General features: G+C 38.6%; 1 protein-coding gene and 1 pseudogene across 1 annotated transcript; one reads left to right on the forward strand and one right to left on the reverse strand.

Moving 5' to 3' along the window:
• Positions 1-11,583: 11,583 nt before the first annotated feature.
• NLRP14 (NLR family pyrin domain containing 14) lies at positions 11,584-46,112 on the reverse strand. Its single transcript, XM_068989398.1, has 11 exons — positions 45,821-46,112; positions 44,730-44,801; positions 38,999-40,595; positions 36,518-36,682; positions 33,758-33,925; positions 25,598-25,768; positions 25,023-25,193; positions 22,527-22,697; positions 20,318-20,488; positions 12,429-12,599; positions 11,584-11,719 (listed from the first exon to the last, which is right to left on the reverse strand). Exons 1-11 carry the CDS (start codon positions 46,110-46,112, stop codon positions 11,584-11,586), a joined length of 3,285 nt encoding a protein of 1,094 aa, XP_068845499.1.
• A 4,601-nt stretch (positions 46,113-50,713) lies between these two features.
• On the forward strand, positions 50,714-51,267 carry LOC138092120 (large ribosomal subunit protein eL6 pseudogene; annotated as a pseudogene).
• Positions 51,268-72,089: the final 20,822 nt, after the last annotated feature.

Genomic DNA, 72,089 nt, shown 5'->3' on the forward strand with positions numbered 1-72,089 from the left:
ACTAAAGGCTTTACCTCTTAATCTTGAGAGAAGAAGCACACCTCAGGAAAACAAAACATTCTGGGTTCATTCAAACGAATTACACAATTCAAATTTGTTCTTTATGATATCCTCTGAATGGAAGTAAGCGTGAAGAGTAAATTAGTGAACTCTCTTTACCTGAGAGTAAATGGTCTAAAACCACTTTTTTATTTTATACTATATTGATTGTGTGTGAATAATGCTACATTTGTTTATTGCAATAGCATTTAATCTTGAAAAGGGTAGTAAAAGGCATTTTTATGATGCTTCTGATTTTAATAAGGGCTCTTTTAAGGTCTTGTGATTTTTTTTTAGCATGCATGAATGGAAGTGAAAGTTTAAATGCATCACATCAGTTTACAGTAACAATTTTTATTATTTAATATATAATTTTAGTATATTCACTATTAATATATTTCTGAAGTAAACTTACTTGTTTGGGAGGTATTCGTTTTAAAATATATTAACGAATTTTGTTCATACTTAGAAATTTTACATTTCCAAGCATAAAGGGTCTTAGCCAATAATTTTCTCTCCCATACCTAGCTGATATTTTTGCTCAAATTTCTCTTAGATTTTCAGTCTAGTTAGATTTTTAAAAATTTCTTGACTTAGTTTTTGTAAGATATACTTTTTTCTAAAGTTACCATTTTTGTTCAACTTGAAAATTTATTTTTTCAGTAGCCATGTCCTGTTTTGCTTTCTCTTTTATGTGATCACTCTTGCCAGAAGTTTATCTTTTGAAAGAACTAGCATTTTTCTTTGCTCATCCTCTTTTGATTTTATTTGCTGCTATTGTCTTTTTCACCTTCCTTTCATATTCTTTGGATTTGCAATCTGTATTATTTTCATTCTGGATTTTTAGATAAGGTACTTAGTCCATTAAGAGTTTTAAAGAAACGTTTCTTCTAATTGTTGTATCTAAATTTAAATTTTATTCTCTACTATTAGTTAACAGCATGCCCTGAACTGTGATACATGGTATTTTCGTTGTTGTTCAGTTCCTAACATTTTCTCATTTTGACTCATGAATTATAAAGAATATGTTTTTAAAATTTACAAACATACAGATATTTTTAGTGTTATTTTTAACATGTTCTATATGATTGCCTGTGTGTGTCTAATATGCTTGAGAGGAAAGTATATTCTGTAAATATTAAGGTCTAGTTCTTTCCTTGTATAGTGATGTTTAAGTCTTTCCTATTCTATCTTACTTTTTGATAGCGTTGTCAATCGCTGAGAATTGTTTTAAAATCCCATAATTGTGGATTTGTTAATTTTTCTTTATGTTTGTATCTACTTTGCCTCATGTAATTTAAAGTTATATTCTTGAATACATAAAGATTGAGAATTGCTATGTGTTTCTGGTGAATGACTTCATTATGTAATGATCCTCATTATTCATCTTTTATCTTAATTTGATTTTGTCTGATACTTGATGTAGCTCAATATTTTTCAATTTTTTTTCTGCCAGCTTATTGTGTGTTGTCTCTTAACCACTTCTTTCTTGCCTCTTTGTTCCATCCTTCTTGCCCTCTCTTGTTATCATGATTTCATTTTATTCCTTTCTTTTTTCTCTAATAATATGAAAGAAGTTATGTCTTCTATTTCTATTCTTAGAATGATTAATGTTTTTATTGAGGGCTAACATAAATACAAAATTTACAAGTTTACTTATAAAATATTAAATTTAATACTTGATTAATTTTATGTATGTGTACATCCATGTAAACATGGACGACGTATATCAAGATTTATAATATATTGGTCTCCATAATGGTTGTTCACCCCTAATGGTTCCCTCCTGCCTTTCAAAACAATACGTTCCTCTCAGAGATAACCAGTTTCCTGATATATCAATGATAATTTAGTTTTTATTATTTTTAGACTTTACATAAATGGAATAAAAATAGAATGAACTCATCTGTGTCTGGCTTATGGCACTCAGTATATTTTTGAGATTCACCCATGTATCGCACACACCAGTAGTTGTCTGCACTTTATTGTTAGATTTTTTTAGTCACTGTATGACTATACTGATTTGATTTTTTCCGTTTTTCTGTTGATTGACATAGGGACTTGCTGGGGAGTGATTCCTATTTTTCTCCCATTCTCACAATGCCCTTTCTGCATATAATCAGTCCCTGATCCCACAGTACATCCAGAACCCATTCACTTATTTATGCATTGCTATCACCTTCATACAAACTACCTAGGTCCTTTGGACATTTTAAAATGTCAGTGGTCCCAAAGGTATGTCTGGGACTCCTTCACAAGAGAGTCTCAAGCTCCTTGTCAAGTATCAAAACCCACTGGTGATCCATAACTGGAGCTGCAATTAGATTGAGAGAATATAGAAATGTAGGGTTGATAGAATTTAAGAGGAGGTTTGGATGAGAAATGGAATTTTTAAACAGGCTTTACATCAAGTGATTAGGTTTCTTTGTCTCTTTTATCTGAATGGATTATGTGGGTGGAAATTATATCTGACTGAGGAATGTTTCCCCTACCTAGTACTGTAAATTGCCCTTCGAGAAGTATCAGTCAGACATGCTAAATGGGAGCAAACAAGATTGCCTGAGCCCAAGTGATGTGACAATAAGAGATTACTTTCCAAAATATACAAATAATTCATACAGCTTAATAGCTACACACACACACACACACACACACACACACACACACACACACACACACACACACACACACACACACACACACACGTGCGGCCTAAAAAGACATTTCTCCAAGGAAGAAATACAGATATCCAACAGGCACATGAAAAGATGTGCAACATCACTAATTATTAGAGAAATGCAAATAAAAACTATCATGAGGTCCCACCTCACCTCAGAAAAATAGCCATCTTCAAAAATTCTACAAATAATAAATGCTGAAGAGGGTATGAAGAAAAGGGAACCCTCCTTCCCTGTTGGTGGGAATATAAGTTGGTGCAGCCACTACAAAGAACAGTATAGAGGTTCCCTACTAAACTAAAAACAGAGTTACCGTATGATCCAGCCATCCCACTCCTGGGCATATATCCAGAGAAAATCTAAATTCAAAAAGATTCATGGACCTCGATATTCACAGCAGCACTATTTACAATAGCCAAGACATGGAGGCAGTCTAAATGTCCATCAACAGATGAATATATATATATAATGGAATATTACTCCGCCATAAAAAAGAATGAAATGCCATTTGCACCAACATGAATGAACCTAGGGATTATAATATTAAGTGAAGTCAATCAGAGAAATACAAATATCATGTTATCTATGTGAAATCTAAAAAATTATACAGGTGAACTTATTTACATAGAAAATAAATATATGGTTATCAAAGGGGAAGGAGTAGAGATACATTTGGAATTTGGGATTAATATATACATACTACTATATATAAAATACTGTAGATAGATAACAAGAACCTACTGTACAGTCAGGGAACCATATTCAGTATCTTGTACTAACTTATAATGGGAAAAAATCTGAAAAAGAATATATTATGTGTTTATCACCTTGCTGTACACCTGACACTAACACAGCACTGTAAATTAACTATACTTCAGTTAAAAAATGCTTTTAAGATTGCCCACACAGTATAGAATAAAACCTTGTGTGCTGGTATAAGTGAGTTCTCTGTACCATAGACTGATGAGTGTAAACTGTGGCTTATAGCAAAAGCCTGTGAACACCCCACAGTAAGGACTCCTGGGACTTTGGACTAGAGAATTTCCATTTGAGGGGCAGTTACTAGCTTGCTCTTGGACATTAATTGAAATTGTCCTTATGACTGAAGGACATAAAATAATCTCACCACCTTGCATGCATTAGTATGGTTACTATCAAAAAACAAACAAAAAACAAAATAAATATTGGGGAGGATGTGGAAAAATTGCAACACTTGTGCACTAATGGTGGGAATGTAAAATGGTGTAGCCCACTATGGGAAACAGTGTGGTGGCTTTTCAAAAAATTAAAAATAAAATTATCATATGATCCAGCAATCTAATTTGAGGTATGCATAAAAAAGAATTGAAAGCAGACTCTCAGATATTTTATACCCATGTTCATAGCAACATTATTCACAGTGCCAAATGGTGGAAACAACTCAAGTGTCCATTGATAGATGGATAAACAAAATATAGTATATATCTGCAGTGTAATATTATTCAGACTTGGAAGAACATGAAGACACCTGCTACAATATGCATGAGCCTGGAGGACATTATGCTAAGAAAAATAAACCAGTCACAAAAAAGAAAAATACTGTATGATGATTCCACTTATAAAAGGTATCCTAGAATGGTCAAGTTCGTAGAAACAAAGTAGAGAAGTGGTTGCCAGAGGCTGGAGGGAATGAGAAATGAGGAGCTATTGTTTAATTGGTATAGAATTTCATTTCTGCCTGATGAAACATATCTAGGGGTTTGTTGCAGAACAATGTGAATATACTTAACACTACTGACTGTACATTTAAAAATGATTAGATGGTAAGCGCCATGTTATGTGTATTTAAGCACAACTAAAAAATCTGTAAATAAAAACTATAATAGTCTTAAAGCCTGAAGTATCAGTGATGTCTTAGGTAAGGTCAGAGAAGCATGCTAGGGGGAAGATAGTGCCTAGGAGTTCCATAATAAAATGGAAATGTTTGTATAGGTATACCCTTTTGGGGAAATGCAGAGAGCTACTCAGTGGATTCACAGGCAGGTGGACTCTTTCTCCCAGGACTGACTTTGGAAATGCATGAGGAGCTGTCAGAATCTATTCTATGAACAGTGCGCTGTAAAGTTTTTCAGCTGATCAACAAAGAGTTGCTTGGTTTACGGATGGCAGTTCCAAGGTGAATGGATAGCATCCTGTTTGGAAGGTTATCACTGTGTTTATAGAAGGTAAAAACCAATCATTTCAACAGGACTTCTTGCTCCTCCTTTTGAGTAGGAGTCCAATGTAGTAATGAAAAAAAAAATGCTATTTTCCTAGCAACGACTGAAGAAATGAACAGTGATAGAAAGTCCCTATGTTTGATCTGACTCCTGTGTAATGGCCTGGTCTTAAGTGAATGGAAAGTTGGCCTATTAAAGAGATGCCTGTATGAGGCATGGCTGTATTGAAATTACTGAGACTTCAAGGGATGCATTATAGTAGATATGGTGATGCTCATAGGAAGAACCAACTTGCAGGTTCACAAGGTGGTTGGACCTGACCGGTGGATACCCTGGTGTGCTTGCTTGAGGACGACACCTGGGTGCATGAAATGAATGGACATTGAGGGACTACAGCAAATAGAGATGGACCCAGTCTAGACATACTCCTCTTGCACCTCTGAAGCACAAAATGCCACTACTGCTTTGTTTGCCAACAAAATAGACAGAGCCTGCAGATGGATATGTTGCAGATACCTCAAAGGGGAAAAGACCATGAACATAGTGGCAAGTGAGTCAGATGCTGGGATCTAATGGGTCTTGATGAGAATAGATCCTGATTCTGACACAGACTTTGTTTACTCAGTGGTAGATGAGAATGCTCAGAGTACTATAAAAGAACAGTAACAGCAAATATTATAGCAGCTTGGATCACAGAGTGACATTGCTTCAGACCAAGGTACATACTTTACAGCCCATAATGAAAAGAGATGGATACAGATACCCTGCTCAGAGTAACAGTTTGATAGAGAATTGCAATGGGGAATTAAAGCATTATTGTCTGAGGGGTAGATACAGGCATGAAGAGCAGGTTTATACACCCTCATGAGTGTGTGCTCACACTCAACATGAGCAGGGCTAAGGGAGTATCCTGACTAGAGTCTCCCCTTCCTCACCTGCCTGATGGATCTGGGGTGGAGGAGAATGCTAGCATGACTATATGGTTTAGTCAGTCCTGCCTATGTAGTGAAACCCCATCTAGAAACCCTAAAAAGGATTCAGGGAACTTCTGGGTTGGTGAACACATGGATGTGCTGGGAGGATCATGCACTTGGACGGGGCATGGAATTTCTGTGCATTCACTACCACCCCCTCCCTCGAATTTGCTCTTTATACCTCTTCATCTGGCTGTTCACTTGTATCATTTATAATACACTGGAATTCTAAGTATAGCACTTTCCTTAGTTCTGTCAGTCATACTAATGAATTATAGAACCAGGGGGATTGTGAATATTTGGAGGGGGGTTGTCTTTTAATGTTCCCTTTAATCTACATTTATATTATTTCAATGAATGATAATAAGTGTCCACTTTGGAGGATTTCATTTCTTTAGGAAAATGGCTTCACAGCCTCAGGATTTATTATGAGCGGTGAAACTGACCAAGCAGACAAAAGATCTGGGAACTAAAAGGAGTAATGGCAAGAGGTCTCTGCCTCAAAGCGCTGTCCAGGGTTCTGCTTTCTCTGGTATGAAGACCAGAGTTGGCGTCGCTTCCAGGAATGCCCCTACCAGGCGCCCCGCCCCGTGCATAGTTCTGACAGCGCCAGAGTTAGGGACGAAGGCTGGCAGCCGCTGAGTTCCTGAACCTGACAAACCCTGTGCTCCCTGCAAGCCTGGCCAGGACCCTGTGAAAGCTAGGTCCGCAAGCAGCGCAGCACGCTTTCCTCTGAGCTGTTTCTTCCCCTCCCTCTGCACAGGATCCATAAGTGCCCCGGAACCACTGTCCTGACCCTGCCTTCCTTCCTGGTTTTCTCAGAGGACTTGGAGGGCAGATTCGCCTCACTTAGAGTAACCACTCTCAAAAGACTTTTGGACTCTGTGGGAGAGGGAGAGGGTGGGATGATTTGGGAGAATGGCATTGAAACATGTATACTATCATGTAAGAAACGTATCTCCAGTCTAGGTTGGATACAGGATGCTTGGGGCTGGTGCACTGGGATGACCCAGAGAGATGATATGGGGAGAGAGGTTGGGGGGCGGTGGGTTCAGCATTGGGAACTCATGTACACCCGTGGCGGATTCATGTCAATATATGGCAAAACCAATACAGTATTTTAAAGTGAAATAAAAAATAAATTAAAAAAAAAAAAAGCCAACTGGAAACGCAGGGCGCTGGCCTCAGGAATAGAAATCTAGGCACTCCTGCCCGGATGTGAAGGCCACGATTCCAGAAACCCCCGGGGAAGTGCACTCCCAATGGGTGTTAGCAGATATTCCCCTGTCAACAAGATCACCTACTTCACTGTAAATAAAAATATTTGGATATGAATGCTAATGAAAATAGTTCATATTCTGGATAGAGTTGAAGGGTATTATGCTTAGTGAAAGAAGTCAGACAGAGAAAAATAAATATTATATGATATCACTTATATATGAAATCTAGAAAATAAAACTAGTGAATATAACAAAAAAGAAAAAGACTCATAGACACAGAGAACAAACTAGTGGTTACCAGGAGGGAGAGAAAAAAGGGAGGGGCAATATAGGGGCAGGGGATTAAGAGATACAAACTGCTATATATAAAATAAGCTACAAGGATATACTATACAACACAGGGAATATAGACAATACTTTATAATAACTATGAATATATAAACTTTAAAAATGGTGAATTACGATATTGTACACTTGAAACTTATATAATGTTGTAAATCAACTCTACTCCAGTAAAGATTCCATGGTTAATGATGGGAATTCAATTAAAATGCAAATAGAAGGAAATTTATAGTCTTAATGCTTATAATAAAAGATAAGGTTGGAAATCAGTAAGAATCTAACTTAAGTTAGCATACTAACAAAGCAAATTCAAAGATAATAGAAATAAAATAAGAATTTACAATATAAATCTATAAAAAGAAAACAGACAAAATGTAAAGAATCAAATATAACATTTGTTTTGACCACCCTATTTGATTCTTTCACTATCGTATTTGGCTCGTTAACTATACTATTTAAAACTGCAAACCATTCCTAACATAGAGCTCTATTTAAAATGAGGGAAGTGGTTTTCCTGATGCACAAAATTTAAGGAGATGCCAAAAAGCCCCTCAGGAATGAAGATAAATAATATTTTAGTGGAATATTTTTAAAAATAAAAATTAGTGCAAAAAATCCATAACCAAATATTAAAAATTTAAATAAAGATGGTGTTTGACCTGGAACTTGCACAACCAGAAGAATAAGTGCCTTACTTGCCTCATCCTGATCCTGGCTCATGGGTTACCTGATAGCAGTGATACCAGGCATATGTGCAAAATGTAAATGGCATTGCTTCTAGTATACTGTTCAGTTCAGTTCAGTTGCTCAGTCATGTCCGACTCTTTGCGACCCCGTGAATTGCAGCACGCCAGCCCTCCCTGTCCATCACCAACTCTCGGAGTTCAGACTCACGTCCATCGAGTCGGTGATGCCACCCAGCCATCTCATCCTCTGTCGTCCCCTTTTCTTCCTGCCCCCAATCCCTCCCAGCATCAGAGTCTTTTCCAATGAGTCAACTCTTTGCATGAGGTGGCCAAAGTATTGGAGTTGCAGCTTCAGCATCAGTCCTTCCAATAAATACCCTGGACTGATCTTCTTTAGGATGGACTGGTTGGATCTCCTTGCAGTCCAAGGGACTCTCCAGTCTTCTCCAACACCACAGTTCAAAAGCATCAATTCTTCGGCACTCAGTTTTCTTCACAGTCCAATCACATCCATACATGACTACTGGAAAAACCATAGCCTTGACTAGACAGACCTTTGTTGGTAACGTAATGTCTCCGCTTTTGAATATGCTATCTAGGTTGGTCATACTTTCCTTCCAAGGAGTAACCATCTTTTAATTTCATGGCTGCAATCACCATCTGCAGTGTAAACAGTCTTTATGTTATGGAAGTACCTGACCAAAAAGACTGCTGCTGCTAAGTAGCTTCTCGTGTCCGACTCTGTGCGACCCCATAGACGGCAGCCCACCAGGCTTCCCTGTCCCTGGGATTCTCTAGGCAAGAACACTGGAGTGGGTTGCCATTTCCTTCTCCAGTGCATGAAAGTGAAAAGTGAAAGTGAAATCGCTCAGTCGTGTCTGACTCTTAGCAACCCCATGGACTGCAGCCTACCAGGCTCCTCCGTTCATGGATTTTCCAGGCAAGAGTACTGAAATGGGGTGCCATTGCCTTCTCCGACCAAAAAGACTAAATTTTATTAAATTCCCTTTCAATATATATTAAGATGATTATTTGGTCTTTTTCCATCAGTCAACTAATGTCATAAATTATAAAATTACTTCTAGTACTTGTCCTCTTGTACTTCTGTTACAAATCACAATAGTCATGGTATATTTTAATTGTTGGAAATAATTTTCAAATATATTTTGTCTTTGAGTATATATTCATAAGTGACAATTATAAATTTCTCGGTAGTGTTATCTTTGTAAGTTCTATTATCAAAGTTTTTCTAACTTTATAAAATGAAATGGGAAAGTTTTCTTCCTCTGTAATACTCTGAAATTTAGTTAAAAGACAAAAGAATTTTCCTTTATCTGAAAGTTTGGCAGACATCACCTTGATTATAAGCAGTTTTCGGGAATTCCATTGTCCAGTGGTTAGAACTGGGCACTTTCACTACCATCGGCCAGGGTTCAATCCCTGGCCAGGGAACTAAGATCTCACAGGTTGCACAGTGCAACCAAAAAAGAAAAAAGCAGCAGCATTTATTAGTCCTTAGTTGGAGCTTTATTTGGCCCTGGAGAATGGGCCAGGATTATGTTAAAGCCCCTTATTTCCCTTTCTCTCCATTCCTGCTGCTATGGCTCTCTTCACAGCCTTACCATCTGTGGCACATTTTATTGAATGGAATGAAATGGCGCATTTATTGAATGGCACATTTATATCCTTCATAAACAACAATCCTGTTGTTAAGATGCTGCTCTATGAAAGGAATGCCACTTCTTTGATGTATGCTTTATTTTCTATGGACTTCCCTGGTGGCTCAGAGATTAAAGCATCTGCCTGCAATGCGGGAGACTTGGGTTTGATCCCTGGGTCGGGAAGATCCCCTGGAGAAGGAAATGGCAACCCACTCCAGTATTCTTGCCTGGAGAATCCCATGGAAGGAGGAGCCTGGTGGGCTATAGTCCACGGGTCCACAAAGAGTCAGACACGAGAGGCTAGCTTTCTCTAGCCAGGACAACTGTCACTGGGAGTTAACCTCATACTGACCCTTCTCTAGGTATCATCTCTGCCAAATGTCACCTGTTATCACTGTTCTGTGTGCATATATCAGCTCCAGGAACATTACTTGTAAATTCTCACCCAATTGCCTTCTGCCCCCTTCTACCTGCCATGGTTCACTCTTGTCTCCAGCCTTGCTATGCTGACTTGGGAGCTATTATACCAGCAAAGAGACAGACAGAAAGAAAAAGGATAAGAGTTTGTGGTAGACTACAGAAGGCCACAAATTCTCTAACACTATTCCCATCAACCAGTGACTTCCCTTGAATCTAGACTGGCTTGGACTGTTTAGATCAATGGAGTAAGACAGAATTGGCTTTATGCCAGTTCTGGGCCTACCTTTTAAGAGAACTGGCAACTTCCCCTTAACTTCGTCAAAGCCCAAACCTCCATTCATTACTGCATCCCTGCTAGAGAGGCCCTAAGACTGGAGGGAAGAGGGGCCCAGCCTAACCCAGCCTGCCATCCTCTGCAAGTCACCAGGCATGTGACAGAAGTCCTCTTTAGTCTTATAGAGCAGAGCAATATGACTGTCAATTAAATATCACCACAAGACTCCAGGTGATGTCATGTGGAGCATAAGAAGTGCTTAACTGAGCCCTTTCTGGATTCTAATTCATCCAGTCATGAGATATAACAAAGTGGTTATTGTTTTAACCCACTATGTTTTTGGATGGTTTGTTATTTGGCAATAAATTGCATGACAAGACATTCTCCCACTGAAAATTTTAGTATACCATGTTTCTGCCAAAGAAAGGAATCTGTTTTTAGCTCTAGAAACTCCTATAATCTTTATATCTTCATTTATCTTCACAGTGAAAAGGCAACTCCCATTTCTATTGAGACTTGTGATTCTTAAAGAGTAATGTACCAAAGAATTGCCTGGGAAGTTATTAAACATGCCAGTGTCTGGGAACCTCACCCAGTAATCTAATTCAATAAATCTGGTATGGAGCTTAGAAATCTGCATTTTAAGAAAACACCAAGTGGTTTTGCCCCGACTGGTCCCAAGAACACACAGCGGAGCATTCAGTAAAATGTGCCACAGATGGTGAGGCTGTGAAGAGAGGCACGGCAGCAGGAATGGAGGGAAAGGGAAATAGGGGGCTTTAACATAATCCTCCCTGGCCCATTCTCCAGTCTCATTTCCAGGCTTCTTACATCTGAATCCTTAAACTTTGTATTCAACTCAAACCATGTTATATTTTCCACAGAGCTTTATGTTTTCCATTTTATTATAGCCTCTTAACTCCCATGTGAAGTAGAACAGACATTTTACAGAGAAGTGACTAACCCATATCTGACAGACATCACATGCTATATGTCTGGGCACGGAGTACCTAAAGCTAAGAGCCTGCCACCCCACCTTGTCACTCTGAGGCCTTAATTTTACTTCGTTGAAGGACATCAGGTTCTTCAAATCAGAAACACCGCCACCAGGAACCATCTTCTTCCTCATGATCATTACAGTCCTGCTTAACAGCTAGGCGTAGATTGCTACTCCCCACAGCTTCCAGCAGCTTCTGGGTTTCCTCATCAAGTGCCTCTTTGCACAACCTGAGAAGACAAGGGAACACCTCTTCTTGCCACAAAAACACCTCTCAATTCTCCCATAGCCCTTCACTTTCTCTGGGGAATTTATTTCAAGGAAAGAAAAAAACCTGTTAATAGACAGAGAATATTAACATGGCTGGGCAGCAGGTAGGGAGAAAGAGATACACTGAGAGACATAGCAGTTGAAGGAAAATAGAGTACAGAAGATAAAGGGAAAAGAGATTAAGATTTTTTAAGGATCCGTCAAGAGACTTTTCCTATTCAAGCAAATAGCTCTATTCATGATTATGAAAACAGCCAACGATACACTGTTTATTATGTGCTAGTCACTGTTCTAAACATTGCCTGTATGGACTCAGGTGATCCATGCTCACAGTAAACCTATAAGTAAATATTGTCATTTCATCAATTTTAAAGACAAAGGAAACCAAAACACAGAGAATGTGGGGACTAGTACAAGTTCAAATATCTAGTAAGTGGCAGGGCCAGAGTTCAAACTCAGAGAGTCGGGCTCTAGAGTTCTCGGCTCTTAACTACTATGCTACATTGCACCTCTTGAAACTCACTCTTCTATGTGAGAAAAACAAATAAGGGCCTGGAAAATACCCAAGGATTCACAATCAGGTTGATGCTGAGGCTTGCCATTAATGAATGGCTCCCCAAATGCCTCATTCCAGGAAACTTCTCCCCTGAGAAGCCAATGAAGACTTACCCTAGAACCTGTAGTTTACATTCAGTAGACCTCAAGACTTCACTTAACTTCATAATTTCTTCATGCTCTAAGGTATTCAGGGTCAGGCTTATTTTTATCAGGCCTTGGTTGCTGCTAAGAGTAGAAGAGAGATCCTGACAACAGAGAGAAGTCAAACCACAGTGTTCCAACCTGCAGGGAAGAGAGACTAAAGATAAATGAACTTTATCTCATGATAGAGAGCATGCACACAAGCGATCTGTGATCTGCGAGTGTAGGGTAACTCCAGAAGCTCAAAAAATGAGCACAAATAGGGTAAAATCAAGGTATATAATATCATTATTTCTAGATGTTTGGGGGTTGAATATATCCCTTCCTTAATCATGAATTACAGGTTCATAATTATGGTCCAGGAATAAATAAAATGTGGAAGCACACCAAGGAAAACTGAAGCAACTGAATCCTTAGAATTAAAAACACAGCAACATAAGTAGATTTTAGAAATATGATATTGAGTATTAAAAGTCCAAGTATACAACACAGGGAAACAAACTAAATGTCCGTGGACAGAGGAATGAATAAAGAAGATGTGGTACATGTATACAATGGAATATTGTTCAGCCATAACAGGAATGAAATAATGCCATTTGCAACAATACGGATGGACCTAGAGATTATCATACTGTGAAGTCAGATAAACACCATAAGATATCACTTATAAATGGAATCTAAAATATGATACAAATGAACTTATCTATAAAACAGACTCCGGACATAGAGAACAATCTTGTGGTTGCCAAGGAGGAGTGGAGGTGAGGAAGGGTTGGATTTGGAATTTGGGACTAGCAGATGCAAACTATTATATATAGAATGGACAAACAAGGACCTACTGTATAGCACAGAAAACTATATATTCAATATCCTGTGATAAACCACAATGAAAAAGAATTTTCTTAATATTTTTTAAAATGCCACATGTTAAAGAAATTATGGAGAGTGGGTAAGGTAAATAAATGGCACCATGCCAGTTATGCAAAAAAAATGTATACACCTAAAAACACCAGAGAAGCCCCCAAAGCAACATTACATCTTCTATAAGGTAATACAATTCTATGGCATATTTCAAAAAAACTAGGCAAACTGCCTATAAATGGAAAGGAGACATAGTTAATGGAGATAAATTAACCAACTAATCAACCAACCAGGGCCCTTGCATAAAACAAGGATAACAAAATACCACGAACTGGATCAATGGAACAAAATAGAGAACCCAGAAATAAATCCACACACCTAGAGTCAATTAATCTTCAACAAAGGAGGCAAAAATATAAAATAGGGGGAAAAAAAGGGTCTCGTCAGCAAGTGATGCTGGGAGGTTGGACAGCTGCATGTAAATCAATGAGATTAGAACACGCCCTCACACTGTACTCAAAGATAAACTTCAAATGGCTTAAAGACTTAAATCTAAGACAAGACACCATAAAATTCCTAGAAGAGATCACAGGCAAGATATTCTTTGACATAAATTGTACCAATGTTTTTTTGGTCAACCTCTTCAGTCAATAGAAATAAAAATAAACAAATGGAACTTAATCAAACTTACAAGGTCTTAACAGCAAAGGAAACTATAGATAGATAGATAGAGATGTATGTATGTATATGTGTATATATATATGTATGTACATATATAAAGACAAGCTACAGAATGGGAGAATATATTTGCAAATGATGTGACCAACAAGGACTTAATTTCCAAAATATACGGACCGCTCATACAACTCAATAACAACAAGACAACCCAGTCAAAAAATGGCAGAAGACCTAAATGGATGTTTCTCCAAAGACATACAGATGGCCAATAGGCACCTGAAAAGATACTCAACATGGCTAATTGTTAGGGAAATGCAAATCAAAACTACAATGAGGTACCACCTGACAACAGAAGAATGGCCATCATTTAAAACTCTACAAATAATAGATGCTGGAGAGTGTGAAGAAAAGAGAGCCCTCTTACATTGTTGGTGGGAATGTAAATTGGTACAGCCACTATGGAAAAGAGTAGAGAAGTTCCTCAGAAAACTAAAAATAGAATTACCATATGATCCAGTAATCCTGTTCCCATGCATATATACAGAGAAAATTATAATTTGAAAAGATACATGCACCCCTATATTCATAATAGCGCTTTTTACAATAGTCAAGACATGGACGTAACCTAGATGTCCATCAACAGATGAATGGATAAAGAAGAGGTGGTGGGGTAACAGTCCCAATAATTATGACACAAGGTACATAAATATCACACAAAACAAACCTTATGGTAAAAGCATATAAGACATAAGACATAAAAGCATTATAAGAATAAAAGCATTAAGAGACATAAAACACTATCAAGAATTCATCAGGAAATAATCATTCTAAATTTGTGGTCACTAATAGAAGTCTCAAATATAGAAAATAAAAAGTAACAGAACTACAAAGTGAAATACACAGATCTGTAACTATAGCAGAGATTTTAACATATTTTTCACAACAATAGAATTATCTGGAAAAAATCATTAAAAATACCAGATGATTTAAACAACAGAACTAACAATCTTAACCGATACAAAATACTGCAACCCACAACTCTTCATAATCTTTCCAAGTGCACTATGGAACACACATTAAAAGCTGACTATATAAGGGCCATGAAACAAGTGTCAACAACTTTTTAAACATTGAAATCATGTACAGTATATTCTCAGACTACAGTGCCAGAGGTTAAATATAAGAAGATAATAAGAAACCCTTATGTTTGAAAATGAAGTAGTACACTTTAAAATAATCCATATGTTGAAGAAAAAAATCATGTTAAATATTTTAAACTCAAAGTAACAAAAATAACACATATAATATCAAAATTTGTAGGATGAACTTAATGACTTAATGAAGTCTATTGGAAAAGAAGGAAATATTTATGAGATAAACATCCAACTCAAGAATTTAGGAAAAATAATGGCAAAATTAACAAAAATAGAGAAATATAGTAATTAATGAAACATGGCTATCTAAACACTAGATATGACTTAGAAATTAAGCAGATAATAACAGACACTTGCCAGTAAGTTTTAAGTTTCAGATGAAATGGCTAACATCACTTGCCAGAAGTTCACCAGAAATTTCTGCCAAGTTCAAGGAAGAAATAATTCCAGTTCTACACAGTCTTATGCTAAAATCACACTTGATTGGCTAGAATTTTAAAAATTAAGTCTGACAAAATTGTCAAGAATAGAGTAACAAGAACTCTTACACACTGCCAGTGGTAGCATAATGGGTGTAATCCTTGGAGATATTCCCAATAATAATTCCACTCCTAATTATTTACTGTAGATAAATGTGTACACACCTGTCTTACAATCCATGTATTAAAATGGGCTTCCTAGGTGGTGCTAGTGGTAAAGAAAGTGAAACTGAAAGTTGCTCAGTCATGTCCGACTCTTTGCTACCCCATGGACTGTAGCCCACCAGGGTCCTCTGTCCATGGAATTCTCCAGGCCAGAATACTGGAGTGGGTAGCTTTTGAACGCTTCTGGCAATGCAGGAGACCCAAATTAGATCCCTAGGTCAGGAAGATCCTATGGAGAAGGAAATGGCAACCCATTCCAGTATTCTTGCCTGGAGAATCCCATGGACAGAGGACCCTGGTGGGCTACAGTCCATGGGGTCGCAAAGAGTCAGACATTATTTACTGGAGATAAATGTGTAAACACCTGTCTTACAATTCATGTTTTAAAATACTCATAGCAGCACTAATCATTAAAGAAAACAATCCAAAAGTCCACCAGCTAAATAGACTGAGCGACTAAGCCCAGCACAGCACAGAAGAAACCTATAATAAACACAAACCTCAATTAAATAGAGTTGGGAGACCAGAAGGGGGAGCTCTCACACCCTGCAAAGATAGCGTAGCCCAACAAGGACTTCTTTCCTGGCAAGGACTCAGCCAGTGAAAAGCCAGACTCTTGGTTTGCTATAGCCCCTCCAGCTTCATTTTCCTCTCTGTAAACACGTTCTCCTTTCCTTGCCATGTAGAGACTTGCACATGGCTCATCATGGTTGCAGACCCCAAATTACAATTCTCTGCGGATCCTGAATAAATCCATTTTTGCCAGAAAAATATCTGGCAGTGTTTCAGGTTAGCAATAGTTGGTAGTATGGTCATTCATTGGAATCTTTCATAGCAATAAAAATGAGTAAAAACAGCCACATGAAACAACTAGAGGACTCTTACAATCATAACATTAAGCAAAAAACATTAAAGAATACATAAAGTATGATTTCCCTGTATAGAAAGTTCAAAATCAAGCAAAATTCAAATATATTGTTTATGATTACATATATTATATAAATCTATAGCGGAAAACACAAATTACTGCTATAAAAGTCAAGATAATGTTTACTTCTTGAACAGGAGAGAAGTTGTGATTTGGGAGGGATAACTGAGGGGAGTTTAGTTTACTGGGAAAATTCAATATCTGAACCTGACCATGACTGTTACATATTTCCTTTTTAAAAATCATTAGTTTTATTTACTTTTCTGTATATTTTATTTTATAAATAAAATGTTTAAAATATGATTTGGCAGAGCTTAAAAGTAACAGAAGAAAAAAATTATAGAATGAAGGCCACATTAAAAGAAGTCACAACTGCTAAAAATACACTTAGGAATATGTAGCATGAGTTAGAAAGATCCAGCAAAAGAAGAGTGAGTTTTAAAAGATTAAAGAATATAGATAAAGAATTATCCATAATTACAGAAAAACGAAAGAGATCCAACATAAGCATAATTAGTAATTCTGAAAAAAAAATTAAGTCAAATAGATAAGCAGAAACTAAAGATAGGAAAGCCTACCCCCACAAAAAAAAAAGCACAATCTACATACTTAAATGGCACACCATTTCCCCAGAAAAGTATTATTAAAGAAAATTCAACAAAGGCTAAAGGAAAAATTCGGAGGATATATAGTCCCCCTCCTCCATTTTTTTAGAACAGTAAGGATATTAAAGGGGAAGAACCAACTGATTTCAGACTTTTCTACAACCAAATTCAATGCTAGCAGGCAGTGGACTCTTCAGAACTCTTAAGAGGATAACCAAAATATTATGAAGACAACCAAATGTGTTCATTCAGGTTCATCGAAAACTAACATATTTTCAGATATGCAAAAAAATAATATATATATCTCTGGACTGCCCCTCAAAATTAAATAAGAAATATTACTGACTCTACACCCCTCACTAACTCCTGGTCTACATTCCTTAGAGGGGCAGTTTAGTCACCAATTGTGACTATCCCCTGAAAAGCTCATCTCTCTTTGGCTACCTCCTGGGTAATGATTAGGATGAAAGGGATGGCAGCTTCTATAAAAAACTATTTTGAAGTTTCAGGATTGTATTCGGGTCATTCTCAGGCATGATGCTTTTCTCTCCCTAAAAGCAACTCCAGGTGACCCTGACTGGTACACCCTCCAGGTGGCAGGTCAGCCAAAAAAGGACTTTGGAATTCAAACTTAATTCAGATCAGATACCTGGATTCTCTTTTGGACTGACATAGCTCGTGAAAATAACAATCGTTTGGTTGAGTACAATGCTGGACAACTCCCCAACAAGCCAAGATGTGGGATACAACGGGTTTCTATAAATACTGTAAAATTGCTTTTGTCCCTCTCCTGCCTTATCCCTCTGGACTGTAGGCCGGGTGCTGGTGGGGGATGACTAGAGAGAAAGTGAAGTTTAGACACTGGGATGGGACACAGCGAGTTCCTGACTGGGAGGAAGGCTAACAGCACTAATACCTGGAGAAAGAACACCTTAGAACCTGAGAGGTTCAGCGAGTGGGAAGAACCACCATGGTTCTCCTTGTCACCCTGGATCCAACACTGCCACCTGACAAATAATTACGTGGTTTGCTTGAGTCAAGCAGCAGCTGGCACCTGGACCCACTGCCCAGTTGTCATGCCTGTCTACATGCTATGAATACAGAAAATCTCACATGGACATGGCAGGTCCTCAACTATTCTGTTATGCCTGTGGCTGTCAAAGGCAGACCCCAAATGTAAGATCCCTTTCACAGGGCAACTGGTATGAACTTGTTTCAATCTGTGGATGCAAATTCACTAAGATTCTCTTAATGCTGGAACAGCCTGGATTATGCCACATATGGCAAACAAAGCAGCTGTAACTCCTCAGCGGCACTGCCTGCCCGATACAACCAAAGCAAGGCAATGGTGACCCAAATCAAATATAACAACAAACCCCACATTGGAGCCACCTGTGCACCTTCAGGTTATATGTTTGCATGTGGGAAAGTGTAGACCACTGAATGGCTCTTTAATGGTGAAAGCATTGCTTCTGGCCCATCTTTTGCCTCCTTTCCTTATTGCTAATGAGACCAGGAGCAGCAGGTCGTTCTAAATTCCCTTTCTTGAATTATAATCAAAAATTGGACACATTGTTCCTTTTATTGTTACTCAGCTGGCAAAGCCCAGGGCCCTGGGGCATGTTTTAAATCAATACTGCAAATTGGCCTCATCCTGTGCTTGGAGTCCTGTTGATAGTGACCTTAATTAAATGGCATAGAGACAAACTGAACAAATTTGGTCCCAGCCTTTGTTGGTCTGACTAAATCAGAGTGGCCAGTGGAGTGGCATATCCGTGCGAAAGTTCACCAGAAGCCAAGACTTCTGCAGAAAACTTTTTCTGTTGTGTAGAAAAATTGGTGGAAATTGTTGGGAGACATTCTTCTATGGCTATGTCACTCTCCTACATGTTTTACTGACAAAAATGCAAGGTCCTGACAACACTACCTGATCGTTTCCTGGGATGTGTGTGCAGTGAGCAGCCTTGAGGGATAAAGAAATGTCTCCCTCCAGGACAAAGGGCAGGCTTGCTCACTGCTTACTATGAAATGATGGGTCCCCCAAACTCAACGTTCGTCTCCTGGAATGCAACAACTGCCTGTGCAGGCATCCATCTGAGTCCTACACATCGACCCTGTGGGATCTGCGACACAAGGGAAACTGCCAGCAAACATGCCCAATGCTTATGTGGCTATCCTCTGAGTAATCAAGTCCTCTGTCTCTGATAGGACCCCACTCTCCTGGCAGGATGCATTAAACAGTAACTGGCTAAAACAGGCAGAATAAAATTAAAAGTCAGACCCAAAAGTAATATCATAATTATTGTGAAATATATATGTATATATAATTTATATGTATTTGTGTGTGTGTGTGTGTGTGTATTTGTAAATTGTCAATGGAAACATAGAAAAAGCAACACTTTCTTAGAAGAGCCAGGAAGATATATCATAGTGTCTAGGCTTTCCACATGTAGAGCAAATTTCTTGACCCAGAGGTCAATAATTTATGCTGTGTAAGTAAAAATGTACTAGCCAATACGAATCCGTTCAAGATTTAGAGAAAATAAAAATTTAAACATTATTCAACATAAAAAGTACTCAGAACATAGGATTAGATTTTGTTAGATTACAAGCTCCTTGAGACCACAGACAGCATTTTTCCAGGTAGAAAATGATTAGTAAAACCTTTGATTTACTAAGAAAAATTAATTCAAGGACAGATGGAATATCTGAGGAATAACAGAACATAGAAGACCTAAATTAAGCACTATTTACTTAATATATACCATGTCCAAAGCACTAAGGGGGACACAAAGTAATGTGAAGTGTGGCTTCTATGCTAAGAACATGTAATACACCGATTTATATATATGAAATTCAGATTTTCATTTTTGAGAATAATTTACCTTCTAGCCCCATTAATTTTTCACCCATTCTGCATATACTAAATTTCTTCTAGGTATACAAGCCATCAAATAGGTATCATTTTCCTAAGGAAAACCGAACTCACCCAAGCCTCTGAATATTGCAGTTTGGATGTCTCAAAGCCTCAAACAGAAATTTCACTCCATCATCCTGCAAGTCATTGTTCCCGAGGTCCAGGCTCTGCAAGTTTGGGTTGTTCAAAATAGCAGAAGCCAGATCCAGGCAACATGCACTAGTGAGAACACAGCCCATCAATCTGTGAGAAATAAAAAAGAGAAGTGAGATTTTCAGTTGTGAGGCTTTATTAGTTTATTCCTGGAAGGAACGCCCAGGTGAGCCTTTTTTTCCCTAAGCCTTTTCTATCTATAACCTAGGATGCACACAGGAAGGCCTAATGTTAAACCACTAAAAACAGATGGGATTGCTTAATAAGCAAGAAAAAACCAACAGGTAAAACTGCTTTCTCCCACAAATAGGTAAGCTTTCTAGTAAGCTTCCCAAGTCAAGGGTATAAACACTTATTTCTACCTCTGCCAAAAAAAAAAAAGGATCAGATATAATTTTCCTGAGGAATCCACAGATCTCTATGCCTTCGGTTCCTAATATATTTTTGAAATTAAACTGCAGTTAAGGAATCTAAAAGTACTGTTTCCAAAGAAGAAAGAAGCAAGCTACATACAAAAAGGTATTTCCTTCAAGTCCTTTGTAGGACATTCAAGAGCATTCACGATCTGGCCTTTCTTTCTCTTTCCGTATTTTGTCCCCACCCTATTTTCCAACCATACACATCCATTTACCCTACCCCAAATATATCACATCTACCTGCATTCCCCATCTTTTCTCTCTGCCTACAGTATCTGCACATAACAAAATCCTCTTTATCTTTCAAGCCTAAATTAAATACGTTTCCTCTGTTTCATTCCTCGCTCCTTGGGACTTTTGCCACATCCTTATAACAGCATATGGAATCTATTATAATTGGCTTTATATTTATTTCCCTGCTGTCAGCACTTTGTAAGTTACCTTAGGACAAGTGCGTAACCTTAGAGATAGCCGTTAGTTCCCTGAGCATCTAGTTCACATCTGATGTAAAGATTGCTTGAGAGAATAGGCATGCCTGCAGAGACTTTGAAAGTGGCTAAGAAGGCACAAATTTGTCTATGTGTTTACAGCAATGCTTAGGAGAAAATGCAGGCTAAGCAAACAACTTGTGTGCATAGGCCACATAGAAATTATATCTCTGTAGCTGAAATGAAGGCACTGGATTTAATGATAAACTCCATGAAGTAAATTTCTGTTTTCCAGGTGAATAATAATAAAAGAAACCAGAAAATCACATCGTAACCCATATCATATACATTTTCTCAGAGGAAGTACAGGTACTTATTGAATCCAAGAGTTCAATCACCTCAGGGTTTATAGAAATGACAATCAACTATTAAACTCATTTGAAAATTTGGTTATCGTAAGTCAATCCAATCTGGCCAAACACTTCTAGGTATCCCATCGATCTTCAGTTTCTAGGAAAACAGTGTTGGGCTTAGACCCTTAATGACTCACCCAGGCTATTAGTCGCATGGGAGGCCCTAGTGGGAAAGTGAGATTTCTAAGTGACATCTCTTATCTTGCTTCACTTGAGCCACAATATTTACCTAATGAAATACTATGTACTATGTAGCCATTAAAATAAATAATTATATGTAAGTATTTAAATGAAATACTACATTTATCTGAAATACGATCACGTAAAAAGGAAACCTTAAAGTCATGTAATCACAACTATACATACACATATATGCAAATGTTTGTGTACCTACTCCTAGAGTAAGACAGACTAATGGAATTAAAAATGATTGCTGCTTAAGAATGACTGGATTCTTGGATATTCTTAAAAACTTCATTCCCAGTTTCTTTCAAAGTTGACCTAAGTATAAACTCGAGTTTAAGAAAGAAAAACTAGTAAAGCACAATTCAGCTTCCTGGATTTAGGTAGAAGACACACAACAGACTCCCTGAAGCACAACCGCGGCAAAAATGAAATGGCTACATACAGTTCAACCTGAGGTCTCTGACCCTCCTTAACCGAGGGAATGAGGGAAGTTGACTGTGATTACTGTAGTAATTGTTTAACAAAAATCTGATGAATAGACTCCTCCAGCTTTTCTCATGCAGAATGAGAGAGAATTAGTGTGTATTCCTCTCTGACAGAATCTCTGCTCTCAGAATTCTTTTCCCATCTCCCCTGCCCTCCCAGTACTTAAAGCTACACAAAAATAAGGTCACAGAGCACCTACTCCAGGTCTTGAAGACTGCAACTTGGATGCCGAAAGGCATCACACAGAAGCTTTACTCCATCGTCTTGTAGGCAGTTTGACCCCAGATCCAGATGCTTCAGGCTCTTGTTGTGCAGGAGAGAGGCTGAGAGAGATTCACTGCTGAGTGACGTGAAATGGCAGCGCCTCAGCCTGTGGGTGGACAATGTGAGGAGAGATGGAATCACTGCTCTGCTACTTAGATTTGTATATCTTTGAAGAGGTTTCTAAGCCCCTATCTTCTTGCCAACCCTCCATCTATCTCAGATCAAATACTCTCCTTCCTCATTGCCTCTTTGGCTGTCTCACTTAGGTTTGTGCCAAATTTGGCTTCAAACTGGATTCTTGTTCTTCAGAATTTTTCTTCCTAAAAAGAACATGCTAGCCTCCCTACATTGTACGAAAATATAGTATCCTGTTACAGAAGCAGCTCTGTGGAGCAGAGGAGCAGGCCAATGGAGTAGAATGGGCGGAATCATAATTAAATGAGGACTTTCCGTACATATTAAATGCAGCATTTCCAATCAGAACGGAAAAGATACATTATGCCATAAATGATTTAGGGTTAATGTCCTTTCTGTAGGGGACATTTAATGTCCCCTAATATGTAGGGCAAGGTAAATTTAAATCTTATGACAAAATTAATTTGGAATAAGTGTTAAAAATTAAGCCATGGTGGCTCAAATGGTAAAGAATCCGCCTGCAATGTGGAAGACCTGTGTTCGATCCTTGGGTTGGGAAGATCCACCGGAGAAGAGAATGGCTACCCAATCCAGCGTTCTGGCCTGGAGAATTCCATGGACAGAGGAGCCTGGCAGGCTGACTTTCACAAGCCATAATGAATATGAAAAAGATGACAGAAGTGGGCTTTTTTAAAATATATTAAACAATTCTATTAAGTCATGAAGGGGAAGATAATTCAACTTCACGAAAGTTTTAAACTTCTATATTCTAAAAATAACCATAAAGAAAGTTAGAAATACAACAGGTATGTTATTTATAATATATAAAAATAATAGTGATAATGTATATGTGACATTAATAACCATAATAGATATAACAAAAAAAAATCAGGGGAAAGCTAAGCCTAGTAAGAGGAAATTTCTAGAATAGTAGAAACCAAAAAATTTGAAAAGATGTTCAACACAAATAATTTTTAAAGTTATTTTCAACTAATTAATATTGATAAAGAATCTTGTATAGGTTGGTGCAAAAGTAATTGCGGGTTTTGCATTGTTGTAATTTGCCATTTGATATTGGAATACATTCTTAAATAAATGTGATTATGTTATACATCTTTTTAGTGCACCTTTCTTACTTTATGGTTTTTTTTGCTAATGACTTATTAATTGCTGGTTATTTTATATTTATTTTAGACTATGGAATTGATGTTAGTCAAAAAGCAAATTCGAGCAATTTTATTATTTAAGTTCAAAATGGATCATAAAGCAACAGAGACAACTCACAACATCAACAACACATTTGGCCCAGGAACTGCTAATGAATGTACAGTGCAGTGGTGGTTCAAGAAGTTTGTGCAAAGGCGACACGAGCCTTGAAGATGAGGAGCATAGTGGCTGGCAATCATCGAAACTGATCCTCTTACAACTACATGAGAAGTTGCCCAATGTTGACCATTCTATGGTCATTCAGCATTTGAAGCAAATTGGAAAGGTGAAAAAGCTCAAAAAGTGGGTGCCTGTGAGCTGACCAAAAATCAAACAAAATCATTGTTTTGAAGTGTTGTCTTCTCTCATCCTATGCAGCAACATAAACTCACATACTTCTCACGTTACCTAACAGCAATGAACAGTACTGTCACATCATAACTCAGCCATACCATGGAATACTGTCTTTGTTTAATGGTAGTGATACATATTTAACTGTTTGGAGCCCAGAATATAGAGTTGGATGGGTGGACTTTAATTCTAAATACATCATTTTCTTGTAAGCATTATGCAAGTTGCATAACCTTTCTAAGCCTCACAATCCTCACCTATTCAGGGAGGCACTTAGAACTCAGGTGACCAATTTGACACCAATGGGTACTTCTCTGCAGGTTAAATTTTGCACAGGGCCCAGCAGAGAGTAGGGTCACAATATATGGCAATTATTAATATCATCACCCTCATCATCTTCATCATTGTAGACAACAGGGAAAAAGCAAGGGACATAATATGTCCAAAATATTTTCCTAGTTTAAATATATTTCAAAATGTTATTACATGGGAATGATGAAAACTAGCAGGCACTAGGACTTCCCTAGTGGTCCAGTGGCTACAACTCTGCACTCCCAACACAGGGAGCCTGGGTTTGATCCCTGGTCAGAGAACTAGATCCCACAAGCTGCAACTAAGAGTTCACACGCTGCAATGAGGATAGAAGATCCCGAATGCCACAACTAAGACCCAGCATGGCCAAGTAAATAACAATAAATATATATATATATATATATTGTAAAAACTAGTAGACACTTACACTAGGCTCTGTAGAATGCACTGTGGATGTTTCAAGGCCTCGCTCATAAGCTTTACTCCACCATCTCCCAAGATGTTGTCCGCCAAGCATAAGTGTGTCAGCCTTTTGTTGCTGATGAGAACCAAAGACAGATCCTCACAACACGCTACTGTGAGGCCACAGCTTTCTAAGCTGAAGCAGAAACACAGATGAAGAGGGGTCAGTCAAGTCCCAAAGTGCATGCTTCTCTCCCCTTTCAGAGGGAAGTTAGCTGGTACTAACAACCTCTACATCTCTACTACAGAAGCAACCTCATCAAACCTACTTAAATCATGAATTCCATTGCAGCCATGGACAAGGTATGGTGAAACAAAATACAAGAGGACAGAGAAGAAGGCTGGAAAAGAATGAAAATAAGACATCTGTCATAAACAAAAGAAATGTCTAAAAGTCAAGTGAAAGGGGGAAGGAGGTAGAAGGAGGAGGTCATCCAAGACTGACAAATGAGCCAATGAATATCAAGACCCACTCAGTTCATAAGTAAAAAAAAAAACTGAACAAAATGTTTCTCTAGAAAACAGTACAGAAAGACTCACGACAGTTTCTCCAGGTTGCACTTTGGATGCATTAAGCCCTCGCACAACAGCTTCACTCCATCATCCAATAGATTATTAGTTGACAGATTCAGAGACAACAGGCTCTGGCTTCTCACAAGAGCCTTAGAGATATTCAGACAACAAACTGTAGTTACGTCGCAGGATTCCAAGCTGGAAAACGATACAGAAAAATAGAAATGACCACTCCTCAGAAAAGAATTATAACCCCAACTCACTCAGCCACAGAGTGTGGTTTCCCGGTCTTTGGGACCTGTTCTGAAACCCAGCTTCCCTACACAGAATGAGGGTGATTTACCTAAAGCACAGGGCTCTGACAGACAGGAAGGGGAGGGGAGGAAGCTTGTCTCTTCCATCCCTACCTCCCCAATTCCCTACAAAATATGTATGAAAGCATTCAAAAAAGTATTTTCAAATAATAAGCTGTTTTTTTTTTAATCTGGGAGGAATTTAACAACAACATGAAGAAGGTAGACAGAAGGATGGCTGTATCCTTGCACACTTTGACTTCTGAAACAGAACTGAGATGGGCAGGAAACCAGGGGTGAAAGCTGAACCAACCATAAACTACTGTCAAGATTTCATTTATTCATGGCAGCCAATCTGTGTTTTCTGAGTAACTCTGTCCCTAACAGTGAAAATAAGAAGTAAATTAGAAATAAAATGAAGTATTTCTTAAAAGAGGAAGGGAAACAACAAGAAAATTAAAGTGCATGTAGAGCACTTATTTTTAGAGACTCGTATTTACACACAACTTGGGCTTTAAACATGGCTGAGAGTAATATCAGCTATTTGTAAGCAGCGTCAGGCAGTAGCATTCCTGGAACTTGGGCTTGTTCTACTTATTCCCTTTAATCAGGGACTTATCAACTTGAGTCCCTTGAGAATTGGTTCTCTACATCAAAATCAGGGTACAGAGAGGTAGGCTGAACAGGAGCAGCTCCCTCCTCGGTCCAGAATTAGTCCTTAGTGGATGACCTGGAACATGACCTAAAGCTGAAAAACCTCAGCTTGTTCTGAAAAGTTGTTATGGACTGAACTGGCCTCCCCAAATTTGTATGTTCCCTGTCCAGGGGCCTCTAAGGAGGTAATTAAGGTTAATGAGGTCATAGGAGTAGACTCCCTAATTCAATAGAACTGGTGTCCTCATAAGAGGAGGAAGAGACACCAGGAGTGAGTACATGCCCAAAAAGGCCATGTGAAGACAAAACAAGAAGGCAGCCGTCTATAAGCAAGGGAGAGAGGCCTCACCAGAAACCAGCTCTGCCAGCATTTGGTCTCGACCTTCCAGCTTCCAGAACTGTAATAAATTTGTGTTTTCTAAGCTTGCCAGTCTGTGCTATTTTGGGTATTTTATTATGGGATCCTGAGTAGATTAATGCAAAAAGATATTGTATCAGCAGCCAACAAGGCAGTTAGGGAAACAAGGGAAATCTTATAAACTATGTATGGATAGAGCTCTTCCAGACAGAAAAGATATTCCAATATTATGGGATGAGTGGATAAAATATTAAGGCTTAACAGAAAAAGATACATTATACTAAGGGACAGAAAATAAGCACAAGTATAAAAAACAAAACTAGGAAACAGAAGAAAATGTTTAGAAAGGCTTCTTTTACATTTTAAATGTATAGGACGATGCAGATTCTGTGAAACAAGAATAGCACATCAGAAGTGAGAATGCTTCACAGGGGTTCAAGCACCCAAAAAAAACAAAAATGAAGGAAAAACAAAAACAACAGAGAACTGAAATCTGTATTTGATACAATAGAGAAAAATCAACATAAATAAATCTAAGAAATTCCCCTAGAAGGAGAGGATAAAGGATTAAGAGGACAAAAGTAATTCTTAGAAAAGTAAGAATTATATAGGAAGAAAGCTACAGCCATTGACTATCAGTTCAGTTCAGTTCAGTCGTTCAGTCGTGTCCGACTCTTTGCGACCCCATGAATCGCAGCACGCCAGGCCTCCCTGTCCATCACCAACTCCCGGAGTCCACTCAGACTCATCTCCATCAAGTCGGTGATGCCATCCATCCATCTCATCCTCTGTTGTCCCCTTTTCTTCCCGCCCCTAATCCCTCCCAGCATCGGGGTCTTTTCCAATGAGTCAGATCTTCGCATGAAGTGGCCAAAGTATTAGAGTTTCAGCTTCAGCTTCAGTCCTTCCAAAGAACACCCAGGACTGATCTCCTTTAGAATGGACTGGTTGGATCTCCTTGCAGTCCAAAGGACTCTCAAGACTATCAGATGCTCTTAGAAAAGAGACACAGAGACAGCACATGCAAGAGAGTAAGCCCTGAAGTCATTTTTAAAAATTCAAAGAAATCATTTCTGACAGGGAAAAAACAAAGGTTTCCAGCAGTTCAAAAGTTCAGTTCAGTTGCTCAGTTGCTCTGTTGTGACTGACTCTTTGCAAACCCCATGGACTAAAGCATGCCAGCCTTGCCTGTCCATCACCAACTCCTGGAGCTAGCTCAAACTCATGTCTATTGAGTCAGTGATGCCATCCAACCATCTGGTCCTCTGTCATCCCCTTCACCTCCTGCCTTCAATCTTTCCTAGCATCAGGGTCGAAAGTAACAAAATGTAAAACTAATTTTAAAAAATTCTGAGAACACTAGTGAGAAAGTCTGGGAAGGTGCAGCTGAAGTGGCAGATTCTTCTCAGACTTCTCTTTAGAAACCTAGATGTTAGAAAGTAATGTAGCTAAGTCAAAGTGTGCAGAACAGAGTGGAGGCCTGAGACCCAGATATGCTGTCATTCATCTATGAAGGCAATCCAAGGATATAAAGAAAGTTGGCAAATGTATCATTCACACACCCTGCATGGAAACGTTAGTTTAAAATTGTACTAGCCAATGGTGCAATGAATCAAAATTAAGATTTTATACAGTGAGAAAGGTGAGTTTAAGAAAACAAAACCAAAAAACTAGCAGTACACACTGATTAAAAATTAAATGTATAGAATTAAGTCTAAATAATTGCTGCAATCATGTGTGTTGCCATGATAGAAAGTTTTAGAAGAGTTCAAAAGGTAGACTATCTAGTCCTTGTAATCCTAGATTAAATGAACATACTGGAAATTATATGACAGAGGTACACTACATGTATTGCTTTACATGGGGTATTTTAAATGCTGTTGAATTTGATCAAGCATACATATGAGGGGGAATCCTGAAGAGTAATAACTAATAATTACCAATTAAAAGCAGGCACTATAACTTGCTGGACATGAAACAAAATGTAGCTCATTTATGAATCAAGAAATAGAAGTGGTACTGAAACGTTAAAAAATGCTTTTGACTGGAGATATAAACAGTACAATGCCCTAGAGTCCCTTTGTTCATAATCTATTTTGCTCTTATCTTTTCCATATTATAAGTTTGAGTTTCTTAATCCCTTTTCTTTATGCCAATTAATAGAATTTCAGCTATGGACCTCCTAATGCTTGATGAATGAAATATCAGCCTCATAAAAAGAAAATGATCCCTCTTTCCCTCGCATCTGCAAAGAAAAGCAGATGGTATCATAAATCAGAAAATATTTTGTAAGAACATTTTTGCTGTGTTTTATTGTTTTATCATAACAAGGGAATCTTATAGGGTACCTGAACCTTACCGATTATTGCTATGTCTTGTGAGAACAACCATTAAGTGCTTTTAAGTCTGTAATTTTGATTGCCCTGTGTAATAATGTCTTTCTTTCAATACTCAAATTGATATTTTGGAATTCCTAAATGTTACAAATATTGAAAGAATTTTGTTAAATCAGAAAAAAGATTTATCAGTACTCTCATCTCACATTATGATAATAAAAATAATTTTTTTCTAGAGTTTAAAGGCTCTGTCTTCTTATTATTAATATGTAATATCAATCACCAGTGACTCAACCAAAAGGGAAGGTGAGAGCTGAGGTTTGTGACTCCATACTTAACTCCTAAATAATGAACCAGCAAAACAGAGAAGATGCACTCACTTACTTTCAGGTCTTGCTGGAGAACCAGTCTCTTAATGTTGCCACTAAAATTAGGCCCTTGGCTGAAAACTTCCAAAGCCCCTTTACGGTAGGCACATTATAATTTTTATTCTTTTGTTGTTCTTATTGATTGCTGTCTGTGGCTCTTATGAGTTGTCATGGGACACTGGTCCATAAAATAGTCCTTAGGCAATGGGACTGAGAGGAAGGAATCTATGCTCCTAGAATAAGTTATCTCAGTTCAAGAGGTGGTCAGGGTAGAATTTTATCTGATGGAAGCTGCTACAGCTTCATTCATGAGTTGAGACCCAGTGGAGTTAAGCTCGCCTGTGCTACAGGATTATGGTAAGAAAACTGCCACTCAAAAGGCATCACCCAAGAAAGCCACCATTCCTCAGTGAGAAGGACCTGCTGTCCTAGAGCATGAACTCTTGGGGAGCTCGGAACAGCTGTCTGAGTGTATTTTTCTTTTCTAAAAATGCATGTTTAATTTGCAGGTTATTTCTTTTTGTTGCTGAGTGTGAGATGAGTTTTCTGATATGAACTACAAATTAAGATAAGCAGAATGGAGTTGTTGCCAAAGCAAAATGGTTGCAGAAGTTGTCTGTTACCCACATAGGGGCTGAATGTACCACAGGTGCCAGGGAAATGATGCTCACAAGAGAAAGGGCCTTTACATTAGTGGGATAGGCTTCATGGGCCTGTTCTAAAGTGAAAGAAAGTGAAGTCGCTCAGTCGTGTCCGACTCTTTGCGACCCTATGGACAGTAGCCTACACCAGCCTCCTCCAAGCATGGGATTTTCTAGGCAAGAGTACTGGAATGAGTTGCCATTTCCTTTTCCAGGGAATCTTCCCAATCCAGGGATTGAACCCAGGTCTCCCACATTGTAGACAGACGCTTTACCGTCTGAGCCACAAGCAAGGTAAATCATGGGATAAGTTAATTTGGTCCAAAATTTGAGACTTAAAATGTCTATGGGACTTCTCCCTAATTTTATGAAAGTGAGAAATAAAAATGCACACATGGTTTTTTAGATCACATAAAGGTTTTCCATTTCTTTAACAATAAATCTAAATTAAAAAACTTAAATATCTTACAGTTCTCATAGATTATGCTAGTATTTAAAAGAATATAAATATAAATCCATGTGTATAACTTAAATGAGTTAAATAAATGACATCTTTATAAAATTATAATTTTCTAAATCTTAGAATCAGATAATATAAACATCATGATATCCGGGTTAAGCTTTGAGATATAAAACTGTTTTGCTAAATTCGTAGTAACAGTGATTATACTATCCTTAATGTCAAATATATTTCCTAAACCTACTCATTGATTTTGGAGGCTCAGAGTAATGTAACATTTTAAGAATTAGTAATGTGTGCTTATCTAAACACATATACAGAAGTTAAACTTCAAAGACAGAAAATAAATTACATTCTTAAAATAATCTGTTACCATTTCTTGTTCATATTACTCAAATTATAGTAGCAAAATCTTACAGTTCCCTTATAGATCAAATAATTCCCCCAAATCAATGAATTGTCTTATGTCCCATATTATTTGCATTTTAAAAGTTAGGGCTTAAATGCTTAAATGATACTTCATTTAAACCTTATTTGGGGTGATTATGAAGCTGTATAAATATACATATGAAGGTTTATTAAAACTGATGAATGAAAGATTTTTGTAAGAGAAGAGAGGATTGGTAGTTCAGTTGTCAAGTCTCTGCCTGCTATATCACCTATGCAGATGGCAGAATTTCTAGTTTCAAAGTGTTTACTCTCACTTTGCCAAAGTCTGTGCATGTTTATCATGACTCATTATGCTTTGAGCTCTTAAGGACTGTAAACAATTGTAATAAACTGCAAGTTCCTCAATCCTGGAAAAGCAAACGTTTCTACTGGACCATATGCACTCTACCTATTAATATTATAAAGTATTCTATTCTACTTAATAATAGAGCCAAGACTGTGGATATTTGACATTCTCAAGTACCTTCTGTTTATAACTGGCAACTAGTCAGTTTCTTCTAGCAACCATTTTAGATGCTCCCTTTCTAGAATGTTAGTCCTCTAACTCAAAACCTTTGAGGATCTAAGGGGTGTTTTGCATTTATACCATTTTAGCATTCCTCAGGTGGCTGTTTGGCAGAACCAATGATTGCTCCCTCACCTTGCTTGTAACCACAACAGCAGAGTATAGGCAAACTGAGACAGGATTCTGGGCACAATTAGGCAGTAAATGCATGTCCAAGATCCCCGCTCCCATGTGTTCAACATGTTTTAAGAGCTACCCTGTTATCACAATGTGGAAGAAGTTATTAAGACAGGGAGACAAGATCTTTCTTCTCTTGTGGGGGAAAACCTTTGATAAATATCAGAGTGAAATATTCACATGAAAATTAGTGATTGTGTGTACCTTTCCAAAATGTTCATTTGCAAGGGCTGATATGAGTCTCTTTACAATTTAAATCATTTTAAAACACTATTTCTAAATTTGCTAAGTCCCTGTAGCAATTGGGGATCATATTTGGTGAAACAGACTGGCAGAGACCCACTAATTCATCAATACTTTCGCTGCCCACATCATCTACATTCAGCAGGGAGAGTAAAACATCAAAATGCAATTCTAAATGTTAATCTCAGCATGATCTATGCCTAAACTAGACAATCGTGGCCACTCAAGCTGTTTCTAATTCTCATAACAGGAGGCCTAAAGCAAACACAGAACTGGAGTTTTTCCTAGGAACATTTCATGATATGAAATGTTTATGAGACTGATTACTCTCCAGTGGCCACCCACGCTGAGAGAACATCCAGTCCTACAGAATATAGTGTTAGACAATATACAAAGCTCTGATGACTTCTGCCTCCAAACATTCTATGCACTGGTGCAACAGCCCTATAACAGTTGACTCGGAGAAATGGTTTCCTATTTGAAAGTCTAGTAATTGGGCCTACATCAAGGTTCATCAGTGGAATGCCTTATTCAAATCTCAACTGATGAAAGGAATCTTATCACTCCTGCTGACCTGTCAGGTGCCAAGGCATTTTTCTTGGCTCCCACTACAAGAAAACATCTTTCCCTCTATTTAACAACCCTTTGCTGCTAATATGTTTTATGCTTGGATACAGGAGAAATTTCGTGACCTAAAATGTCCTTGTAGTTGGTAAAACCAATACCCTAGGCTGGCCTGCTGACAACTGAACTCTACACATGATCAAGAGTTAACCAAAAACTTTGCAGATATCCTGTGAATTTCATCCTGTAAAAACTGGTGAGACTTTAAAGAATCCCAATGACATTTTTGCCTATTGTTAAAAAGAAGGTCCTGTTTCAGATTTCACTTGTTTTTGTCCACATAGAGATTATAATTTGATCCCTACAAATACAGCCTTACCTTGGCCCTTCATTATCAAGGTTCAGTCTTGCTCCCCTGAACTGAACCTAAGGATTTCAAAAACTTCGAAGGTAAAACTTACTGTAACGATTTTTTGTTTTTCTTTTTTGGTTGTTTTTCTTTTGTGAGAAGTTGATTTAAGTGCCTTTCCTTGGAAAATAAGATCTTTCTTGAAATCTGTTACACAATGTGGAGACCAAGTATGATTGCTAACCTTCTTACTTTTGTAAAGAAAGTCAGGCCTGTCAGTAGTGTGTGAAAGCTAGCAAGTACCTTGACAGCTGCTGCACTGATCTTCCTCAACTTTCTGACCTGCTCACTGTGTTGCAATTATAAGGTAAGGGGATTCATTATCCAAAATTAAGTTAAAAAAATTTAGTCCACCAGAGCATTGCACACCCCACCCACTGTTGGTGCATTCTTTTCTGTGAGAGTTCAAAGATACAGTGAGTATGCCTGCATTTAAATATGAAAAACTTACAAATTCTGGGTCTGCTCCCGTTTTTTCCCCCAGACTTAGAAGATGGAGACACAGAGAATTATACAATGGAGTTCTTCAGTGGGGGAGGTGGGAGGAGTTGTAGGTCCTGTCGAGAGGAAAGACGCCTGGATCTACTAATCCCTGCTATTTCGTATCAGGAAAGTAAATTTAAGTTAGCCCAAAGAATAGCAAGTCCAGGCTGTAAGAGTATTTGGACAGACAAAAGTCTCAATTATACACACACACACACACACACACACACACACCCCATGACTTACCTTAGATTCTGTAGTTTACAGTCTGGGTGTTTCAAGGCTTCACATAATGACTTCACTCCATCATCCCCTATATCACTCCCTCTCAGGTCAAGATGTATCAGATTCTGATTGTGAGTCAAAGAACCAGAGATACCCTGACAAACGTCAGGGAAAGAAGTAAATCTCAACCTTCAGAAGAAAAAATACACAGGAGAGATTACATCATCATCTCTGTCCCTGATTACGACATCCTTTTCTTTTCAAGCCCAGCTCTTAGACACTGTCTATTTCTACCATCTCTTATCTGACACTAGGTTTCTTATATTCCAGGTCAAGATCATACACTCAGGATTCAGCATGCTGCCTAGGAAAAAAACTGGGTTATGACTTAGATGTCCATTGTATCCTGACAACCAATACTCTCAATTTTTTTTTCAACCTTGAAGGAAAAGAAGATGTAACATAAGGAAAGCAGAAGAGGGTTTTTTTTTTTTTTTAACTCTTCAGTCCCAGGAACAATGACCAAATATTATTGGGGCTATTCCAAATACTGTATTACAACATTAATTCACAACATTAATCCTTTAAATAAGCCAACGTGAGTTCACAGTTAATATCAACTATTTGATATGCATAATTAGCAAAACACATTTTTTCAAAATATTTCCTGTCATCTCATGGGCTTTGTTAGGTAGAGAGAGAGACAGCAGAAAGCAAAATATGAAGTAAGTTAAATCGGCCAATTTTTAAATTTCCATCTCCTAACTTTGTCAGAGACTTAAGACTGGGTCCTCCAGTGCCACTGCTGGCCCCAAATGCCCAGTGTAGTCATACTTCTAACCGCTCAGAAACCTCTGTGATATCATCTCCCTTCACTTTTGCAGATCACTCACCCTTCACCCTCACCCCCCATCCAGCCAAGCACACCAAAAGAATAAAGCTTTATACCCATTTAGATAGGTATCACCATATAGTAAAGGTGCCTAATGCACTCACTAAACCTAAGTTGAAAGTACAATCCCCTTGTCAGGGAAAAGGGATTTGAGTAAGTAAGGTGACACTAAGGTTAGAAAGACTGAGAGCCATCTTCATGGTGTTATCCCCCATAAAAGACTCTCACATTCTAAAAGAGGAAGCCATTTAACCCCAGAGAAGACACTGCATGCTGCGTTGCCTCCGTGTGTCTAACTCTTTGCTACCCCCTTGGACTGTAGCCCAGCAGGCTTCTCTGTCCAAGGGATTCTCCAGGCAAGAATACTGGAATGGGTTGCCACGCCCTCCTCTAGGGGATCTTCCCGACCCAGGGATCAAACCCATGTCTCTTATATCTCCTGCATTGGTAGGCAGGTTCTTTACCACTGGCGCCAACTGGGAAGCCCCAGTATCAGCTGTTGTTGAGATTTGAGTTGGTGGCATCCAGTGAAGGGTCACTGTGGGCGAGATGAAGGCAGGTAAGTGAAAAGGACTTAACTGCTTCATCATCATATATGGGCAAATGTCAACATTTATAAATATATGCAAGACCAGACTTCATCTACTTACTTGAGATTCTAAGGGAAATATTTAAAGGGAAGCCTGTTTCCCGAAAAAAGAACATTCATCTCCAGTGCTAATGGAAACAAGAAGTCTCAATTATTTGTTCAGCATTCACTACATAGTACTGAGCACCAATCAGGCATTGGGCACATTGATAGGCATTGAATACAGAGAAAAATAGGATCGGTTCCAGCTCCTGCTGGAGCCGACAGACAAGAGAGAGATGTGAACAAGCAAATGTAAAAAAGTGGTAGGGTATCTAAAATAAAATGAAGATATAAAAATTTTGAAAAGGAAATAGCAAATGTTGGCAAGGATAAGGAGTAGCTGGAATGTATATACGATGCAGGCACGATTATAAAATGGTAAAAGCACTTTGAAGAACTAGTTGGGAATTTTTTAAAAAGTTAAATATACATCTATGAGCTAACAATTCCATCCCTAGGTATTAGCCCAAGAGATAAGAACATGTCATAAAAAAGGTTGGTACAAAATATTCATAGAAGCCTTATTCATAACAGCCATAAACTGGAAATAATCTAGAGATCCATTAACAAGAAAATGAGTAAGCAAGTTGGAGTATATCATTACAAGGGGATGCTAATCAGTAATTAAAAGAAATGAATGACTGAAACATGCAATAACAAGAATTTCAAAAAACCTTTTGTTGAGCAAAATAAGATGAACACAGGAATCAATCTAAATGAGATCCAAGAACAGACAAAGCTAATGTACAGTCACAGAGGTCAGAAGGTGGTTGCCTTTAGGACAGGACAGAGTGAGAGACGTAAATAAAGACTACATGGAAACTTTACGAGGTGAGGGAATTATTCTCTATCTTGTTTTGGGTATTTGTTACAAAGGTGTATGCAACTGTCAAAACCTAATGAACTAAACACTTAACATCTGTGTGTTGTATTGAGTGGGGAAAACACAGAATTTATCTTTGAAAATGCTTTGTTGACCTGAGTAGAATGCCTTAGTTCTATGTTCCTCTTTATCTAGAAAATTCCTAATCAAGCCTCAAAAACCAGGTCAACCACTTCTACGCTCTGTGCAGTTTTCCCCAGAAAAAGTTACTTATGCTCCCACAACTCCAGACGTTCCCATAGTTGATGTTCTTAAGAGTATTTTATGCAGTGGATTTTAATTTCTGTTTACTACTAATCCTCCCTAATGAGTAGGAGTGGGAGGTGGGATAAAGAAAGAGAGTAGAATAACTCCATTTTCTCATCCCAGACTTACAGCAGTTTTTGTAGTTTACAGTTTGGGTGCCTTAGTTCTTGATTAAAAATCTTCATTGCGAATTCATCAAGGTTGCTGTGACACAAGATCACTTCTCTCAAGTGTTCATTTGTATGAAGCACAGAACAGAGGTCTTGCCACCAATGAAAAATGCGACTGCCAGCCCTTTGCCTAAATGATTAGAAAAAGAAAAGACCAACAAATCAGTTTCAGCTCAGGCAACTCTCAGAAGATGGTACTGAGTGAAAACAAGTGTCCTTTGTTACTCAGTTATGAGTAACTCAAAGAAGTGGTTGGAATTTGGCGTCTATATACATCAATTACTAGAGGAAAGGCAGAGGGAGAAAGGGCACTTATAGGAAAACAGATGGCTTTTTGGTAAGGTAAATGGGCCCCTTGCAGGAGAGCCTGAAGATATGATGGTGATAATGATGTCTGAGTGTGGTGTCAACTGCTGCCTTCACAAAGACAAGATTAGAGTTACTCTGGGGAGGGGATTCATGACAGCTAATTTAAAAAGCTGAGATCTTTTGGAAGGCTCTGCTTTTAGGCAAATAAGGAATTTTGGGAACTCAGATGCCTTTATTCAAAATAATTCTTTTGTAAAAACTGTGTAGTTTGAAATGGCAATATAGTGATCCATTTCACTACTCAATAAATATTGGTTCCCCCATGCCTTGCTTAAATTGGGATGAATGACATTGCAGAGGGGTGGTCTCTACATCACTCAGGGTCTTAAATTTGGAAAACTTGAGATTGAGGTGGTAAATCATTCATTCAGACATTCAGGTGCTTACTGCATACTATGTATAAAATGGTGAACAAGAAATCCCACTCTTGTGAGGTTTACAATGTAGTTATGTCATAAAATAGGCTGAGGTCACCTATAATGCCTCTTTTAAAAAAACACGCGATTCTCGGTCTCTTATTTTCACAACAATGGTAACTCTAGAATCAGATAACACTATAACATAGATGAGGGGAAAGTAGCACAAAGACTAGCAATACAGTTGCTAGAATTCCTTCCTAATACTTATTATTAGGCATAAAATACATTCTAATGTTCTGGGTTCAATCATGTCTTCTGTAAGTAGAACTATGAAGTCAGAATTAAGAAAATTGACTGCAGGTGATTACTCACAACTCCCAAAGGACAGGAAAGGTCATAGCATCCCAGCCTACAATTCCTACTCCCACAGTTCCAAGAGAAATGAAATGCATGTTCTTATAAGAGGAATACATTTGTATGTAATGGCAACTAGAAAACTTGGGTAAAGTTGGAAAACCAAATACCTATAATCAGATGTGTAACCTCGATCAAGTTATGTTGCTTCTTGGTACCTCAGTTTTTTATAAGTAAATGGAAATAACAGCATCTACGTAGGATTGTTGGAGACTAAATGAGCTGGTACTTAGAGGGATATTGGGTATGTGTTAAGCAAATGTTAGCTATTATTTGATCTGTGCTTGAATCAATAATTGATAACTAACTTTCTGGGTGAACTTCTCTGAATCTCAGTTTTATAATCTTAAAAATAAATTGAGATATGGTTTTGACCAGCATTAGCTTGGATAACATGTTAAATATTCTGTGATTATATAGCTGTGTGCCACATGAAGTGAAGTGAAGTCGCTCAGTTGTGTCCAACTCTTTGCGACCCCATGGACTGTAGCCTACCAGGATTCTCTGTCCATGGGATTTTCCAGGCAAGAATACTGGAGTGGGTTGCCATTTCCTTCTCCAGGGGATCTTCCTCACCCAGGGATCGAACCCAGGTCTCCTGCAATGCAAGCAGATGCTTTACCCTCTGAGCCACCAGGGAGGCCCCAAGCCCTTAATCAATTAAATCTGGAACTGATACCATAGTTCAAGAGAGTTAGAAAAAGTAACTTGAGAAAGGAGAGAGGGTAAAATAATATGCATAAAATGCTGAAGGTGCATTTAGTCTTTCAAAACATTCCTTCAGCACCTACTATTTCTTATCTCACTATTTATGGTGTTAAAGGGCTAAATCTTTCATGCAAAGGCCAAACTATATCAAGGTAATGGGGAAGGTGAATGAGGTCAGTAAAGTGAAACAGCCAAGACAAATGAGGTATGTACTCTGAGTTCAGCAAGAAATTCCTGGTCTCTGTTTTTTAAAAAGAATATATTATAGTGGATGGAAGTTAGCACTGTGCTGCCTCCCTCCTTGAGAACTGAAACACTCATTCCCTAGTTGCTGGAAGCTCTCAGCCAAGTGCTTCTCTGGGGATTACCCTCAGGCCAAGACAGCAACTGCAGGCACATTTTTGCCTATTCCTCACCGGTAGCTGTGACTGGTCAATAGGGGGTTTCAGTGCCTGACCTCCTTGTCTCAAAGTGGGACAATTCTGAAAGGTTATCCTGGCTCTGGGACCTCAGTTAAACAACTCCTCCCCTCCCTCTGACAACACCTATGTCCTTCACTCTCTTGTAGGGAACTGACCTAACCCACTTACCAAGTTTCAGGTGGGAAGCTTGAGTTTAACATCTTCTTCTCAAATACCTCAGTTACCATCAGCTTCATGGTCCGTAAACACTGGCAGTGCTTCAGGCAGAATGAAGACAAAAGCAAATGGATTTCCTCACAAATATTAATGACAACCTTTTGGAAATATCTCATTGCCTGGCTTACAAATACTTCATCTTGAGTCTCATACAAATGGACAAACAACTCTAGAAAAACCAGGTGTGATGGAAGCTGTTCACTGTTTCCCAGCATTTCCATCCACTGAAGTATCGTCCATTTCACCTCCAATGACATTGTACAGTTAAAAGTTTCCTCCAGTTGTTTCATTCTATCTTCATTCAAAAGGCCAAACAAAAAGCATTTCATCTGTAGCAAATGGGGGTCTTTATAACTGCTGCTTTCAAGCACCAGCTCCAAATTTTCAAAAGACTGAAGGGAATCGTCCCTGGTGTCCCAACTGTCTTGCAACACATAGAACATTGCTGCAAAAAACTCCTGAATGTGTAGGTGGGTGAACACATAGCAGTTTTCATACACTGTGTCCTTTTGAAGAATATTTGTGTCTAGGAAAATTGAAACATCAGATTTCACTAACCCATGTCTTCTGAGATTTTCCTTGTAAAATACATAAGTCATAGTCCATACTCCTTTGGCAGCCAAGTGGCACAGGCTCCTCAGTTGGGTTTGGCTGGGTAGACCAGGAAAGCTTCTATCTACTTGTGTCAACAAGCTGGAGGTACAGCAGGCAAACAGAGAAGTGGTTGTCTTGCAAGTCAGCGTGATATCACCACCCTTTTCCATTTGCTGCTCCAGACAATTACAAACGATCCAGCATACTGCAGGGACTTTGCACATGTTAAAAAGCATCACATTGTTTCTTAGGGAACTGAATACTTGCAAGGCCCAACTCTGGTCTTCAAAAAACTGGTAAATATATTCCTGTCTTGCATCCTCAGACATACCTAGTAACTGTATAGAATGCTGATTCTTCAACAAAGGCTTTAGTTTCCTCCAAGCTGTGAGTTTTGTCGTCACCAACAAGGACGACTCAGGGAGCATCACTTTTCTCAGCAAACTACTCATGAGGAAGGACACAGGATGCACTTGGGTCCAGTCTGCGCACAGCACAAACTCAGGCTCCTCAAAGGCAAAGTTCAGTTCATCAAAACTATCAATAATAAAAAGGAGACGACTTGGCTGGGACATAATCCTTTCAATGGGACCTTCTGTGCTGGGCCAGTCCTTTGACAGCAACTGAACAAAGCTTCTCTCTCTCAACTGGTTAATTTCTCTTGCATTGAGATAAAAAACATAGGTAAATTTCTGCTGGTAGAGGTTGCCCTGTGCCCAATCTAACATCATCATTCTCACCAACGTTGTTTTGCCTATTCCAGCAGCCCCTTGAAGGACCACCGTCTGTGGCTGCTCTTTGGTTCCAACATCTTCTTCAAACAAACGTTCCAACAGTTCTCGGCCTTCCTGAGCAATTTCATGACAGAAATCTTCAGATTTCCCAAGCAAATGGTTCTTATCTAACATGATGTGAAATTTTTCCCTTATTTGAATTCTGTATTCTGCTCCATCACCTAAGTCAGTTAGAAGGGAGATTAAAAAAAAAAAAAAGATACACATGATCAAAATTAATTCTATGATTTGCAATGTTAAGAATATTGGACTAGACTAGGAGTGATACAGGCTGAAATCAAAGCACAGCTGGTTTAGATGAGAAAAGAATGTAAATAAAATAAAAATATTCCTGTGGGTTTAAATGCACATTATAAATTGTGGGAAAAAAAGAATTGACAATGCAGAAATCTATGATGGAAAATAAAAATTAGATTCATTCCAGAAGTATTTTTTCTTCTTTGTACTTCTATAAAGAAAAAAAAAAAATAATGGTATGTATGGAGAACAGAGCCATTCTCCAGATAAAAAGAGAACATAGGCAACAATTAACAATAACAGCCAGACAGGATCTGAAGACAGATCTGAACTATAGATCAAAGTAATCTGCTTTATACAGATAAAACATTGATGGGCATGAAGAGTTGCAAACATGTTTCTCAAGGAGCAGGAGGGTTGAGCCCCACACTGAGCTTCTCAGCCCTGGGGTCCTGCCCTAGGAAGATGAGCCCATGGAACATTTGGCTTTGAAGACAGCAGGGCTTACTTTCAGGAAAGCCTGGAAGGCTGTGAGAAACACAGACTCTGCTCTTAAAGGGCACACACAAAATCTCACATGTTGAGACCCAGAGTAGAAGCAATAACATGAAAGGAACTTGAGTAAGTGGCTGATCTTGGAGAGCCTCCCAGGGAGGCAGAAGGCACCTGGGACTTACCCTCACAACACTGACAGCAGCCACTTTGGGAGTTGATTTTACCAGTAAAACACAGGTGCTGGCAAGAGCCATTTTGGAATCCTTCCCTTAGTTCATTAGCAGCAGGACCCAGCCATGTCCACCAGCTAGTCAGCACTAGTCCCTAGGGCCCTACCTACCAGCAGGGAAACACCAGCTCCAAGATATCTTAGGCTCCTCAGTCACCTTCCCCGGAATCCAGCCCCAGCCACCAGTGGGCCAGCAATGGCCCTGGAATCTGGTCTCATCTACCACCTGTAGGACCCTCAGGCCATAGCCAAACCTGGTCCTGCCCATCAGTGGGTCAGCACCAGCCCTGGAACCCCCAGAGCTCCACAGCTGGTCACATCGGGATCTGGCTCCACTCAACAACAGACCAGCCAGTCCTGGCCCCCCTGTACTCCCAAAGCCAGGCACTTGTGATCTGGTTCTACCCACCACCAGGTCATCCCAGACCGTGCAACCAGTCACAACATGCCCCAACCCCTCCCAATGGCAGGTCAACATCAGCTCTGGCAAACCTGGGCTTGAAGCCAGCCACAACCCAGCCCCCCTCACCAGTGGGACAGCACCAGGACAAGGACTCCCCAGGCCATGCAGCCAGCTCCTCTGAGATCAGTTCCACCAGCAGTCAGTAGCTTCTGCACGAGGCAGGGCCTAGCAACCAACTGGACCAGGGGCCAGCCATGCCTACCAGTGCGTCCACAGTAGCCAGCCCTGCCACAACAGAAGGGCCCATGGGGCCTGCACAGGGGCCACCCCCAGACCACATGGCTCTGCTGACCAGGGGGAAGTGTGCTGCTCGGCCTCGCAGGACAGACCTACCTAATACATAGAAACAGACACAAACACAAGGAGGCTAGACAATATGCTACTAAACAACCAATGGATCACAGAAGAAATCAAAGAGGAAATCAAAAAATACCTAGAGATAAATGAAAATGAAACTACAACGATCCAAATCCTATGGGATACAGCAAAAGCAGTTCTAAGAGGGAAGTTGATAGCAATAAAATCTTACCTCAGGAAACAAGAAAAATCACAAATAAACAACGGAACACCTAAAACTAGAGAAAGAAGAACAAACAAACCTAAAAATAGAAGAAGGAAATAAATCATAAAGATTAGAGCAGAAATAAATGAAACAGAGATAAAGACGACTATAGCAAAGATCAATGAAACTAAGAGCTGGTTCTTTGAAAAGATACACAAAATTGATAAACATTTAGACAGACTCACCAAGAAAAAAAGGGAGCAGGCTCAAATCAATAAAATTAGAAATAAAGAAATTACAAGGGATACCACAGAAATAGAAAGGGTAAGAAGAGGCTACCACAAGGAAGTATATACCAATAAAATGGACAACCTGGAAGAAATGGACAAATTCTTAGAAAGATACAATCTCCCAAGATTGAACCAGGAATAAATAAAAAATATGAACAGACCAATCACAAGTACTGAAATTGAAACTGTGGATCATAACAAAGGTCTAGGACCATGGCTTCACAGGTGACTTCTATCAAACATTTAGAGAAGACTTAAAATCTACCCTTCTGAAACAATTCCAAAAACTTTCAGAGGAAGTAATACTTCCAAATTCATTCTATGAGGCCACCATAACCTTGATACCAAAATCAGACAAAGATCCCACAGAAAATTACAGGCCAATATCACTGTTGAACATAGATGTAAAAACCCTCAACAAAACACTAGCAATCCAAATTCAGCAACACATTAAAAGGATCATACACCATGATCAAATGGGATTTATCCCCAAGGAAAGTTCAGTATCTGCAAATCAATAAGTGTGAGACTGCATAAACAAATAACAAAAATCATACAATCATTTAAATAGATGCCAAAAAAGCATCTGACAAAATTCATATCCATTTAGAATAAAAACTCTCCAGAAAGTGAAGATGACCGTATCACCCAAGGCAACCTACAGATTCAATGCAATCACAATCTGAATACTAATGGGATTCCTTCCTCCACACATTCTCTCAGAACATAGTATATGTTTCATTCACAGCACATATCTCAAGCTGGAATTACTTTAATTTTTTAAAGTATATCATTCTTTTCTTTGTTCTACTAAGGCCTTCAGTACAAACATCTAACAAAGTTCAGATCCCACTAAATTATCCTTATTTCTCCCTCAGGGGAAGGTATGTTATTAAAAGTCAGATACTCCTTTTTATGGTATAACATCTCAGACACTGCTGCACTTTTTAAAAATCAGAGTTACAAGGATAATCTACTTTCTTTGTAATACTTTATCTATCTTCCAAATTTTACAAAGTAAATTTCTATGGAGGTAGAATCTTGGTTTCCTAAATTACAGCTCATTATACCACAAAAATAAACTTCCTTATATTGTATCAGAAATCACAGCCCAAGCAGGAACTTATCTTCAGAATCATTTAACACAATAGGAAATTTTTATTTATCAGTTCTTGGAACAAAGTAGGCTCTCAATTATTTTTTGAATGAAATAATGTAGCTCATTAAAAAGCAGCATAGCTGCGTTAAGAACAAAGGCTTCTCACATGGTCCAATTTTCTCTGCATTATACTTCAATTTATAGAAACTGGGATTCAGCTAATATAGGATTCAAAACAAAGCAGGGGAACTGGAAATGGTATTGAATTAGGACTAAGAAAACCCAGCCCTAGAAATTACATTTTATGTAGATTAGTTGGTCACCATCCTGGAACTCAATTAGAGTATCATTTTGAACAGAAGAGAGGGGATGCAACAAGCCAAATTGTCCCTGCCAACTCTTACGAACTCTTATGAACTCTTCAGTCCATAAAACAAGATATTAAGATACCTTTGTTCATCAGACTATCAACTGTGACAGGGTCATTTCTAAGGACTCTGAATTAACATGGTCCTGTGTCTGATTTTGTCAAGAGAGCTGGTTTTGTCAATTCTTTCTGAATGATAATCACTGTTGCTGCTGCTAAGTCACTTCAGTCATGTCTGACTCTGTGCGACCCCATAGACGACAGCCCACCAGGCTCCCCCATCCCTAGGATTCTCCAGGCAAGAACACTGGAGTGGGTTGCCATTTCCTTCTCCAATGCATGAAAGTGAAAAGTGAAAGTGAAGTCGCTCAGTCATGTCCAACCCTCAGCAACCCAGTGGACTGCAGCCCACCAGGCTTCTCCGTCCATGGGATTTTCCAGGCAACAGTACTGGAGTGAGGTGCCATTGCCTTCTCCGTAATAATCACTGAGCAGGTAGTATATCGTAAGAAATTAGCAAGAGTTGAACAAAAGTCCCCTGAGAGATAATCCTCCCCCACTATGCTTCAAAAGCTCAAACCTCCCAAATCGGACAAAAAGGCCACCTACTTACCCAGCACTGCTTCCTGATCACCCTGTACCTCTCCGGCCTCAGTGTCCTCTGGTCTCATAGTCTGGACAGTCCCTGCAACAGGTTCCAAAAGGAACGTGAGATTTATCAAAGACAATTATTTGCTGACGGCCACACAGGGGCCAGAATTTTCCTCCGTGGTCCAATTCTGTGATCATCTGGATTTAAGAAACTAGAGCCAACAGAGCCGCAGACTCCACCAGCTTAGCTGATGGGAAAGTGATGTGGTGTGAACACTGAGGCAGGACACTTCTTGCCACGCCTCCCACCCTGTAACTCTGAGGCACGTGGTCTAGTCTAAGCCTAAGTTTCCTTGTCTGTATTGACCTCATGGGGATGTGGTGAGGCTCAAAAGAAATAATGGATATACATTTTGGAGCTGTAAAGCATTAAATGTAAGGAATTTTAGATGTCTACAGTATTTCACACCTAGGAATGACAAAAAATTAGTTTTTATGTCCCTTAATATTTTTTTTTTGCCCATTCCTCATATTTCAGCAAAGATTTAAGGTCTTATTTGAGTATTCTTAAAATGTAGACCAGCCTAATTACTTTATTTGTAGTTTAGGCAAAGGAACACTAGATGGGGCAATTCTTTCTAATCATTGTTTTGTTTTGTTTTTTCATGTTTAGTTTTGTTTTTGTGTGTGTGTGCTCTTTATTTTTTATTTTTAACTTTATAATACTGTAGATGGATGAATTACTGCCAATTAAGGAGCCATACTCTGGAGAAGGGCATGGCAACCCACTCCAGAATTCTTGCCTGGGGAACCCCATGGACAAAGGAGCCTGGCAGGCTACAGTCCGTGGTGTTGCACAGAGTCGGACACAACTGAAGTGACTTAGCATAGCATATCCTAAGGAGCCATACTGAACAACAGTACTCAAAACTCTTCAGCCTTTTAGTGCTCCTCAAATGATCTAACAAACTCCCATTATATACCTGACCTCCAGGGAACTTGTGAACCAAAGAATGTCCTGGACTTCATTCCCAAGTCCCTTTCGCAGAATCAATGGGCTCCAGGAAGCACCCGCTTCTCCCCGCCCCCAGGTATATCTCCAACATCACTCACAGTTGATCTCTGCTTTTGCTCTCTCACACAGTTCCTTCAGGTTCATCTTGCCAAAGATTCTGAGAGCCACCTCCCAGGCTTGGTCTCCTGGATAATACTTGCTCATCAAGTCAGCCAAATCCTTCCGCTTGGCCTTCTTCACTTCAGACCAGGGTATCCTGCAGGACCCGGGTTCCAGGGTCTCATTCTTTAGAAATGACTTGAATCTAATTAATTCCTCTTTGTTTAGCTCCTCCAAATACAATAGCAGCCCAAAATCAGAAAAGAAGGAGGAAGACGACAAATGCGTCATCTTGTCTATGGATTAATATTCAAGCTTCAGTGGGGAAAGATAATCCAAAGAACATGGGATAACTGGGACCTGTGGAAAAATGAGATTAGAGAATGAAATACCTCTAAACACACAGACTAATTCAACAAACTTATTGAAGCCCACTGTTTCAGGCTCCGTACTAACCTCCTGTCCACTGTAATATATTTTCTATCATAAAAGCATTTTTCTAATTGTGTTTCTTCCACCTTCCCCAGAGTTGCTCCCAGCCCCATGCTTATGAGCTGTAAGAAATCAAGGGAGGCAATCCATCTCTCATTACTCTTCTGCAAAGCGAGGACAGCAGAACCAATCTCAGAGGACTATGGCCTGGATTAAATGAGGTAGAGTTCATGTATCACCTGGCTCAGAACAGGCTCCTACTAAGTACTGGCAAATTTCTTCATTCACTCTCTCCCCTACCAACACCCAGCATGCACCTCAAACTATGAAATGTTATTACTGTGCCTCCACCATTACTCCTAAAGCATGGCATGCAAGTGGCATATGCCAACTTTTTCTTGTCTGGTCATGTCAGCTCTAGTCATACGTCCATACCAGCTCCTGGTGATCTGTGTTCCCTAGCTCACAAGCTCCTTTCACACCTATTCAATACCAAAATTATTATAGATGAGTTCAAAGGTAAAGCCCTTCCAAAACAGCATTCTCACCCATCCCTGACCTCAACTCTCATGACCTCATCCCACTCCAGCACTTCACTCCAATGTTCTCACTCAGACTTTATCAACTACTCAAACTCTGTAGAATCTTTTAAACTCTTAAACTAATATTTTCTAGTTAACTGAACAGTTTCATCCCCTCACTCCCATGACAGTTCTTCAGATGCTATTAAACCTTAGTCTTCTGAGCCCTGTGTTTTCCTTATTTATCGGCCATCTTAAGAGCCTTATTCAATTTCTCAGTTAGCACAGGAACTCCAGTTAATCATTTAAATCTGATGTTCAAGTTCGCCATTACCTCTTCAGTGATTTGCCTAAAGAGACAGAGGTAGTAAGTGATACACCTGGAACTCACCCTAGATCTTTCTTCAAGCCCTCCTCTCCTTTCCAGCCTTTCATATGCCACTTGCTACTTTTGCCAGTGGGATTGGAAAAGATGAATGGGGGAAGAAAAAAAAATGTACAGAGGGAAATTTTACATCTTAAACAGAAGGTGAATTATCTCAAAATTACAAGGTAAATCAGGACTTTCTCATATAGTAATTGGTGAGTTATCAGCTGTTACAGGATTGTTTTTGTTTGCTTTAATGGCACTGTAGAGGTACTCTACATTATAGATAGAATCCAACCAAAACAGGTTCTACAATAATTTTTTAAAAGAAGCAAAAAGGAGTCAATTTGAGGAAACTTCAAAGGAACACTAAAATTTCTCCAGAACATACAAAATATGGTAGGTGAGGGAAAATGCGATATAGAATACCACACCCTCAACTTCCTGCCCAGAAATTACAGTTATCACTGCACGGGGGCTTATCTGTTCCCTCTTTTCCTGTAACAAAAGATGTGAGCGCCAGCTCCTTTTCTACAGCTCATTCCTTCACCTGTGATCTCAATCTCATCAGCATCAGGAATTAAGGGACTTAGTCCATCAAAAATCTCCCTTCCCTTCTCGAGCCTCAACTTCTCCCTGTCCTCGAGGTCCTTCTCGCCAGCATTTAAACGTGCCCAAGTCCACCTTAGTCTTTTACAAATATTTCCTTTACTCCACATCTCCTTCATCTTCAAACATCCTCAGTCTTCTATACTTTACCTATTATACCTCCTCAGTCCCTTGCAATCTAACTTTTGCTACCCCAATTTTACTGGGAAAACTCATACCAATGATCACTGTTGTAAAACCCAATAGATAGGCATTTGGGGGAGTCAATGTTTATATTTTTAAGTAGGAAAAACAACAGTACCTACCTCTGCAAGGATTAAAAGATAATACATGTCCCTAATTTATAGGGTCTCATATATATAGTATTACAATTTTAACAGTGTCATAATTCTTGATGTTCTTTCTCTTTGGCTTTTATAATATCTCATACTTCATCTTCCTCCTGTCTTTCTAGGTGCTCCTTTGAGCCAAGATTTGCAACTTCTGAATCCCTTGTGTTTCTACAGAATGATATCTACCACTCTGATAGAGTACAATATGCCTTGGCCTCCTTTCCAAAGATTTTATGTTGTTCTTTAAGGATTTTTCTTTTTTGCCTGTTTCGTGATCTTCCTGTGCTTATATTTTTGGGAAGAGGAAAGCAGATGTTATCTGGTATGACTCCTTTTCTCGGAAGGCATTCATAAATTCCAAAATGTTCTGAACTAAAATGGGAACCCATGGCCTAAGAGGATCTATTTCAATTTGCAAATTTATTGATGGAATTTTTACCACCTATGATAATTAAAGAATATTTGCTCAAAATAAGTTATTCTCTCAGCATGTATTAATAATTATCATATTTCTTGAGAACCTACAGAGATAGTTTATGAAAATGTTCTCTAGTCCCCAAAGCTTGGTTTTATCTACATTTTACAGATACATGGACTCAGAACTTAATAAGTTTGTCCAGGTTACAGAGTTGACAAGGAACTTATCAGGCTACAAAGCTCATTTTCTTTCTACTATGAACCACTTGCCTTTTCATTTTACTTTATTTTTCAGGCACTGGGAATTCTGATTTAATGAAATCTGCATGACCATTCTCTGATACCTGACTTTTGCTCAACACTGGGCTAGGGGAAAGGGAAGACTTCTAAATATATAATGGCAGAACATAAAGGAAGGAGGGATTCTTTTCCAAAAAGGGTAGAGATGACAAGGTCTTGGAAGAGTTGCATTCTAAGAAACAGGATATTCCTACCCTTTTCACGTGTTTCTACCTGACTTCCTTTATAGGGCCACTGGAATCTCCTATAACAGTTTCTCAACCTCACCACCATTAACATCTTTTGCCAGATGATTCTTTATTTGGGGGACACTGTAAGTACACTGTATGATGTTCAGTGGCCTTCCTGGACTCTGCCCACCACATGCCATTAGAACCTCAATCTCCCACAGCTGTGACAATATGTCTTTGGACATTGCCAGATGTCCCCAGGGGAGCATATTGCCCCAGTTGAAACCAATTTCAAAGCCTTAACCTCTACTGCTGTATATATGATTCATCAGCCCTTCTTCATGTCATTACTGTAACAAATCAAAGAAACAGAGTAGACAGCTCAGGAAAAGGCAGCATATAAGACAAGAAATATAACCGTGAAGGGGAACATTCAGTGAAGATTATTAGGACAACTTGTAAATCATTGAGACAAAAATTAGTATCCTCACATAATAAATCTCAGATACATAAATCAGTACATTGTTAATAGTTCAAAGTAGACTGGGATAAAGCAGAGCACATTCATTACATTTTAGGAGATTAGGAATTTCTCAGCTTGGGAAAATTAAGGGAAATGATCAAGAATCAGGATAACTATCAGGAGATACATTGTTAAATATGTTGAAAATAAAACTTCTTGTCCATAGGAAGTCAAATGCAAAAAGTAAACTGAAAACAGCTAATGTTTATAGGAAATTTGACAAATAAAGGGCTGAAGTTTAAATTAGTAAAACCACTTTAGAACTGTTGACATTAACTACTAATGAGGGCTCCTCGGAGAAACTGTTGATTCTAGAGCTGAGGCTGGGAGTATATGAGCTGAGAGTCTAGAACTTCTTGTTATGCCAGAAAGTAAGGAAAGGAAAAGGATTAGGTACATCAGAAATACACAAGAACAAACCCAAAAGATCTCCCAGTGGCAAAGTAAATAACATTGTATTGGATTATAACCTAAAGGATAAAACAAGTGTCTATGTCCAAACTGATAAAAATAAATAAATGGGGGTGGGGTGGGAGGAGACAAATCTTACAGAAGAATTCCAAATACTTTTTGTAGCGGTTTCCTCCTCCAGGAGGTAGATCTTATGCCCAGCCCACTACCACCTAGGAGTGTGAACCATGAAGAAACCTGACAAACACTGGTGATTAAGGTTAATATCATCAACCGTAAGTCACCACTGACAGTATGTACCACTGATGTGATTGATGAGAAAGGCTTATAACCACCGTAATATTCTTCTCCTAAATCCGTAATCCCAGTCTAACCATGAGGAAAATATTAGACAAACTTAAATGAAATGCTACAAATACCTGGCCAGTACTTCTCAAAACTATCAAGATCAAAAATAAGGAAAGACTGAGCTCTTTCCTATCTTGGAAGATGGCGGGTGAAAAAGGCTAAGAAGCCAGATACTAAGGGTAAAAACCCCAAAGCCAAGAAGGCTGATGCTGGTGAGAAAATTTAAAAAGTGAAGAAGGTTAAGAAGGAGAAACCCCACTGCAGCTGAAACCCTGTCCAGATCAGAGGAATTGGTAGATATTCCCAATCGGCTATGTGTTACAGAAAGGCTTGTACAAGAGGAAGTACTCAGTGGCGAAATCCAAGGTTGAAAAGAAAAAGAAGATGCAGGTTCTTGCTACTGTCACAAAACCAGTTGGTGGTAACAAGAATGGTGGTACCTGAGTGGTCAAACTGTGCAAAATGCTTAGGTATTATCGTACTGAAGATGTGCCTGGAAAGCTGCTGAGTCATGGCAGAAAACCCTTCAGTAAGCCTGTGAGAAAGCAGGGCACCAGCATCACTCCAAGGGCCATACAGATCATCCTCACTGGGTGCCACAGAGGCAAGCGGTCACTGTCCTGAAGCAAGCCGGGCAGTAGCTTGCTACTTGTGACCGGGCCTCTGTCCCTCAATCAAGTTCCTCTGAATAGAACACACCAGAAATTTGTCATTACCACCTCCTCTAAAATTGATACCAGTGGGATGAAAATCCCAGAACATCTCACTGATGCTTACTTCAAGAAGAAGCTGTGTAAGTCTAGGCAACAGGAAGGTGAGATCTCTGACCCACAGAGGGAGAAATAGAAGACTACAGAGCAGCACAAGGCTCATCAGAAAGGGTGTGGACTCAAATTCTACAAAGAATCAAAGCTGCTCCTCAGCTCCAGGGCTACCCCCACTCTGTGTTTGCTCTCACAAATGGAATTTACCCTCACCAAGCAGTGTTCCGAACTTCTTACAAAGAGCCTAATTAAGTAACTTGTACATCCATCCCCACCCCCCAAAAAAACCCACAAAACTAAAAAAAAAAACAAGGAAAGACTGAGAAACTGTTACAGACCAGAGAAGACTAGAGACAAGATGCCTAACCGCAATATGGTGTCTTGGAAAGGATTCAAGAGCAGAAAGAATACCAAAAAAAATATTGTGAATAATAGTTTTAGTTCATATCTTTGCTGTTACAAATATACTACAGTAATACAAGATGTTAAAAATAGGGGAAATTGGGTGATGGGTGCACGAGAACTCTTTCTGTAAATCTAAAACTATTCTAAAACAAAATGGTTATTTTTAGTTGAATTTATGTATACCCTATGGCTTAGGAATTATAGTCCTCAGAATATACCTAACAGAAATGTGTGTGTGCAAGTATATGCCAAGAGACATACAAAAATAGCCACATCAGCATTGTTTGCCAATTCTTAAGCACTGGAAAAGATCCAGAGTAACACTATAAGTAGAACCAATAAATTAACTGCAATAAATTCATACATCAAAATCCTAGACAGCAAAGAAAATATATGACCTGTAGCTACATGCCATTAGGATGAATCACACAAACATTACCCATGAAAGAAGTCAACCCCCCAAAGATTATAAACTATATAATTCAATTTATAAAAAAATATCAAAACTAAAAAAGTTAAAAAAAAACTAAACTGGTATACTGTTTACAGATATACGTATAAGTGTTAAAGCCATATTTAAAAAATGGGCTAGTGGTAAGGAAGTAGCTACCAAAAAAACTGGTTTATTGTTACCTCTGCAGGGAGGGAGGAATTTGTGATCAGGAAAGATCCCCTGGGCTCTTGGGCACTCTATAGTAATGGTAATAAGTTAATATAGTGTAGTATAGTAATAGTAATGTTCTATTCCTTGATCTGGTGACGGCTTACATGGGTAATCATTCAGTTATCACTCACTAAATGCACATTTATTTTGAACACTGTCTTCTATATGAGTTATAGTCTCCTCTAAAATAACGATTTTAGTTCATATGACCAGAAAGAAATAAGACAAATATATTAGAAAAGCACTTAAATAAAATTATTGCAAACAACCACTTCAGACAGAGGGGAAAATGGATAATAAATATTTCAGAAAATGGTCAAACTTAAGCAGATACCAAACTAACACAAACCAGGTGATACCACTCCACACTTATTAAAATGGCAAAAAATAAAGTTTAAAAACACCACCACATTGACAATGAGAATGGGATGGAACATTGTTAGTGTAAATGTTATTTGCTACACTCTTGGAAAGCTGCATGTTTAACACAACTACGCAGAACTTCAAAAACATGCATGACTTTTCAATCAGCAACCTCTCTCTGGGAAATTAACCAATGAGAATTACAAATACAGAAAAGAAAGTGTTGGGCATAACAGAATAATTTTCTGTGCATAACATAAATGTCAACTAATTAAAAGTTAAAGATGATTAATGAAATGAATGCATAAAAAATGAAGCACTTTTTCAGCTATTAAAATGATCTCTTCATACAGCAATATGCAACACATGCATGGTTAAAAGCAAATAGTAGGAGTATAAAGATTACAACCAAAGAACTGAAACCTCTGCATTAAAAAAACAAAACAAAAAACCAAATACACCAAAGTATCAACCACGGTTGTGTTTTGGGCTTAGGACAATTTGTGACAACTTTTTAAAATAAGATTACATTACTTAAATAAATGAAAAAAAAAAAAAGGTGAAAGGCAATATATTTGTCAAATGTTAAAAAAGACAAAGAAATGAGTACCTGTACTTGAATTTGGCGAGTGGGAGTTCAAGGGAAACCTCTGTGAAGAGAGCAATTTTAGGTCTCTGCTGGGGAAGAAGGAGTGTGAGAGATAGTCTCAGTACTGTCGGGGTAGAGGGTGACTGATGCAGTGAGCAAATACGCGCTATTCTTTTCAGAACTTTGCTACTTACAGGGGGAAAAAGAACTTCAGCGAGGAGCCCAGAGACTGCAGAGCTGACAGTTTTGTTTTCAGTGCGGCGAGAACGGGGCGGAGGCTGCACGGGGTGGAGGAATAAAGGCGAAGCACAGGTGGAGGGAAGAATCTGGGATTGAAGGATAAACACCTGCTGGGGCAGAGAGGCGAGAGGAGTGCCTGAATCCATTAGGATTCACGAAAGAGGGGAAAATCATACCACCTGACCGTTAAGAAGCGGGCGTTGCACTCGGGAGTTAAAGGCCACACTAGGTCTTCGACCAAACTGGACTCCTCACCCACGTGCGCACCTCGTCCCGGGCTCCCCGCCTCCCCAGGTGCGGCGGACTGGAACGTGGGAAGTGGCCTCTCCCGCCGGCTGCGTTCTCCACTCTGGGGGTCCTAGCAGCTCCCCTCCTGGGCCTCGGGCTGGGGTTGGCCTGCCCTTCCTTGTGTTCCACACAGAATGCGGGTTCTGGCAAGACTCTCACGGGGTGTAACTTTGTATTTTAGAGCTGGCAAAACACGCGCAGAGAAGAGGGTTATTCCATACCTTGAGTCACACGGTGGACACTGGTGGCGAAGATTCCATTCCAGCTCTGAAAACCGCGAACCAGAGAGAAAGGAAAAAGAGAAGGGGTACCCTCTAATGCGAACGGGAAACTCATTCTTAGATCGTTTCACTAAAACTCCCTCCGGAGCTGCGAGTGCTGCAAAAGCGCGCCGAGGGCAGCCTGGACCGCCTGGGGCAGTTGGACCCGCAAGGCCTGGCCATTAGTTCGCGGGGCAAGGGGCTGCTCTCACCCTCCCGCTCCCTGCCTGAGTCTCCGAGAACAGCTTTATGACACATTGCTGCTAGGAAAAGATACATTGTTCATTATAGGATCCTCTGTGTGCCGCACACCTTGGAGCACACAGCCTCCTTTCCAGATAATAAATAACGTGGGGAAGAGAGAGTCTGGGAGTTGGGCCCTAGCTCGTCTGACCTTTCCTAGACTGGAGGATTCCTAATAAACCACTTCCCTTTATTCATCCATCCAATAATTCCTGTAATTTTTGAGCATCTGTTTCCTGCCTGACAGTTTTCTTGGTCTTCTCTTGAAGGGAATAAAATATCCAAATTTTTCTCCCATCCTCCTGACTCCCACCCCTCCCATGGAGCTTAGAGTCTATTGAAGAAGTAGAGCTCTATCAGAAGCGTAGTATATCTTATGTTATCTTTGCTAAGGAGAAAAACCGTGGGGTAAGGGACCTAGTGCTGGTAGGTGGGGGATAGTGAGGGTCCTATTTCTCTTAGGGTGGAAAGGGAAGACACTGCTAAGGTAACATTTGCAGAAAGGGCATGGGCCAAGCAGATAAGAGATCCTGGTGATGGAGCAGCCAGGGAGCCCCTCCAGCAAGAGCCTGACTGATAGATATGAAGAACATTTGAGTTAAATCAAACATCATGGTCACCATGACTCCGTGTTGATATATAGATGGTGCAATTTCATCCAAATCCCACATGACTAGAACTGCTCTTGTATGAATATGGCCTGGTCCTTCAAAGTTGACTTCCACCCTAATAAATGGAATTAGAATCGTCTAATTCTTGGATGGTAGACCTTAGATCAAAAAGGCAAACACGTGTCCCTTTAGGATGGCTTCCTTTTTTCTCAGGATTAACCATTCTAAAGACCTTTTCTGGGTGACACAGCAGCAAGATTTGGGAGATTCTAGAATTGTCCATAATCTCATTTAAGGTAGTATTTCTCCAGCTGGAATCTTCATGGAGAGTTTTAAACCTTATTGGCAAAGTAGGAGCCAGAATCCATTGTCATTAAGTAAATATACACTCTAGGCAGCTGATACTAACGGTTCAGGCATGCTGATTAGCAAGATGGATCCAACAACTTCAATCACACTCAGAAATTAGAGTCCTAGATTGTAAAGATTCATATAAAAATTAATTAAAAAGGATAACCAATAGTGTGAGGGTGAGAGAAAACCAAGTACCTTCTCTTGGTTTGACTCCAGCTTACTATATGTATTGGCTATCTAACAGCTATCCAAGTAATGTGTTAAATATTATATTCACAAGTCCATACGTCTTAAGAGAAGCTATGCATGTTAGAAGTTTTGGTTCTGAAACCATTTCTAACATGCTCATAAAATCATGAAATAGAACATTTATTTCATGAAAAATTTAAAAAGGAAACTGTTAAAGAAACAAAGTTTTAGAAACTGAGGGTCCCAGAACTGTACGTTAGTAAAAATGAATTAGACATCTGCATTTTTATTTAATTTACAAATATCTGGCCATATTTGAGTTTACATAAATGCACAACCTTTATGTCTGGCTCTAGGTGAGTGATCACACCATCGTGATTATCTGGGTTGTAAAGATCTTATTTGTACAGTTCTTCGGTGTATTCTTGCCACCTCTTCTTAATATCATCTGCTTATGTTAGGTCCATACCATTTCTGTCCTTTATTGTGCCCATCATTGCATGAAATGTTCCCTTGGGATCTCTAATTTTCTTGAAGAGATCTCTGCTGCTGCTGCTAAGTCACTTCAGTCGTGTCTAACTCTGTGTGACCTCATAGACGGCAGCCCACCAGGCTCCCCCGTGCCTAGGATTCTCCAGGCAAGAACACTGGAGTGGGTTGCCATTTCCTTCGCCAACGCATGAAAGTGAAAAGTGAAAGTGAAGTCGCTCAGTCGTGTCCAACCCTCAGCGACCACATGGACTGCAGCCTTCCAGGCTCCTCCGTCCATGGGATTTTCCAGGCAAGAGTACTGGAGTTGGGTGCCATTGCCTTCTTCATGAAGAGATCTCTAGTCTTTCCTATTCTATTGTTTTCCTCTATTCCTTTGCATTGATCACCGAGGAAAGCTTTCTTATTTCTCCTTGCTATTCTTTGGAACTCTGCATTCAAACGGGTATATCTTTCATTTTCTCCTTTGTCTTTCACTTCTCTTCTTTTTTCAGCTATTTGTAAGACCTCTTCAGACAAACATTTTGCCTTTTTCTATTTCTTTTTCTTGGGCATGGTTTTGATCACAGCCTCCTGTATGATGTCACGAACCTCCATCCATAGTTCTTCAGGCACTCTATCAGATCTAATCCCTTGAATCTATTTGTCACTTCCACTGTATAATCGTAAGGGATTTGATTTAGGTCATGCCTGAATGGTCTACTGGTTTTCCCTACTTTTTTCAATTTAAGTCTGAATCTGGCAATAAGGAGTTCATGATCTAAGCCACAGTCAGCTCCCAGTGTTGTTTTTGCTGACTGTATAGAGCTTCTCCATCTTTGACTGCAAAGAGTACAATCAATTGGATTTCAGTATTGACCATCTGGTGATGTCCATGTGTAGAGTCTTTTCTTGCGTTGTTGGAAGAGGGTGTTTGCTATGATCAGTGCGTTCTCTTGGCAAAACTCCATTAGCCTTTGCCCTGGTTCATTCGGTACTCCAAACCAAATTTGCCTGTTATTCCAGGTATTTCTTGACTTCCTACTTTTGCATTCCAGTCCCCTATAATGAAAAGGACATCTTTTTTGGGTGTTAGTTCTAGAAGGCCTTGTAGGTCTTCATAGAACTGTTCAACTTCAGCTTCTTCAGCATTACTGGCCAGGGCATAGACTTGGATTACTGTGATATTGAATGGTTTGCCTTGGAAATGAACAGAGATCGTTCTGCCATTTTTGAGATTGCATCCAAGTACTGCATTTCAGACTCTCTCTTTTTCTTTTTTTTTCACTATGATGGCTAGTCCATTTCTTCTAAGGTATTCTTGCCCAGAGTAATTTGGAAAACTCAGCAGTGGCCACAGGACTGGAAAAGGTCACTTTTCATTCCAATCCCAAAGAAAGGCAATACCAAAGAATGCTCAAACCAAAGAATGCACAGTTGCACTCATCTCACACACTAGCAAAGTAATGCTCAAAATTCTCCAAGCCAGGCTTCAACAGCATGTGAACTGTGAACTTCCAGATGTTCAAACTGGATTTAGAAAAGGCAGAGGAACCAGAGATCAAATTGCCAATATCCGTCGGATCCTCAAAAAAGCAAGAGTTCCAGAAAAACATCTACTTCCACTTTATTGACTATGCCAAAGCCATTGACTGTGTGGATCACAAAAAACTGCGGAAAATTTGACAAGAGATGGGAATACCAGACCACCTGACCTGCCTCCCAAGAAATCTGTATGCAGGTCACGTAGCAACAATTCAAACTGGACATGGAACAACAGACTGGTTCCAAATAGGAAAAGGAGTACATCAAGGCTATATATTGTCACTCTGCTTATTTAACTTATATGTAGAGTACATCAACAGAAATGCTGGACTGGATGAAGCACAAGCTGGAATCAAGATTGCCGGGAAAAATATAAGTAACCTCAGATATGCAGATGATACCACCCTTATGGCAGAAAGCAAAGAAGAACTAAAGAGCCTGTTGATGAATGTGAAAGAGGAGAGTGAAAAAGTTGCCTTAAAACTCAACATTCAGAAAACTAAGATCATGGCATCTGGTCCCATCATTTCATGGCAAATAGATGGGGAAACAATAGAAACAATGACAGACTTTATTTTGGGGGGGCTCCAAAATCACTGCACATGGTGACTGCAGCCATGAAATTAAAAGCCACTTGCTCCTTGGAAGAAAAGCTAAGGCCAATGTAGACAGCATACTAAAAAGCAGAGACATTACTTTGCCAACAAAGGTCCATCTAGTCAAAGCTATGGTTTTTCCAGTAGTCATGTATGGATGTGAGAGTTGGACTAAACGAAAGCTGAGCACCAAGGAATTGATGTTTTTGACCTGTGGTGTTGGAGTAGACTCTTTTTAAAAAATTAATTAATTTATTTATTTTAGTTGGAGGCTAATTACTTTACAATATTGTAGTGGCTTTAGTCATACATTGGCATGAATCAGCCACAGGTGTATATGTGTTCCCCATCCTGAACCCCCCTCCCACCTTCCTCCCTATCCCATCCCTCAGGGCCATCCCAGTACACTGGCCTTTAGTGCCCTGACATAGATCATGAATTGGCAATCTATTTCACATATGGTAATAAACGTGTTTCAATGCTGTTCTCTCAAATCATCCCACCCCCACCTTCTTCCAGAGTCCAACAGTCTGTTATTTATATCTGTGTCTCTTTTGCTGTCTTGCATATAGGATCATCATTACCATCTTTCTAAATTCCATATATATGTGTTAATATACTGTATTGGTGTTTTTCTTTCTGACTTACTTCACTCTGTATAATAGGCTCCAGTTTCATCCACCTCATTAGAACTGATTCAAATGCATTCTTTTTAATAGCCGAGTAATATTCCATTATGTATATGTACCACAGCTTTCTTATCAGTTTGTCTGCCGATGGACATCTAGGTTGCTTCCATGTCCTAGCTATTGTAAACAGTGCTGCGATGAGCTTTGGGGTACACAAGTCTCTTTCAGTTCTGGTTTCCTCGGTGTGTATGCCCCGCAGTGGGATTGCTGGGTCGTATGGCAGTTCTATTTCCAGTTTTTTAAGGAATCTCCACACTGATGGAGAAGACTCTTGAGAGTCCCTTGGATCCAAGGAGATCAAACCAGTCAATCCTAAAGGAAATCAGTCCTAAATATTCATTGGAAGGACTGATGCTGAAGCTGAAATTCCAATACTTTGGCCACCCGATGCAAAAAACTGACTCACTGGAAAAGACCCTGATGCTGAGAAAGACTGAAGGCAGGAGGGAAAACGGAGGACAGGGGATGAGATGGTTGGGTGGATGGCATCACAGACTCGATGGACATGAGTTTAAGCAGGTTGTAGGGGTTGGTGATGGACAGGGAAGCCTGGCGTGCTGCAATCCATGGGGTCGCAAAGAATCGGACACGACTGAGGAACTAACTTGACTGAATCCAGGTGAGAGAACACGATGATACCAGAGAAGCCTAAGACTTAGCAGGAAGAGAAGAGGGAGAAAAGCCCACCCCGACCAACGAGTTAGCAGGAGAGAAGCGGGTCCCGGCAACCATAAACTGAAAATTGAAAAGCCGTCTTCGCGGCTCTGTATCTCCAATTTGGGGACGATGATACAACCAGAGCTAGCGGGGTGCCCATTTCGCTGAATGCGCGGACAGCAGGCGCTACCACCCCTCGCCCCGCTGGGTGACTATTTCCCAGAATCCCCAGCCCTGCCCCTTCCCAGGAGTCCTAAAAAAAACCCTAGAATTGTCCATTAACGTTAGTAATATCTTAGATGGCTCAAGCCCATCCTCGGTTCAAAGTGCATTCAGCAGTGCACGGTCCTCCCGCCCTAGAACACTGGTGGTTTAAGACCATGCCACCGCCCGGATCTTTCTGGCCAATCAGGAGCCACGTCCTCCGGCGCGCTCCTTTCCTGCCCCGCCCCCTCCCGTCTCCATGGGAACGCTCTGAGTGTCCAGTCCGAGGCCTGGGGCTTTGGTTTTGGGCAAGCAGGGTGGCAGACGTTGTTAAGACGGAGTATTTGAGTTGGTCCCTGTTCCTCTCCAGAGGCTCGGTAGGTGACGCGGACTCTCAGAAGCACATAACCAGAAGCAGACAAGGACGAGACGAGCTGTGGCAGAAGAGAGAGGGCCAGGTGTCGAGAAGTCGCTCAGGCTTAGAAATCTCGGACTCGCCTGTAGGTGAGTCCTTCACAACCGCCCTCCCCACGTTAAAACTGAAGGGGAAGGAGAGAGGAGGCAGAGGCAACTTGGATCCTCGGGCCGGGGTGCTCGGGGCTGGGAGGTGCTGAGACGGAGGTCTGGATGCGGAAGAGGCTGCCTGTGTCTCCGCGGCAGGAGCAGAGGCCCTGTGGATCCTGCTCTGCGAGAACAGTTTGTACGTCTGAACCCGGAGCTTCAGATGTACAAACTCTGGCGGCCCTTGGTGCGTATGGAGCACAAACCTGTCCTGCTCCTGGAACACCATGAATCAGTTTAAAGAGGGTTCTTAACTGTTTATCATTTTCTCCAGGGACCTGTGATCCGCAAGGGAGGGCCAGAGTGGCAAAGACTAATGCCCCCATTTTACAGGTGAGGAAAGTGAGGTCCTAGGAGGTCTAGAAGTTTGGTCTTTTTCAGAGTTCTACAAGTGGTTGGTGGGATTATGATAACGTCGTGGAAGCCCTAGATCTGAGATCTGCTGAGACTCTATACTTTGATCTAATAGTAAATCCAGTATTTTTGTTGTAAGAAGTGGGGCGGGAGAGGGTGATGGAATTAACCTTTCTACTTCACTGACTGAACAAAATTTTAAAAATACTTTTAGAAAGAAGCTTTTTAAGTGTGCTGTTATTCCAATTGTTTTTATTTTTCTTAATAATAAACTAGGCAAATTTTGATGCTCAGAGAGGTTAAATTACATGGAAAGCATCTGTATTCCTGGAGCGACTAAACTTTGAGATCAAATTCTATGTTTTCATGCCCAGGCTAGAGCTGTACTTTTCTAGATGTTCAGAAATGAGGTCCTGAGTGCAAATTCATATGTCTCCTTTCTGGTCTTTGAAAGGGCACAGAAATGTTCTTGGGCTCTTTCTGACATCTTTCTGGGAGTTTTGGGGGTCACACTCAAATCTTAGTGCATGGGGATTGTAGTGAGTTTGGGAATTTCAAGTCATGCCAGTCTTTTCATTCCTCTCTCTTCTCTCTCAGCTCAGCCTTCTCAACACTCCACCCTTCCCTAGAAAAGGAGCACAAAGGAGGAAAGAATGGCCACTCTTTCCCTCACAGTCTGATCCTGGGTGAGTAGGACTGTCTTCTCTTATTTATAAAATGTCCCTGACTTCTCCGTGGACAGCAGGAGTAGAAGTGGCAGCAGGGATGGAGGGACCAGACTGAATGGAACTTATTCCTCGTTTGCCTGGGAAGCTTTCAAGCCTCCTACGCAGCAAGCCCCTGCCTCCCGCCCAGGGTCTTTTCTTGACATTTACTCATTCAGCCAGCCAGCCATTCAAGTCTACTATATAATTCATACTGTCTTTGATACCCTGAGATAAATAAATGTCAGAATGTTATTTCTTTAACCTTGGGCAAATAAACCACATGAGGTTAACAAGAATTTCTAAAGTTACCATATGTTAAAAATGCTGGAATGAGTGGCAATTTTAAGTAAAAGACAGGAGCAGGTACTTAAATTTGAATTATTATTATGAATTGGAAGATATCATTCCAGCAGGAAGACCATCACTGAGTCTCCGGCAGAATATGAGGGGCTTCCCTGGTGGCTCAGTGGTAAAGAATCTGCCTGAAATGCAGGAGCTGCAGGAACTGCAGTTTTGATCCCTGAGTCAGGATGATCCCCTGGAGGGGTAAATGGCCAACTATTCCGGTATTCTTGCCAGGAGAATCCCATGGACAGAGGAGTTTGGCAGGATCAGTCCATAGGGTCACAAATAGACATGACTGAAGTGACTTAGCACACATGCACATGGAAAGATTAGTATATATAAAAAAGTTCGAATCATGATAGATAGGCTCCATGAGGGCAGAGAATGTTCCCAGTATCTAGAACAATGCCTGGCATATAGTAAGCACTCAATGAATAGCTGTTGAATATGTGAATGGCTGTTGTATGTTTCATTTTTTCATTTAACATATGAAGTGGACATTTTTCCAAGTATGTTTTGGTAGCATGAGTTTTAATGGCTATATAATCTTTCATCCCAAGTGTATACCATGCTTTATTTGAATTTTCTTTTATTGGGAAAAACTTAAGTATTTCCCAATATTTTGCTATTATAAGCAACTTCTAATAAACATTCTTATAATTTATTAAGTGTATTTCTATTTCCTCAGGATATGTTCTAGGAAATAAAATAATAGCATCAAAGAATACAAACATGTTTTAGGCTTTTGAAAAACTTGAGTTCTTTTTTAGAAATATTGCATAAACTAACTGGTACAACCATGTAGTGAAAGATCTTGTGTTGCTGAACCTTTACCAGCATTGAATATTTTTAAAATTTAGCCTTGAATTGCATCTTTTCAGTCTTTATTAAGATTGATCATTTCAAACATATACTTCTTGATCATTTGCATTCCTTCTTTGATAAAACGACTGGACATACATTACCTTTTTTCCTATTGATTTTTTTTCCATATGATAAAAGGTGTAATTTGTATATAAAATGCAGCAACCATTTGTTGTATGGTATAAGCATTACTCTAAGTTATTTGTCTTTTACTTTTAAGGACTTTGTTTATATAACTTAAATTTGCATACGTGAATCTTATTTCTTTTAATTTATATGTATAGTTTTATGCTTTGAAAGTTCTTCATCCCAAGTCTAATAATACATAATTACTTTTCCTCAATTATTTCTTATGGTTTCAAGTATTTTTATAATTTAACTCTTAAACCTATCAGGTATTTATTTTGGTGTGAGAAAAAAATACAAAGAATATATGGAAACATATATGTGGAATTTAAAACACAATGACAGCATGGGTACCCACCATATAGACCAGCAAATACTTTTAAAAGCCCCCTGATAAGCCCACAACTTCACTCTTCCTTCTCCTAAAGAAGCAACTGATACCTTAAATGTTGTGTGTGGCATTCTCTAGCTTTTGTGTGTGTGTGTGTGTGTGTGTGTGTGTAGTTTTAACTACCTATGTCTGTATCGCTAAACAAAATTGTTTAGTTCTGCCTATTTTTAACATTAGATAAATGGAATCACTGTATACATTTTGTGAATGGCTACTTTAGCATAAGTTAAGATTTTTACAGTGCAACCATGTTGATTCATGTAACTGTAGTTTATTTTCACTGCTGTGCACTATTTCACAGTATAAAAAACAGCTTATTTATCCAACATAAATTGTGCCTTCTGGATTATTTCCAGTGTTTTTGCTACTACAGCAGTCATACTCTAAATGCTCTTACACATATCCTCTGGTATTCATATATAAGTTTCTTTAGGATACAAACCTTGTAGTGGAATTTCTGGGATGTTGAACTCCTTATTTTCTTGGACTTCCCAGAAAAAAACAATCATACCCTCTACAGATAATTTTGTCTGCTTGCACTAGCAAATGCTTTCATATTAATGGCTGTAAAATAGTGAATTTGTAGTATCCTTGTTTCCAATTTTGATGGGAATGCCTTTATTGTTTTACCTTTTGATTTGAACTGTTTTTGCATGTCTTTGTTTTGGTAACTTGCTTTGTTTGTAGCTTTAAATGAAAGACCAATGTTGAACTTTAAGAGATACCTTTTGGACATTGATTAAAATAATTATATGGCTTTTCTTATTTGACATTATGATTATGGCTTATAACTAATAGATTTTCTCTTATGAACCTTCCTTTGCTTTTTTGGAATGAACCACCATTTCATCATGCTATAATATACTAAAATATATTACATTTTCCAAAGATGGCCATACCTATAATTTATCCTATCCTTCATGCTCTTTCTACAATGTGACTTTCACGCTTCTGACCCAAAGATGGGATCTATGACCCCTCCTCTCAAATCTGGCTGGGGTGAGTGTTTGCCTCAGCCAATGGAGAACACCCCTGGAGAACAACTGGAGAACACTGAAGAACAATGGAGAACTCAATGGAGAAAACCACAACAGCAGAAGTGATGCTATGTGACTTCCCATGCTAAGTCATTGAAAGGGTGCAACTTTTGCTTGCCCGTCTCGCTCAAGAAACTTGCCACCATGTTGAGAGGTAGCTCAGGCCACAAGAAAGGACCAAGTAGAAAGAAACTGAGACAGCCAACCTGCCAGCCGTGAGTGAGCCACCCTGGGAATGAATCCTTCAAGCCTATAGATGACTGCAGAGCTAGCTGACAACTCCACAGAATCTCATAAGAAGTCCAAATCAGAACTGCCCAGCCAAGCCTCCCTTGAATATCTGACCTAGAGAAAGCATAAAAGATAGTAATCACTGTTTTAAGCCACTCAGTTTTGAAGTAACTAGTTATGTGGCAGTAGATTATAAACACAGGTGTTGCTAAATTTTATTAACCTTATATTTTACTTTATTTACTTTGAAGCTTGTTGGTATTCATTAATAATATAAATCTACAGTCTTCGGTCTTTTGCCATCTCTTTTCTTGAGTTTCTTAAAATTTTGATAATTTTTTATATGCCTTGGAATAATTTAATAGAATCAAGTAATCTGCTCTCTGAAAATTTGAAAGAATTCATTTAAGGAAACTTTTGGGTTGTTATTGTGAAAGTCACATGTCTTCGACAACTTAATCAATTTGTTTCAAAATATCTGATGTGTTCATGGCTTTTCCCTTTTCTTGGGGCCATATCAAAAGGTTTCTAGGAGAAGATAAATTCCCATCCAGATTTTCAGATTTATTTTCTGTAGAATTATGGAAAGTCCCCACCTAATGTTCAGTTAAACTTTTATGTATTGTTTTTTCACTAATCTAATTTCTAATTTTTTTGTTTGTGCCCACCCCTTTTTCTTTTTTTTGTAGCTAGTCAGGGATTGATATATTTTCTTGTTAATGTTTTTCTCACAAAGAACTGGCCCTTGGATTCATTTAACAATGGTAAATGTTTCTCAATTCCAACACTTTCTTTTACTGACTTTGTAATGTTAACATTTAAATGTTTAATCCATCTAGTGTTCTCATTGTGTATGCTATCAAGTTGGAATCCAACTTTATTTTTTCTCATATAATCAGTTTCACCACTATCTAATATAAATAATCCATTCATTCTTATTTGATTTTTAATACCATCTTTATTGTTAATAAGTTTTCATATATAAATAAGTACATTCCTTAGTCTCTGAATCCTCAATTCCATTCTACTGGCCTATTCTGATTTTACTGCTGTCGTTTGTTGATCTGTTGATATTTGGGAGGACAAGTGTTCCTTGGTTTACTTAAGTCTTTATGGACTTATTTTCCCTCCCTATAAATTTTAGGGGGAAAAGTATATTCCTCAAAAAATCCAGCTAGAAATTTGACTGGAGGTATATGAATTTGAGTCATCACATCCAAAAACATGTAGGCATGCTTCTTCTTTTATTCAGATAATCTTTTTACTACTTCATTGGAATCTGAAAGTTGTCGTCAAAGATAAAACTTTTATAAGATAGCTTTTTTTTTTTTTTGCTGTTGTGAATGATATCTTATTTCCTGGTAATTGATTGCTGCTATCATAATGCTTTTGCTTTGTCTGGTAATTTTGCTGAGCTTGCTCATTAATTTATGGTTTATCTATATAATTTTGTTTTCCTAGGTAAATGACTATAACATATGCAGATAATGACATTTTATGTTTTTTCTTCTAATCCTTATCTCTTTTTCTTTTCTTCTAGTATTTGTCAGAACTTTTAGTACTATTTTGAAAGCAGTGATGATGGTGTATAGCCTTATCTTGTACCATCATAAAAGAAATACATGTAAAATTTCTCCATTAAGCTTATTGTTTGATGTGGATTCTTAATATATAATCTTTATGAATTTAGGTAGGTTCTTTTTATTTCTAGTTAGCTAAAAATTTAGGACTTATATAGGTGGTAAAAATTATCTTTAGTACACAATTTTTCTGCATCAGTTGAGATAATCATGGTTTTCTTCTGTAGTCTATTACTAGAATGAATTATGTTGATTAATTTTTCATGTTGAACTCTTCTCCATTCCTGTTATAAATTATGCTTTATCATGATGCACAGTTTTCATATGTTTCTGAATTAAGTTAGTTAATATCTATTTAGGACTTTCTACATATTTATCAAACTTAAAAATGGGCCTGTAGTTTTATTTTTTTGTTTTGTTCTTATTAGGTCTTGTAATCAAGATTACAACTGGCCATATAATGAGTCAATAATTTTCACTTTCTATTTTCTAAAATAATTTGATTGTAATAGTAATTAAGTAAACATTTAATCAAACGTTTATGTAAACATTTGCTAGAACTCAACTATAAAAGGGCCTGTGATTTTTGGGAAGAGAGAAAGAACTGACTGCCATTTCAGTTTCCTTAATAATTGAAAGTGAAAGTGAAAGTGAAAGAAAGTGAAGTCGCTCAGTCCTGTCCAATTCTTTGGGACCCATGGACTGTAGCCTACCAGGCTCCTCCCTCCATGGGATTCTCCAGGCTAGAGTGGGTACTAGAGTGGGTTGCCATTTCCTTCTCCAGGGGATCTTCCCCACCCAGGGATCGAAGCCAGGTCTCCCACATTCCAGGCAGACGCTTTAACCTCTGAGCCACCAGGGAAGCCTATTACTCTTAAAATCTATTTTGGCATTTTATATTGGCATTGTGTACTTTACTAGGAATTTGTCCTTTTATATAGATGTTCAAGTGTATTTGCAGACAGTTCATAATGCCTTTGTCTTATTTAAAAACTTACACCTGTGGTTATTTACTCATTTTGTCTTATATTTTGTTTGTAATCATCTTTTAAAGAAAATCAGACTTGCAGAGATCTGACTTCTTAAATTTTTAAAAAATTTTTAATTGAAGAATAATTGCTTTACAGAATTTTGTTGTTTTCTGTCAAACCTCAGCATGAATCAGCCATTGGTATACATATACCCCCTCCCTTTTGAGCCTCCCCCCATCTCCCTCCCCATCCCACCCCTCTAGGTTGACACAGAACCGCTGTTTGAATTTCCTGAACCTTACAGCAAATTCCCTTTGGTTATCTATTTTACATATGGTAATGTAAGTTTCTATGTTACTCTCTCCATACATCTCACCCTCTCCCCATGTCCATAACAAAGCAAGGCAGCAGTGGGGAAACATAGAGAACTGACTTCTTAAATTTTTAAGAGTATCTTTTGACTTTATGCATTTTCTCATCATCTGTTTATTGCACCTTTGACTCTCAGCTTTATTCTCCATTTCTGAAGTTTGCTTACTTTTTTAAAGTGGGAGGGTTTCTGTTTTCTAAGTTTCTGAGTTGAATGCTTAGGTTGATTATATGTAGCCATTCTTATTTCCTTTAAGTACTTTTTTATTTGGATGTAATTATTATTCAATTCAAATTTTTCTTATCATTATATTTTCCTTTTAAGTTAAGGGCTATTTAATATATCACTTGGTTTTTTATTGTTAATAGTTCCTAATTTTATTATATTCTATGTAAAGAATGTATTTTGCATTATATTAATCTTTTGGAGTTTATTTTTATTTCTTTAATGGACCACTACATGGCCAATCTTTTAACAGTATTGAAGGTGCATGAAAATGTGTTTTTAGTGTTTCAGAAGTCAAGAGTTCAACACAGATAAAATGGCTAGTGTATTAATTGTACTGTCTAGTCTTTATATTGTTGAGTTCTTTGGTTTTGCTTGATCTATCATTTTCTGAGAGGAGTTTATTAATAATCCATAATTACCATCAATGATGTATATATCTCCTTGAACTTATGATAATTGTTACTTCATACATTTTGAAATTTTATTTGTGGATGCAATTTAACTATTTTGGATATTTCCTTACTATTTATTTGAAAGTGAAAATCACTCAGTCATGTCTGACTCTTTGTGACCCCATGGACTATACAGACCCCATGGAATTCTCAAGGCCAGAATACTGGAGTGGGTAGCAGTTCCCTTCTCCAGGGTTACTAATATATAAAAACCTATATTTTTGTTCCTTATGGTATTTTTGCCATAAATTTTTTTATTGTGATATAGTTTACATATAACATTATATTAGTTTCAGGTATACAACATAATGATTCTACATTTGTATATGTTGTAAAATGATCACAATGTCTAGTTAACATCTATTACCATACACAGTTACAAAATTTTTGCTATAAATTTTATCTCAGCTGAAATTAAATTTGTTATTACAACTTTCTTTTGGTTCATATTTGTGTGGAATATGTTTTACACTCCGTTTATTCTCATGTTTTTTCTTTTTAGTGTATCTCTTCTAAACCACATATTGAATTTTATTTTTTTAACCTACATATCTGTCTTTTAATCTGTGAGATAGAGCTATACTATTATTTTTGCTATCATACGCCTTTTCTCCTTTCTGTTTTCCTTTGAAACAGGTTGTCTTCTGTTCTTGCTTTATTTTTTATAGATTCTACTATGGTTCTTCTGGTAATTGCTCTTAAAACCCATGTTGACTTTTATTTACTCCTATTGACTTCTTAAACTTGTATCTAAGTCATTTTTCTAAACAGACAAGTACTTGGCACACTCTCATGTCCCTTTTGGAGAAGGAAATGGCAGCCCACTCCAGTGTCTTTGCCTGGATAATCCCATGGACAGAGGAGCCTGGCAGGCTACAGTCCATGGGTCGCAAAGAGTCGGACATGACTGAGTGATTAAACCCCCCGCACCACGTCCCTTTTCTCTTACCTCCCACGCATCAGTGCTCCTATTGTCAAGAACTGTAGGGTAGGTGTAGATGTGCTCTCTTTTTCCTTTTTTGTTCTTAGATTTTATTGTTTTTACTTGTTTTATGATAACAATAAACTTTACCAAGGCATTTGATCATCTTTCCTTATTATATCTCATGCAGCCTTTCCTGGATTTGTTTCTTTTCTTAAATGACTTATTAGAAAAATAGGTAAGTGTATATGTTTAAAGCATATTTAGGGTGACTCTTAAAGAATATAAATTATTAATATATGTATGGAATCAAAATCATAGAGGACAAAATGGGAGGAAATGAAAAAATAAAAACTAAAGACAGGAACGGATGGAAGAATTTTTTAAAATAATAAGATTTTAGAAATAAGTCCAAATATATTAGTAATCACAATAAATGAACATGGATAAAACTTACCTATAAAAAAACTGAGTCAGAGAGAGTTGATGAAAAACATGATCTTGCTCTGTGCTATTTACTGGAGACCTACCTAAAGTAATGCCATGAAAAAGGTTAGATGTATTAATCATGAACAAAACGTGTAGCTAAGAATGTGTTTCAAATTATATATAGCAAAACCTGAAAAAATTATAAGGATAAAAATTTCAAATACTTAGAGAATAATTTTAACATCTTCTTGAAAAGGACCTTTAAAGAAAATTTTAATTATTGGAGAGATAACTATGTTTATGGATGGGAAGACAAGAGGGCTATCAAGTTTACATATTGTGGGGGAGGTTCATTTATATAGAAAAGAAAAAACTGAGATTTTCAAACATTTTGGAGAAATGGTGAATCTTGGTTGGTACCGGAAAAACAACAAAACTGCATCTAGGACACTTGTGCAAGAAAGTAAGGATGTTTTCAAACACTAAAAATGGTCATGTCACAAGAACTTGAGGCCAACCTGAAAGAATTCCCACTACCCAAAGATAAGGGAGGTTTGAATATCTAAAAGTAAAATGACTGCAATTTGACTGAAACATATCAAATATGTAAAAATCAATGAATTCATAAAAATGCTTAAAAGCAAAACAATTCAAATCATACTAGTCACATTTGGTGGTTACTTTGTCCCAATCTACCATCTAATTACTCTGCAAATTAATTTTCTTAAAGGGGGTAGTTTGGGAAATAAATATTTATCCTGACATTGTTGATTGGACTACATTTCAGGGTAACCAGAAAATTTGTGATGGGGATTTCTTTAGAAGAATTATAGCTTGCATGTGTACAAGGGATAGTAGAATGAGGAAACCAATTTACAATGTTTAATGACATAACATATCTAAGAAATGATCATCATTTACTTCCAAAACTTTAAGTGAAAGATTTATGGGAAACATTAAAATGGAAGGTCGGAACTTGAAAGCACCTGAACCCACTACTTAGTTAATTTAGCAGCCCTCAAGTATTGTAACAGGAAGTGTATAACAGGTATTCTTTCCAGAAAAAAAAAAAAAAAGAACTTTAGTCTTCACAGGCTTCTGGAATAAAAGGACCAAGTACCAGGAATGGAATAAAGAACAAGTTAAAACACCACAAGGAAACAATTAGCCAAATTATTGATGTGGATGTTCTGTAGAAGTGCTATTTAAAGTGTGGTCCCTGGAACAGCAACATTGTCATCACATGGGACTATTATTACAAATGAATCTTGACTCCTATCTAGGACCTAATAAATCAGAATCTCTGGGGATGATGTCCAGGAAACTATGTTTTAGCAAGTTCTCCAGGTGATTTTGATGCTTAATGAAGTTTGAAAACCATTGTTTTACAGGATAAATGTCTGGGTTTCTTTAACAAATCAATGGTGCGATGAATTTTTTTAAAAAGGTAGGAGGTAACTTACAGAACAAGAGAGATTTAAAAAACATGATCAGTTCAGTTCAGTCACTCAGTCGTGTCCGACTCTTTGCGACCCCATGAATTGCAGCATGCTGGGCCTCCCTGTCCATCACCAACTCCCGGAGTTCACTCAAACTAACGTCCATCAAGTCGGTGATGCCATCCAGCCATCTCGTCCTCACTGGGGCTGGAGGATCCACTTCTAAGATGGTTCTCACAAGGCTGTTGGCAGATACCTCATTCCTCACTGAGGACAGAAGGCCTCAGTTCCTCACCACATGGGCCTCTCCACAGGGCTGCCTAAGTATTCTCACGGTATTTTAGGTAGCTTCTCCCAGAGTAACTGATCCAAGAAAAAAGCAAGGAGGAAGAAAAGTGTAAGTCGCTCAGTCGTGTCTGACTCTGCGACCCCATGGACTATATAGTCCATGGAATTCTCCAGGCCAGAATACTGGAGTGGGTAGCCTTTCTCTTCTCCAGGGAATCTTCCCGATCCAGGAATCGAAGCAGGGTCTCCTGCATTGCAGGTGGATTCTTTACCAACTGAGCTTCAGAGAAGCAGAAGGAGGAAGATGTAGTGCCTTTTATGGGCTAGTCTTAAACGTTGCACACCATGGCTTCCTCTTTGCATTTTCTTCTATTCATCAGAACTAAGTCCCTAAGACCAGGCCACATTCAAGGAAGTGGGGACCTAGGCTCTACCTTTTGAAGGGAAGCATATCAAATAATTTTTGGACAAAATCAAATAATCTTGGACATACTCAAAACTCACCACAAATAACACAGGCCTATATGTACTGAAATGGGAAGTTGTACACTATACATTACCTGAAAAAGCAAACTGCAGAATTATGATGTCTTTGTTATGAAAAAAAAAACATTAGTGGGGTATGTGTGAAAATAAGGTCAGAAAGGACACAATGAAAATAATAGTGGTTATTTCATAAGTTATTTGTGGAGGGTAGACTTAATTTTTACTTATATTATTTTAGCATTGTTACAATTTTTATGAACTTACTTTCAGTAAAAGATACTAGACTCTTAATCTCTAGCATATTTTAAAAATAAATTCTTAAATCTTTCTTAAAATGACAATCAAAACCAGTAACAACAGACTGGGTTTTATATACTGTACTTTATAAAAAGTGAAGGACCAGTGAGTTCATTTCTTTTTCATACTGACACCAGTTTGTCAGTTTCTGAGAATCCCAATTTGTATGTGTTAAGTAAACTTACTGTCTTTAAAATTTTTAGCATTTATAAACATTTAAAAAATAAATAGCACTGTATTTTCTCATTCTTGAATTCATATTTGTGATTAATGTTTCACTTTTCATGGGTTTTTATTTAGTTTATTTGGAAAATGTTACCTGGGTGGTATATTTTGAATCCTTGAATATTTCAGTATATCTATCTTCCTTTTGTCCTTCTATATTAACATCATATGGCTGTGTGGGGAAATCTTGATTTACCACCCTTCACAAGTTGTTTTTAACTTCTCTCACTTTTGCTTAGGAGGTAAAGCAGCAGTAGGCCTGTGTTAAAAAAACCACTACTTTGTAACTACAGGACCTTGTGATAGTTACTTAATCTTACTAAATTTTAGATTCCTTTCTTTTAGTGTTGATAATAATACCTTACTGGATTGTTGTGATGATAAATGAGATAATGTAGCCTATTTC

This window comes from Capricornis sumatraensis, chromosome 16 (assembly GCF_032405125.1).
Source record: "Capricornis sumatraensis isolate serow.1 chromosome 16, serow.2, whole genome shotgun sequence".
Classification (NCBI taxonomy): domain Eukaryota; kingdom Metazoa; phylum Chordata; class Mammalia; order Artiodactyla; family Bovidae; genus Capricornis; species Capricornis sumatraensis.

Bases quoted from the DNA above. Each gene is read 5' to 3' on its own strand.
- NLRP14 (XM_068989398.1), bottom strand. From the start codon at position 46,112: ATGACGCATTTGTCGTCTTCCTCCTTCTTTTCTGATTTTGGGCTGCTA. The intron at 40,596-44,729 runs GTAAGTAGGTGG...TAACTGACTTAG, and splicing joins TGATCAGGAAGCAGTGCTGG to GTGATGGAGCAGAATACAGA. The intron at 25,769-33,757 runs GTAAGTCATGGG...ATCGTTTTCCAG, and splicing joins TGTAAACTACAGAATCTAAG to CTTGGAATCCTGCGACGTAA.